Source organism: Sabethes cyaneus, chromosome 1 (genome assembly GCF_943734655.1).
Source record: "Sabethes cyaneus chromosome 1, idSabCyanKW18_F2, whole genome shotgun sequence".
Classification (NCBI taxonomy): domain Eukaryota; kingdom Metazoa; phylum Arthropoda; class Insecta; order Diptera; family Culicidae; genus Sabethes; species Sabethes cyaneus.
The window spans coordinates 85,598,670-85,670,758 of NC_071353.1; the positions used below are offsets into that span (position 1 = coordinate 85,598,670).

The 72,089-nt window shown below is 39.8% G+C and overlaps 2 protein-coding genes across 2 annotated transcripts; both read left to right on the plus strand.

Annotated features, from left to right (window-relative positions):
- The first annotated feature begins 32,880 nt into the window (after nucleotides 1–32,880).
- On the plus strand, nucleotides 32,881–38,752 carry LOC128745906 (uncharacterized). The gene is made up of 2 exons (XM_053842972.1): nucleotides 32,881–35,088; nucleotides 35,195–38,752. The coding sequence occupies exons 1-2, from the start codon at nucleotides 32,881–32,883 to the stop codon at nucleotides 38,750–38,752; spliced, it is 5,766 nt and encodes a 1,921-aa protein (XP_053698947.1).
- Nucleotides 38,753–43,567: 4,815 nt separating this feature from the next.
- Nucleotides 43,568–47,118, plus strand: LOC128745907 (uncharacterized). The gene is made up of 3 exons (XM_053842973.1): nucleotides 43,568–44,018; nucleotides 45,889–46,662; nucleotides 46,994–47,118. Exons 1-3 carry the CDS (start codon nucleotides 43,568–43,570, stop codon nucleotides 47,116–47,118), a joined length of 1,350 nt encoding a protein of 449 aa, XP_053698948.1.
- The last annotated feature ends 24,971 nt before the right edge of the window (nucleotides 47,119–72,089 follow it).

Sequence of the window (72,089 nt, forward strand, 5' to 3'; positions counted from 1 at the left end):
GTGGAATATTCCGCTTGCTTTCGAGTAGGATGTTTGGCATCAAACTTACTGCGTGCTAAATTTTATCCGCTGCTGGCGCGGACAGCTACCGATTCGATAATTAAACTGCTCACTTCCGTTCGAATTCGCGTTCGCGAAGGTCAAATCACCGCGACGGAAAGGATTTAATCGTGCGATTGTGGTTTGTCCTCGTTTCGGTTCGGTTTCGCGTAGAAACGATCAGTATGCGTCGGGAAGGAGTTTTTTCGTATTCGTTTGACTGCCGTTTTCATTCGATTTCGTGCAATGCCTCCTAAAGAGGAAAAAGTACTGGGTGACCGGCTTGTTCAGCGAAAGGGATTCATGGCGATTCGTGATGCGGTGGAAAAATTTATCGTGCGGTTCGACCCAGTGCGTGACTTGTGTCAAGTGAATGTGAGATTAGACTCCCTGGACCGTGCATATACATAATTTATGGAGGTGCAGAATGACATCGAGCGGTTGGATAAAAACGAAACTTTGGAGGAGCATTTGACGGAACGAGTCGACTTTGAGCAGCGATACTGTGAAGCAAAGGGCTTTCTTCTTTCTAAGTGCACAAACGACTGGAACCAAATGCTGAACAGCTCTATTATGGTCAATTCCCATTCTGCAACGTCGAGTTTTCACCTGCGGTTGCCGAAGATCGATCTGCCAAGGTTCTATGGTGATTTTTCACGTAGGTTATCATTCAGGGATACCTTTGTGTCAATGGTACATTCGAACGCTGATATTCCAACGGTCGCTAAGCTGCAATACCTGATACAGTTGCTGGAGGGGGAGGCAAAAAAAAACCATATGAGTCGGTGGACATTGAAGCCGACATCTATGCGTCAACGTGGGATGCACTTCTAAAGAGGTACGGCAATCGTTGTTTTCTCAAGCGTCAATTGTTCAAGGCGCTCTACGATTTGCCAGCAGTGAAACAAGAATCTGCTACGCGGTTGCACAGTCTGGTCGACGACTTTCAACGCCATGTGCGGGCATTGGCGAAATTGGGTGAAGCTGTGCAACATTGAAATGCACCGCTGGTAAATATGCTGTCGTATAAGCTGGATCCGTGCACATTACGAGCTTGGGAAGAGAAAACGAGCAACAAGGATGACGTGACATACGAGGAACAGGCCGAGTTCCTCTATCAACGTGTGCGCGTTTTAAGTTCTGTAGGAGCTGGGGTTCAACAACCGGTACATACGAAGGTGACCGGTCAGAATTAGAAAGATTCGAAGGGGAAGTTCGCAGCAAACACTGCTGCAATGTCCAACCAATCTCCGTCATGTCTGCTATCATGCTCAGACAATCATTATTTACACAACTGTCCAGTGTTTCTAACGAAGACCGTGCACCAGCGCCCCAGAGCTGGCCTCGCAGAAACGATTATGCTGGAAGTGTCTATGCTTTGGTCACCAAGCTAGAAAGTGTGGATCGAAGTACAAGTGTCGTACGTGTCACGACAAACATCATACGCTGCTGTACCATTCCGGTCCAACCAAGGTCACACGAAACCTCACCGACTTGGGATCGTCAAAAGAAACCACTTTAATTCAGCAACCATGCCCATCCAGCTCCGCTACTTCACAAGTAAGCCTGGCCGTTCAAACTGCCTACAACATGGTGCTGTTAGAAACAGTTATTCTCAATGTTATTGACGACTACGGAAAGGAATACCAGGCCAGAGCTCTCGTCGATTCGGCATCCGTGGCTTATTTCATGTGGAAGGATCTGGCGAAGCTTCTATTCAACCGTTGGTCAAAGGTGGACATCTTAGTCGCAGGAATCGGTCACTCAACACAAAGTGTAAAAAGTGCTATTACCACCACCGTAGAATCGAGAACTCAGTCGTTTGCAACGAAGCTCAAGTTTCTCATCTTGGAGCAGCCATCCGCAGAGCTGCCAACCACGCCGGTTGACATATCGGCTTGGAATCTCCCGCAAGTCACGCTTGCAGATCCATGTTTCCACGTCCCAGGAAAGACAGATCTTGTCATCGGAAGTGAAGCCTTCTGGGAACTCCATACTGGTAGGAAGATCTGTCTGGGAAATGGTCTTCTGTTGTTAATCGAAACGCCATTCGGATGGGCGGTCTCTGGTTCCGCGTCCAATGGATTTAGCTGCATTCCTCGGATCTGCAATCTCTCCACTACTAATGAGCAGCTTGAAACTGCACTTCAAAGATTTTGGAAATCGAGACGATTCCCACTGGTCCCGCGCACTCGGTCGGAGAGAACTGATGTGAAGAGCTGTACAGTTCTACCGTTAATCACGAACCGTCTGGAAGGTTTTTTATTGGCTTATCACTTTGACCACAACATTATTGATTTATTGTAATGTTGCCCGGGTGTATCCTGTATTCTGCACTGCATTTCTGTGCTTTATCGTTATTGAGTAAACGATAAGCTTATATTTTTTATATGCGTGCTTATGTGTATGAGGGGTTTACCCTTGCTTCGATGCATATCCTACTATTGACCAAACTCATGTTTTAGTCTTTTGATCTTGAAATGCGGTCAGGCATATATTAATATTTTTTGAAACGATGGTTCTACAATTGATGAAGGGACGGTAAGGGAAAGTAATAAAGAAGGATTTTTTTGGTAATAGAGGGAAAAGAAAAGAGAGCCTGTAAATGATGTTAAACCGCATTAGTATCGGGTGTCATAGATGCAGCTAACAACTAATTCTAAATATTGGCGACACAATCCCGGAATCGAAAATCCTATTGATAGTTTTTCTCGAGGGTGGTATTCCATCGAGCTTCTTGATCCCACTCATTGGTGGACTGGGCCACCATGGTTACTGCATCCTCCGGATTGTTGGCATAAATCAGCGTTCAAAATAGATTTATTTTTTATTTTATTTATACTATACACTACACCGTTGCTCTCGCCGAAATTGTTGCTGAATTTAGTTTTACCACTCACTGCGTATGAATTACATCATGCTGAATCACCACTATGTCATCTTACACAAGCAAAGCGGTTCTCCGAGGAGATCTGCGATGTAACTGCTGGCGAACGAGTGGCCAAATCATCCCCTCTGAAGTTGCTAAATCCGTTTATTGATCTGGATGATATCCTGCGCGTTGGTGGCCGGTTTCACAATACCTCGCTTTCCTTTGATAAGCGATGTCTAATCGTTCTGCTTGTTGAGCTGGCGCTTGCTGCTCTGTTGGCTAGTCCCTTTCGTTTAAGGCTATTGCGTCATGCAGGTTCGCAATTCCTGCTAGCCACCCTACGCCAAATGTTTTGGATTTTGTGCGATAGAAACTTAGTAAAATCCGTCTTTCACCATTGCCATACTTGCTTTCGAAGCAAGCCCACACTATTCCAGTAGAGCATAGCCGAGTTGCCAATAACGCGAGTGCCGCCTAAGGTTGCGACCTGCCTGTCATCGTCGAAGTCGATCCAGTTGTTGTTGTCATCAAGGAAGACAACGCTCAATCTGCCAGCTGGCCGCTGGACCGGATCATCGAGTACTATCCGGGGAAGGATGGTATCGTCTCTGTGGTCATACTACGAACCGCTACAACCAAGGAAGTTTTACCACAGAGAACAGATTAACAGGCTCGAAGGAAGTAATCGATTTTTACCTTTGTTATACTACAGTTCCCCCACAATTATGGACCATTTAAGCAGAAGTATGATTTTAAAACAATAAATTGTAGCGCATACTATTATTTAAAAGCAGTTTATAAATGTTTTTAGTTACAGAAATATGTAATCTTTCAGTTGATTCAGTTATTAAAACCCATTTAGTGCAAGTTTTTCACGGAAATTAAGCTTATATTATGACTGATCAAATACACAATTATGGATCACTTTTGGAAGCGGTCACAATTATGAAACAATTTTCACCATATTATGGATCAAAATAAAAATACACTTTTTGCAGCGAATTCTCTCAATGAACTTTATTCAAATCATGTAATAACATAAAAATAACATGTTTCAAATCGTATGAAAGACCTTGTGTGGCTTTTGGTCTGTCTTTAGATGCCTGCCGTCCATCTTCGAAGACACCTACCGATCAGCCGTTGGGAATGCTTTTCGCGATTTCACGACTGATTTTTTGTCCTGGAAAAAAAGTCTTAGGCTCACCAGCTGCGTTGGCTCCGAAAAGACTAGTACAGGATGAAGTTTTCTTTTTTCCGAATTGTTATTAACGATGTACACATTTAAAAAACTCAGCAAAATTTGCCGAAATTTGGACAGCCGAGCGTTCGGTAAAAATTTAAGTTTTGCAAATCGACGTTTACGGATCCTTACTAACCTTTGGCATCATAAAAAATTTTACCGAACGCTCGGCTGTCCAAATCTCGGCAAAATTTTGCTGACTTTGGCACTTTTTTTAAGTGTGTAGGTACAGTGGAAAAGTTAATCGATGCAACAGTTTAATTTCATCGCTGCTATGTTGCGATGTATGAAACAGTGGAAAGGCGACAATAAACCGAAAAAATGAAATATAAACATAGAAGGAAATTTTTGACCGAAAGCTCGAAGAACCAGTAAATTCAAACTCTTAAAAAGTTAAGGAAAAAATTAACGTTTTAGATTGTTGCATGAGAGCTAACATTCGCTTAACTTTTGCGATGAACCGTTGCATATGTACCATCATAGCGTTTTACTGCCTTACGTAGCTTCCTGTCCTGCGTAATTCAGAAACAGCATTTTCCAAAAACTCAGCTCAGTGCAACTTTCGATTCTGCTTTAAAAATGTTTGTAATAGGTGCTAAACTGTTTGAATTTGTGAAAATTACATTGGAATCAAAGTGATCCATAATTGTGAAAAATTACCTTGTTTTGGTCACTATTATGGATCACTTTGAAAATTACTTATTTTTACAGGAAAATCATTGGCAAACAACCAATATTTCGCTGAATCGTAAAGAACTTAGCTTGATCTTTATGTACGAGTCATTTTTTGCTCGAAAATTGGTGATTATGCCACATAGCAACCTTATGAATGAGGAACGTACTGCTTATGCTGATTGAAAAAACGACAGACATTTTGATAGATTCTCGATAACAACTTTGTACGCGCATTGAAAAAGCATCAATGTCGGGATTTAAAGGATGTTTTATGTGTTAAAAGCTAGTTAATAGGGTATATTTTGTGGCAAAAATGCTTCATTCCTTCAAACAGTTTGTTTAACTGAGTTATTTAACTTGAAACACAAAAGTGATCCATAATTGTGGGTGATCCATAATTGTGGAGGGAGTGTATAACAAAGGTTTAAAAATTGGTCGAAAAACATGAAATTGATCCGAGGCCCGGAGGGCCAAGTCACATATACCAATCGATAGGGTTCGACGATTTGAGCAATGTCTGTGTGTGTGTGTGTGTGTGTGTATGTATGTAATGATTTTTTCTATCGCCTGTTTCTCAGAGATGGCTGAACCGAATGGTTCGCTATTACTTTTGTTTGGAAGGTGTTATTGTCTAGTAGATCACTATTGAGTTGTTTCGTGATACGACGTTTCGTTTAACAGTTATAAGCAAAAATGTGAAAAATACGTGACACGGGTTTCTTCGGAACTACATGACCGATTTCAACGATCTTAGTATCAAATGAAAGCCCTTATTAAAGCTAAATTGTTCAGCAATTTTTAATTGAAAACAAACAAGTAGTTTAAAAGTTATGCTTAAAAAACCTGTTTTAACAAGGTAATAATTATCGCCTGTTTCTTAGAGATGGCCAAACCGATTTATGCGCTATTAGTTTCATTTGGAAGATAATATATCCTAATAGATCACTATTGAATGGTTTTTTGATTGGACGTTTAATTTGAAAATTATGAGCAACCGTATACACCACACCAAAATTAACAATAATTTATAATGATTTTAACCAAGATAATTTAGCTAATTTCAATTATTTTAATATCAAACGAGAGGTTTTGACACTAAGAATATATATGCAAAATTGCATAAGAATGGGTTTTACCGGTTAAAAGATATTAACCCTCGAACACTCGCGCCAACTTTTGCAACACAGTTACTCGCGCGCAAAATAGCCCCAAACCATAGAAAACGTGTGCACTAGAGTTTTGACTGGGAAAACTTGGTTTTAGGTTTATCGAACCTTTGTAAGAGTTTCTTGAAATTGAAAGCTCTATCGTCTGGTGGAATTTAAATTTTGATTAATCCCCCTAAAAGTGAAATAAAAAAATTGTTTTTCTTCAGTGTCAATATAACACATTGATGTGTTCTACAAAGTTATAGAACATATTATTACAAGAAATTTTGCTAAAGACAGTAGCCTTCTATCTCTGGAGCTAGGCAAACTGGAAGATGACTCTTGTCGCTTTTGTAACCTAGATAGCGAGAATGCGGAACATCTGCTTTGTAACTGCGTGGCACTTTATCATAGGAGGAGTAAATTCTTTGATGAAGGTTTAAAACCACCCTCTGTTGTGTGGACAAGTTCGCCCAATAAGGCAATAAACTTTATTCGTTATTCAATACTTTATTGGGACAATGCCATTAGTCAACAAGTGGAAATCACTCATACTAATGGTGATAGGACACCGTGACGTGGCTACAGTAAATAGGGGCCCGCCACAATAGATCAAAGAACTGGTCGCAGTGGAGAACGTACCCAAAAAAAAAATCTCTGGAGCGAAGATAGAAATATCTTATTTATTGTATATGAATTTGTAAAATCAGTTTTTCTATTTTTGCTCTTTTTGTAATTGTTGTATGACTTTTTCATGTACTACAAAATAGTACAAATATTAAAAATACACAACTTTGCTGGAAATAGTATACCTCTATGTTTGTTTGTTTAGGATCTGTAGAACTTTGATTCTAAAAAATACCCTAATTTTGACTCCGAATTACTCGACTACCAGCAGACGCATACATTTTAAACATTTTACATTTGCTGATAGTTTTGCTGCATAAATTTTCCCACCAATTTAAATTATTATTGCATTGAATAATTATGATATTTTGCTCACAATAAGTTTGTTGAAGAATATACATTAGTTAAACAACGGTAACTTTATAACAATATGGCGTTGAAAAACCTACACGTGTTGTATAAAATACTACAGCGTGAGTTAATAAAAATTGATGAAAATTATTCATGAAAACTCTATTGATGTGATTCAAATAGAATGGCATTACAGGAAACTATGCATAGTTCAAAAACCTATAAACTAGACCTTTACTAGACAATGTATATGCTAAAGGATAAGATTTCCACTTACAACTTACTTTTATTTGTACTCACTCAGATTAATAACATCTTACTTATCCTCACTCGGCAATTTCATGAAAAAAGGATCTATCAAAATTAAAAAGTGTTCCTATTTTGTTCAAATTTTGTAAACTTATTCAATTTTCGAAAATTTTATGTAAACCAACGCACTACGCAACGATAACCAATAGATGAATTATGTTTCGAAGACGTGTCGATTTCTATCTCAAATAGCAAGTAAGACCGTATAACAAAGGTTCCTTTCACCACTAGGTGGATTAAATCGGGTTTTTGTGTGTAAAATCTGTCGGTGGCGCCCTCCAGAAATAGTTTGCCAAACGCATCAAAAATATCCCTGTACCTTTATCAATATTTCTTTGTGCTGGCAGCGATGGCAGCGACATCAAGATTTAGTTTGCCACTTACTGCTCGAGGGGTGCTCTATTGAAGGATTACTCGCAGATTACATAAAAACCTTTTACACACTTTTTGACGATTACCTGGTAGTCTGTTCTCTGTAGTTTTACGTCCCGCCAAGATGGCTGTACTACCCATATCACCGTAAGATACTCCAAGCAATTGAAATTGAATCCAGGTAGACCAACCCGGACCGGGAGAATTTGCTCGATGCGCACCTACGCATTTCACAGGTAACTGCAATTCCAATTTTGTATCTCAAATCGTTCGGTCTACCTGGTCTTTTCTTTCTTCTCGGTGCTGGCGAGGAACCATCTGAAACGCTGACAAGTTAAATCAACATCAGCGAAATCGGACTGTCCAGTTGTCATTAAAATGTCTGCTAGAAAATCACCTGCAACAGCAGCACAAGAGAATCATGTTCCGGATCTGTTGAAACACCTGCTTATTTCAAGGTGGCCGGAATGTTGGAGACCAACTAAAATTAATAAGTTTGTACACAAACGTTGAAAAACATAATAAAACATTAAGTCTATCATTAAGTTTATTATCACCCTATCGAATTACTAGCGATAATCAATTCATTGCGAATCACACTATGCGTTCTGTTACCAGAATAGAGAGAGAGTAGATAAACCCGATCATAACCGATCGCCACTGATCGAGATGTGTTTGGTGATAGTAGGAATGGGCGATACTGGTAATCGATACACTCGGTATCGATACCTTACCCTAAAGTATCGAGTATTTTGGCATCGATACCTCCGGATACCAATGAGTAGTGGTATCGATACTTTTCAAGCGATACTTATAGGTATCATTTGTTTTTTTCTTACCTGACGTAAGGCTGATTTAGACCGAGGGGCAAGACACTGCTGAAAATATATTACTTTTCCCTATGGAAATATTTTTTCAACCTTAATATATTGACCCTTCCCACCCATAATATAACCTAAAGCCCTATAAAGTTACATTTATTTATACATTTATAGGGCTTTAATGGGGCGTAATATATTAATATATGATAAATATTATGAAGTGTCTTCCCCCTCGATTTAGACCAACCGTGTAAACGGGTGGCTTAAGCGCCACTATTCGAGAAACGACCACCCACTAACATTTTCGGTTGCCCGGCATGAGACCCTCGTAGAGAGAGGTTCTTTTTATCCCGAGTTCAGGAAGGGAAGCAAGTTGGCAGATTTAAAACACCATGCGCTCGGCTTGAAACGTCGGATGACCATACCTACGCACAGACCTGATACTTGAAAACAGTAGCATTTGATCTTGCTACAGCAGACAAAATGACGCGGGATTTTCATCGGTGGCTAAGTCCAGATTCCACATGAAAATAATTGCGAACGATTAGAGTGTCTCTAGCTGATTCCGGGGTCTGCCTCTCTGGTACGAAATGGACTCAAACTATTAGAGCTCTACCAACCAAAGACATGAAAAGTGAAAACCTCCGCATGAAGGTTCGTCGCTTGATCTCTAAACTAGCAAACTAGAATTATTTAAGAACGGCACTTAACAAAACTATTCGCTCTTAAATTGTATAAATTATTTATTCACTGGTTTTTAATTATTTTCATTTTGCCTAGGCCTAACTTTTCCTATCCTATTCCATTTCTATTTTACTAGCTAGCTACAAGATATGGTCGTGGAAAACTCCAAGTCGCATGCGCATTAACAAATCAACGAAAAATGTACTTCTTCAATACCCGAGGTTTTACTTGAAGTTTACCGTTGCTGCGGGTTGATGGTGTGGGAAAATAACATCCGCGCCAGGCAGATCCCGATACTGTTTTTCCTGCGTACAGCGCCAGCGCACAGTGTGCACTAAATTGGTTGGTGTACTCAATGGTTGCTTAAGCTGTCATTACTTAATTACTTAAGCTTAAGTCTTCATTACTTTCCCTTACCGTCCCTTCATCAATTGTAGAATCATCGTTTCAAAAAAAAATAATAATATATGCCTGACCGCATTTCAAGGTCATGACTAAAGTCACGAGTTTGGTCAATTGCTTAAGCTGGTTGGCTTAGGCTGGGCTTAATGGCTAGTTGTTACACGATGCTGCTGGTTGCTGTTTCGTGTTATTCAATGTTACCGAATTCTTTTCAGCCAGCCTATCTCGTGGATGCAACCGGATGCAATGTCCGGCGTTGTATCGTACCGGGAAATCTTGATGCTAAACGATGGAACAAGAACAAACATTGGTTCCGAATCTGTTCAATTGAAAGATATCCCATACGTAGTATCTTAGCATACCGCCTCTTGGCAATAATAGGTGTCATAGCTCTCGTAGCACATTGTCCGTACGAAATAGGGTTGCACACGGGGGTTGCGGTAGGGAAAACTGCCTATTTAAGGGAAAAGATGACTGTCAAGCTAGACTTGTGAAAAATCTTCATGCATTTCATTATATTACATTACTGCACATGCATTAATCACGATATGAAAAAAATTTATGGGCCACTCGCCTCTTTCACAGGTCACATCAAAGTAAAAGATCAAGGCAAGATGATCCTTAGATAGACCATCTTTATTAACCGGAAAACTGTCTCGCGAGGTTCCTTTGTGCAGTTTTTGAAATTGTTGAAAGTGTTGAAAGTTGTCTTCTAGCGAACAGTTTCTATATCTAGCCAACCTCTCCCGACTGTACACGGGTCATAAGCCTTTTTCGGCAGGTCAAACTCCTCGGTATCGTTACCGATACAGGCAAATCAAGCAAAATAAGCGAGCTCCTGGAATCTCATTCTGATTGTAGAAGTTATGGAAATTTGATTTACAAACTGTTGTCGGCGTACAATAATGCCGTCAGCACATTTTCACTGAAAAATTAACTGAAACCGTTTAATAAATTTTAACCTTCCCATTATAAAAATGTTACACATTATGCATTTGGGTCACAAATCTAGATAGAATTAACAAAAGGGCGAATGTCGCAAATGTAAACAAAACGGGTGAGAGTTATTTTTTGCTGGACCAGCATAGGAAAACCAACCCTCACTCGGTTTGTTTATGCTTGCGACATTCGCCCTTTTGTTAATTCTATCTTCAAATGATCAGTTTTGAGCTTGCTCGCAATCATCCATTTTAAATCCGAAATTCGTTTTCTTCGCTTCGTTAAAAAGATAGGACCCCAAACTTGTACTCAAAGTAAGTTAGGGAATATTTTGTTGACTAATGACCACTTCAGCGTCGGTTTCGGAACATCCACTACCTGGTACCGGGGGATTTTGGCATCTTTGGATTTTGTCTTGCGGCAGATCAAATGACATCAGCTTGATAAAATTAGACTTATGGAAGTACAATGGGGACATTTTGGAACCAAATGGCCACTTCACCCTCGGTTCCGGAATATGCGGTAGCCGGTTTATGGGGACATTTTTAAATTTTAGCATAACTCATCTTCCTGCATACCAAATTACATCGCCTTGATAAACACTCCTATTTTGTATTTCAAACGGATCTTTATTTCGTTCGACTTGTTTCGAACGAGTTATTTTGTCAATTTCATTTTGCTGGCAGAATGAAGAATACATGCACTTTCGTTCGAAAAAACAATCCGTTCGAAATACAGAATGCGAGTGAAAATGAGACTGATGAGTACAATGAGGTCGTTTTCAATCTTAATGGCCATTTCAACAGTGATTCCGGAACATTAGTTAAGGACAGAATAGAATGCTGCATCCGTCAGCGTGAATTTGACAGTTGACCCATGGCCAAAATTTTATATTTCGATCACTCTTATTTTATTAAGTCGATGAGATTTGATGTGTCGCAAGATGAGCTATGCTTAAATTCAAAAATGTCCCCAAAAACCAAGTACCGCATATTCCGGAACCGACAGTGAAGTGGCCATTTGGTTCCAAATGTCTCAATTTTATTTCCAGTAGTCTTATTTTATCAAGCTGATGTGATTTAATGCGTCGCAAGATAAATTATCTCAAAAATGCAAAATTCCCCCAAAAACAGGCAGTGGATGTTCCGGAATCGATGCTGAAGTGGTCATTTGTCAACAAAATATTCCCTAACTTACCTTACGTGCAAGTTTGAGGTCCTACCTTTCAAATGATGCAAAGAAAACGAATTTCATGTTGAAAATGGATGATTGAGTAAGCTCAAAATTGGTCGTTTTTGGACCGCAATGCAAATGTGTAACTTTTTTTGCTGCGCTTCTTCTAAATGTCGCTGAAAGCTGAAACTTCCCCACAATGCTAGTTTTACAAAGTTGGGAAAAGTTAAAAACATTCGAGTCTCTAACTCGTTCCGTTATTGAATAGAAACTTTGTAAGTATGTCTATTGGTTAAAAATTACCCCAATGCAGTAGGAAGATTAGGTAAAGAAATAAAGCATGAACTAATATCTATATTTATGAATATTAATAATAATGAAATCGCGACAAATATTGAATTAATTCTAAAGCTTTACACACGCAATTATCATCAATATCCTTCCACAAGTATTTTAATACCGGCATCCACACTGGTTCGTTGTGATGTGATGTTATCTATTCGTTTGTTTGTCTATCGCGCAATTGGAAAACTCTCAAAATCCAAATTTACCTGACATAATGGCAATTGTCGTTTATAAATAAACAAACAAGAATCATACAATGTTTTAGCAGCTTGAAATCGTCGCAGGCAAAAAACGCTTGGCTAAATAAATGAATTTTGCACTCGTGACCTGAGATCAGCTCGCAACGAATTTGGCAACGGTTTCGTTCGCGACAGTTACAATTTATCGCGTTCAATAAGGTGTAAAATTTACAATAACATTTTCATTTTTTTTCTTGCATGTTTTAAAAAAAAGGTTCGATACCGGTGGTATCGATAGTATCGATACTTTATCTAGCATCTAGCATCTGCTGCTTAGATATACGTAATAGCCAGTTGAAATGTAACTCTCATAGAGCTTTCCAGTTATGTGTGTATTGGTGCTTGAAAATGAGGCAAACAACAACAGTAAACAAAAGAGATGCATTCCTTTGTCACCAAGGTACAAAATGAATTTCGTCTTCCGCAGACTTAAATACCAGCAAATTTTTAAAATATGTGCTTGAATTTGGAACAGGATGGAAAATTTGACTGAAATATGTGCTCTGCAGTGTGGCAAACGGAGAAACACAACTAGTAATCGCTATTTTTCGGTTTGTTCCTCCAGCATCAGCTGTTCCCCAAAATGAGGTAAACATCATGTATATACACGCGTATTTCGTGTTCGCTAGTGTGGGTGTTTGAGCTGTCAGAAAGCTCTATAGCGCCATAGCGGATAGTAGCAATATAGCAATCTAACAGTACGGTCGTGTCAGATCGTTCTTGTCATCCGAAAGTCAGTGGTAAAGGCAAAATAAATTGCTTTATCTGTGCATTATTGTGCGCGCATTTCCTTACTGGACACGACGGTTGAAACAGTCGTGTTTCTGAACGGTCGTAAAAGGGTCGTTTTTAGCTTTTGACAGATAAAATGTCAAATTGTGTCATCATCGCTGTTTCATTATTGAAACCAATCGAGTAAAGTAAATAAACCTAGCAATTACCGTTCTATCAGAAGAAACGGAATGAAATTCAGCATGAAATGAATCTGTATTTTCAACGCCGGTTTGCCGAAATTTCATAGTGAATATCGTAGTTTATCCTTCATTATCCAAACAAGCAATAACAAAGCAATAACGTTCGTATTCGAAAACAATTTGTTTAATGCTTTTGTATGATTAACACGAAGTCCCGATCAAGGTTGCGACAGAAACGCAATGAGCCTGTGTTGCCAGTTATGGCGATTTAATATTACGAACAGTGTTGCCAATATAGTCATTTTTTTACCTTTGGAACGTTTGAAACAGTACCTGAACTCCCCTCGGAATCCATCGATCAAGTAAATGCACAATACACGGTGTGACAAAAAAAAATTTTTTAATATACTTTACAAGTGACCTAGTGTACGTTGTTAGTCACACCTAGTACATCATAAAAACCCGAATTAATCCACCTAGCGGCGTAACCTAGCCTTTCTACTGCAACAATAATCATTATTCAATGTCTCCGGAACATCTATAATTAACTTGACTATTTTCTTAAATATCCGTTCCGTATTCCTCAAAATTCTTATTTGCTAGTAAAATTCATAACGTATTGCGTAGAATAATTATATTGTCTTTCCTTGGGTGCGTAAATACTTGTAAGCGTCATTTAAGTTAGGGTATGTTGCTACATCGTCGTAATTGCCTATTCCCGTCCTATCCAACACAAATTATAAAAATATCAGCATTTTTAAGACACACAATGAAAAACTAGTTATTCCCTAATATTTTAGTTAGTTACGCAATCAACCAAAGTGAGCTGAGATCTATTTAAATGCTTTTTATCATTAAAGAAGTCCTACCAGCCAAATTTCCAACGTTTTTTCGTGCGACGAAGAAGACAACGTCGAGTAATCGTTTTAATTTCCGTCATTCATAAATGTAAATAACTTACGCAAGGCATTGTCGTTATTCTACAGCCAGCAAAACTTGCCTGACCTGCAGAAATTTTGCAGAATAACATTTGTCATGCCATCCTACACAAATACATGTGCGTCAGCTACGTAAACATTGTTGTGATTTTTAGTTTGGACGAAGAAAAATTTTGATAGACGGATTTTAAAACGGTACGACGAATTTTAGAACTAAAGTTAGTTGCGTAATTTCAATGATATGCTTTCAGTGATTTCAAAGTTCACAGATCGGAAGGTAAGTGTGTTTTAGTCAAATCAGCACAACTTTTGGAGTATTCATTAAATCCATCCAACAAATGATGAAAATTAAAATGGCTTTACTTATTACGACGGGAATTAGAAACCTGGTACCTATGAAGTCCCATATTTTTCGTATTGTTATACATAACTTTTGAACTAAAAGTCCGATAAGTATGACATTCAATAGCGACCTATGGGACACCTAGACCTAGACCACACACACACACACATACACACACACACACACACACACACACACACACACACACACACACACACACACACACACACACACACACACACACACACACACACACACACACACACACACACACACACACACACACACACACACACACACACACACACACACACACACACACACACACACACACACACACACACACACACACACACACACACACACACACACACACACACACACACAGGCTGGTGAATGGCTATAACAGTGTAACCTGACCACTTTCAGTTATAGCAACTCTTATCCCTACCTCCTCGTGGTGCCAGCTGGTAATACAACCAAGTCCCGGGAAAAACCAGAAACTCCCCTCTGGTTGGACCCGTGGTTGTAAACAGACAGGGAGAGAGGGACACCTAGATCTTAAACTTCTGGTCTACCAGGTGTCTGAACGGTCCGTTGGGACCCATTGGGGCCGATGCCAGTAAGGTTTCAACTTCGGTAAACTGGCGGCTATGTTATTGGACATGATTCGGACACGATATACAACACGACTTAGGGCTGGCATTTGCGACGAGCTCCCCTAGTAAAGTCACGTGATAGCGACTTGAAACGGCGAGGTGGCAAACGGTGCATGTGTCTCCGTCCCGTAAAACCTGGCAGGCCTTCAAGTACGTTCCAAATCTATCGACCGGCGACCACCGGGCGGAAGTAGGTTCAGATGCTTTTTCCTGATTTACGCCGATCTGGCTCTGAGGTGCAGTTGCCCATAAGGCGCTGCCCCAACCCTCGCATGGTTCTCCTTGTTCCATAGATCGCCATGGGATCATTAAAGCGACTACTTCAAATGGGTTTGGATAGCGGCTTGAAGGGGGACCCTTTAGAATCAGAATGAGTCTTCTAAACAAATTTACAGCAAGTGCGGATACGGTGGAAAACCCGTTCGCGAGGGGAGGCATCCAGCGTTCTCCACCAAGGCTGGAGAAGGATGCAACCCGAAGTGCTAGTGTGGGTGGCAAGGGCAGCGGTACGCCTGCCACGCCAGACACAGCGATGAACGGCCCATCGCTAATCAAGGCGATGGGAAAGAATAGAGAGGAACTACCCAAAGTGGTAGCCGCGTCACAGCAGCTCGATTTAATCATCGAGTTCACGTCAGGTCGCGGCAATTTCTCCAAGGACCTGAAGCAGAGCTTGCTCATGCTTCGGAGAACCTTGTGTGCTGCGACCAAAGTGCACAACGACCTCGTGGCGCATGTAGGAGAGGTGAAGACCGTGAAGGCGTCGAAGTCGGTACAAACGGATGCCTGCTCGTTGACGGCGTGTCGCAACGTGGCCCTGGAAGCCACGGAGAGCGCTACCAACAGCGATAAGGCATCTGCTAAGCGTCTGAGACAGTCCCCGGGGGATGGCACCCCTGGTGGACCAAAAAAACGCCTGATCGGTAAAAGCCCTCAGGCCAGCGAGTTGGTGGAGCCAACCGACCAAGCAGCGGGAAACACCAAGACGGGTGGCCCGTGGATCGAGGTCACGGCCAAGCGGAAGAAAAGAAGAAGCTCCACCAAAAAGAAAGCTTCACCTAAACCGACAGGGAAGCGAGCGAAGAAGGGCGACGCTCTTATCTTGAAAACCGACGGGTCGAAATACTCGGAGGTTCTGAAGGTCATGAGAGGAGATGCCCTACTCAAGGACCTGGGCGCGGACGTGCGGAGCATCCGCCGCTCACGCACGGGCGAAATGATCCTTGAGTTGAAGAAGGACGCCACCAAGAAGAGTTCCGCATACAAGTCGATAGCGGAAGGAGTGCTCGGGGAGGGAGTGCAGGTACGTGCTCTCACACCAGAAATGACTGTCCAGCTTAAAAACCTGGATGAGATCACCGATGTGTGTGAGGTCGTACAGGCCCTCAAAGAGCAAAGTGAAGTGGTGGTGGCAACCGAGGCGGTTCGCCTGCGTAAGGGTCCTGTCGGGACCCAGGTAGCCACCATACGACTTCCGCTGGCGGACGGAAATGAAGCCCTGAAAGCTGCTAGGCTAAAAGTGGGGTGGTCGGTATGCCCACTAAGCGTGCTGAAGCAATCGGAGGCTTGCTTCCGATGCTTCGAGCACGGGCATAAGGCCTGGAACTGCAAAGGGCCAGATAGGAGCCAATTGTGCAGGAGATGTGGCAGTGCTGGCCATAAAGCAAGGGACTGCGCGGAGCCTCCCCAGTGCTTGATCTGTACCGGTAAAAGGGACGCAAAGCACGTAACGGGAGGTCCAAGGTGCCCGGCTGGTGTGCCGGCGACCAAGCCACGATCATAGTGCAAGTGACACAACTCAACCTGAACCACTGCAGCACGGCTCAGCAGCTGTTACACCAAGCAGTTTCCGAGTCGGCAACGGACATTGCCATCATCTCGGACCCATATCGCGTCCCTGCCGGAAACGGCAACTGGGTGTCGGATGGGTCCGGGACGGCGGCTATATGGACGACAAGCAGGTTTCCGGTTCAAGAGGTTGTGTCAACCGCAGACGAGGGATTTGCGGTTGCCAAAGTGGGTGGAGTGTTCTACTGCAGCTGTTATGCTCCGCCGAGATAGTCTATCGAGCAGTTTACGCGGATGGTAGACCGAGTATCAGTTGTGCTGACTGGTCTAAGGCCGGTGGTTGTGGCGGGAGACCTTAACGCTTGGGCGGTAGAGTGGGGAAGTCGTCGCACGAACCATAGGGGTCGGATTCTGCTTGAGGCTCTGGCCAAGCTCAACGTAGATTTGGCCAACGTCGGCACCACAAGTACCTTCAGTAGGAACGGTGCGGAGTCTATCATCGACGTGACATTTGGCAGTCCTGGTCTGATAGGAGACTGGAGGGTAGACAATGGCTACACTCACAGTGACCATCAGGCGGTCCGCTATGGTGTCGGTCAGACAACGAGGCGGCAGGTGGCGAGTAGAGCCAACACTCCAACCACCCGTGGATGGAAGACATCATACTTCGATCCCGAAGTATTTGTGGAAGCGATCCGGAGAGAGTGCGGTGATCGCGGTATGCCCGATCCGAACGCTGATCATTTGGTTGAGGTACTGTCGCGATCGTGTGACGCTACCATGCCTAGGAAAGGTCGACCTAGGTATGGCAGGTCATCGGCTTACTGGTGGACAGATGAAATTGCGGAACTCCGCGGAGCCTGCTTTCGTGCGAGGAGAATTATGCAAAGAGCTCGTTCGGACGAAGGCAGGGTTGAATGTCGAGTAGCACTTGTTGCTGCACGCGCAGCGCTTAAGAGTGGGATAAAAGCTAGTAAACGAGACTGCTTTGAAAGGTTGTGTGCTAGTGCCAATGCGAACCCGTGGGGTGATGCCTACAGGGTCGTAATGGCAAAGACCAAGGGCGTGATAGCGCCCGCTGAACAATCACCAGAGATGCTGGAGCGAATCATCGAGGGCCTCTTTCCGCGCCACGAGCCAAGGCCCTGGCCCCAGGCCGACGTTCCAGTATCTCAGACCATAGCGTAGGATGGTCGGCCTCCCAGCCGAACATCCAAAGTAACGTGGGCGACGGCGGTTTGGAAGTCGGGGAGGAAGTGACGGTTACGAACGAGGAACTCATCGATATCGCTAAATCCCTAAAGGTGAGCAAGGCACCGGGGCCAGACGGAATCCCGAATATGGCCATTAAAGCGGCTATTCTGGAGGCTCCCGAATTATTCGGGGCAGTAATGAATAGATGCCTGGAAGCTGGCCACTTCCCGGACAGATGGAAGCGACAGAACCTGGTCCTATTGCCGAAGCCGGGAAAACCTCCGGGTGTCCCCTCGTCATATAGGCCGATCTGTCTACTCGATACTGCCGGCAAGGTGCTGGAGAGGGTTATCCTTAACAGACTCGTACAGTACACTGAGGGTACAAACGGTCTGTCAAGGAACCAATTCGGCTTCCGAAAAGGCAAATCTACGGTGGATGCCATCTTGTCTGTCACTAAGACAGCTGAGGTGGCAATCCAGCCCAAGAGGACAGGTATTCGTTATTGCGCAGTTGTCACGCTCGACGTGAGAAATGCGTTTAATAGTGCTAGCTGGGACTCGATAGCCAGCTCGCTTCGGAGCGTCCAAGTGCCGGTGTCGCTGTACAGAATTCTGGAAAATTATTTCCAGAATCGTGTGCTATGCTACAACACGGAGGAGGGTCAGAAATGCGTTCCAATCACCTCAGGGGTTCCGCAAGGTTCCATACTGGGCCCGGTGTTGTGGAACGTCATGTATGACGAGGTGTTGAAGCTAAAGCTCCCGGTAGGGGTGGTGATTGTCGGCTTTGCGGACGATATCACCTTGGAAGTCTACGGCGAATCTATCAGAGAGGTTGAGTTGACGGCTGCCCACTCTATAAGCATTGTTGAAGATTGGATGCGATCCAGGAAACTGGACCTAGCGCATCATAAAACGGAGGTTATTGTGGTGAACAACCGCAAGTCGGTGCAGCAAGCAAATATCAGCGTCGGGGACTGCACTATTTCGTCAACGCGGTTCTTAAAACTCCTTGGAGTCATGGTCAACGACAAGCTCAAGTTCGGGAGCCACGTCGACTATGCCTGCAAGAAGGCTTCCACAGCTATTTCGGCATTGTCTCGTATGATGTCTAATAGCTCTGCGGTATATGGCAGCAAGCGAAGGCTTTTAGCCAACGTGCTCCAGTCCATACTCAGGTATGGCGGGCCGGTGTGGTCATCGGCGTTAGGTACCAAAAGCTATCTAGCCAAGCTGGAAAGCACCTATCGTCTCATGTGCTTAAGAGTGGCGAGTGCGTATCACACAGTTTCACATGACGCAATCTGCGTCTTAGCGGGTATGATGCCTATTGGTATCATCATCAGCGAGGACGTAGAGTGCTTCAACCAACGTGGAACTAGAGGCATACGGAGTTCCACAAGATCGGCCTCGATGATCACATGGCAGCGGGCATGGTCTGATTCCACAAAAGGCCGGTGGACACATCGACTTATCCCGGAACTATTCGGATGGGTCAACAGGCGCCATGGCGAAGTCAACTTCCACCTGACACAGATTCTGTCAGGGCATGGTTGTTTTAGACAGTATCTGCACAAGTTTGGGCATGCGGAGTCCCCCGAGTGTCCGGAATGCGTGGACGTCGAGGAAACTGCAGAACATGCTTTCTTCATATGCCCTCGTTTCGCGGGCGTGAGAAGCAACATGATGGCAGTTAGCGGACAGGACACTACTCCGGATAACTTAGTCCAAAGGATGTGTTCTAGCTCGGACGTCTGGGGTGCGGTCAATGCGGCTGCTACCCAGATCGTACTTGAGCTACAAAACCGCTGGAAAGCCGATCAACGGCGAATAAACAGCCTAACTACCATAGTCCAGTAGTTATCTAAGAGTGTGCGTTAAGCACAATAGCCCCTCCCTGAAGTAATACCGATAAGGTGGTTCCAGGGGGGATTGAGGCTGGAGACTCGAGTAGGGTTTTAGTGGGTCTGGATCCTCACGCCCCATTAGGGGGGTCGGGATACCAAACCCCACTCCCTGAGTTGTCTTCTCAGGTGTCTGATAGCAGATTTCCCTACTCGTTAAAAAAAAAACACACACACACACACACACACACACACACACACACACACACACACACACACACACACACACACACACACACACACACACACACACACACACACACACACACACACACACACACACACACACACACACACACACACACACACACACACACACACACACACACACACACACACACACACACACACAGAAAATGCTCAGTTTTCGAAACTGAGTCGAATGGTATATAACATTCGGCCCGCAGGACCTTCTTTCCATTTCCGGTTTTCCAAGTGATTTCTATACCTTTATACTATACTAGCTGACCCGACAAACTTCGTATTGCCACAAATTAACCTGTGTTGTACATAAATCATGAATCTCGGATGATCTTTGTCACAATCTCGAGTTTTGCAAGCCCCCCAGTGGGCGGCGCTTCCGACGGCGGGTCACCGGCAACACTTGCGACCGTCTCGTCCTGAATGATCTAGTGTTACTATAGATAGTTTTTGTGGTCTTGTATTGACTAATGTTTTATGGAAGAGCCTCGAATTTCTCGAGTTCGATTAGTTTTTGAGTTTCGCAAAAATTTCTGTTTTATTTGTATGAGAGTCCATATCCCCCTACCACAGGGGTGAGAGGTCTCTAACTATCGTAAAATAAATTCAAGACTCCAAAATCTCCCACATGCCAAATTTGGTTCCATTTGCTTGATTAGTTCTCAAGTTATAAGGAAATTTGAATTTCATTTGTATGGGAGCTCCCCTCTTAAAAGGGGAAGGGGTCGTAATTCACCATAGAAAAAATTTCTGCCATCTAAAACTCCCACATGCCCAATTTGGTTCCATTTGATTGATTAGTTCTCGAGATAAGAGGAAATTTGCATTTCATTTGTATGGAAGCTTACCCTCTTAAAGGGGAGATGGGCCATAACTCGCTTTCTAAAGAAGAGAAGGGTCTCAATTCACCATAGAAAAAAATCTTGCGTCCAAAACCACTTACATGTCAAATTTGGTTTCATTTGCTTGATTAGTTCTCGAGTTATGAGGAAATTTGTTTTTCATTTGTATAGGAGCCCCCCCTCCCTCTTAAAGTGTAGAAATCCATTGAAAATATACCATAGAAAATATTCTTGCCCCCAAAAACACCCACATGATAAATTTGGTTCCATTTGCTTGATTAGTTCTAGAGTTATGAGGAAATTTGTATTTCGTTTGTATGAGAGCCCCCCATCTTAAAAAGGTAAGGGGTCCTAATTCATCATAGAAAAAATGGTTGCCTCCAAAAACACCCACATGCCAAATATGGTTCCATTTGCTTGATTAGTTCTCGAATTATGAGGAAATTTGTATTTCATTTGTGTAGAAGCACCCCCTCTTAAAGTTGGGAGGGGTGCTAATTCACCATAGAAAATATTTTTGCCTCCAGAAACCTCCACATGCCAAGTTTGGTCCTATTTGCTTGATTAGTTCTCGAGTTATGAGGAAATTTGAATTTCATTTGTATGGGAGCCCCCCCTCCTAAAGTGGGAAGGGGTCCCAATTCATCATAGAAAAAATTTTTGTCTCCAAAAACACCCACTGGCCAAATTTGGTTCCATTTGCTTGATTAGTTCTCGAGTTATGAGGCAATTTGTATTTCGTTTGTATAGGAGCCCCCCCCCCCCTCTTAAAGTTGGGAGAGGTCCTAATTCACCATAGAAAATATTATTGCCCTCGAAAACTTTCACATGCCAAATTTGGTTTCATTTGCTTGATTAGCTTTCGAGTTATGAGGAAATTTGTATTTCATTTGTATAGGAGCCCCCCCTCCTAAAGTGAGGAGGGGTCCCAGTTCATCATAGAAAAAATTTTTGTCTCCAAAAACACCCACGTGTCAAATTTGGTTCCATTTGCTTGATTAGTTCTCGAGTTATGAGGAAATTTGTATTTCGTTTGTATAGGAGCCCCCCCTCTTAAAGTGGGGAGGGGTTCTAATTCACCATAGAAAATATTCATGCCCTAGAAAACTTTCACATGCCAAATTTGGTTCCATTTGCTTGATTAAATCTCGAGTTATGAGGAAATTTGCATTTCATTTGTATAGGAGCCCCCCTTCCTAAAGTGGGGAGGGGTCCCAATTCATCATAGAAAAAAATTTTGTCTCCAAAAACACCCACTGGCCAAATTTTGTTCCATTTGCTCGATTAGTTCTCGAGTTATGAGGAAATTTGTATTTCGTTTGTATAGGAGCCCCCCCTCTTAAAGTGGGAAGGGGTCCTTATTCACCATAGAAAATATTCTTGCCCTCGAAAACTTTCACATGCCAAATTTTGTTCCATTTGCTTGATTAGTTCTTCAGTTATGAGGAAATTTGTATTTAATGTGTATAGGATCCCCCCCTCCTAAAACGGGGAGGGGTCCCAATTCATCATAGAAATAATTTTTGTCTCCAAAAACAACCACATGCCAAATTTGGTTCCATTTGCTTAATTACTTCTCGAGTTATGAGGAAAATTGTGTTTCTTTGGTACAGGAGCCCCCCCTCTTAAAGTGGGGAGGGGTCCTAATTTACTATAGAAAATATTCTTGCCCTCGAAAACCTTCACATGCCAAATTTCGTTCCATTTGCTTGATTAGTTCTCGAGGTATGAGGAAATTTGTATGGAAGCCCCCCCTTTTAAAGAGGAGAGGAGTTATAATTCCCCTTATAAAGAGAGGAGGGGTCTCAATTTACCATAGAATAAATTCTTGTCACCGAAAACACCCACATGCCAAATTTTGTTCTATTTGCTTGATTAGTTGTCGAGTTATGCAGAAATTTGTGTTTCATTTGTATGGGAGCCCCCCCCCTCTTAGTGGGGGGAGGGGTTTCTAACCATCACTAAAACCTTTTCTCGCCCCAAAAACCCTCTACATGCATATTTTCATGCCGATTGGTTCAGTAGTTTTCGATTCTATAAGGAACATACGGACAGACAGACAGACAGACAGACAGACAGACAGACAGACAGACAGAAATCCTTCTTTATAGGTATAGATATTTATATAGTAGAAATGCAAAACGTTTTTTTGCAATAACTTGAAATTTTGGGGGTGGTAGGAAGATTTCAACTATGTTTTTATGATGTACTAGGTGTGACTAACAACGTACACTAGGTCATTTGAGAAGTATTTTTTCGTGTAACACCGTGTTACAGGTGACTCGGACACTTGCGACTCGCGTGGAATTACCCATATTCAACTCCAAGCGATAAAATCGAAGCAATTTTAGTTCAAGATAAATAGATTAATGTATTTCACACCATCAATCTGCTGAAGAAATGGCGATAGCTTCACAAAATTGACAACTTTTATTGTTGTTTTTTCCTATCGAATGTCACTCCCCCGTACCTGCAAGATTTAAAACAACCTTCGCGCTGTTCCAAATCGAGCCAGAAATAGATCGAAAGTTATACGAGTTGTAAAAACCCGATTAATCCACGTAGTGGTGAAAGGAACCTTTGTTATACGGTCTTACTTGCTATTTGCGATAGAAATCGACACGTCTTCGGAACATAATTCATCTATTGGTTATCGTTACGTAGTGCGTTGGTTTACATAAAATTTTTGAAAATTGAGTCAGTATACAAAATTTAAACAAAATAGGAACACTTTTAAATTATGATAGATCCTTTTTTCATGAAATTGCTGAGTAAGGATAAGTAAGTTGTTATTAATCTGAGTAAGTGCAAATAAAAGTAAGTTGTAAGAGGAAATCTTATTCTTTACCATACCGTCATCCGGGGCGAGAATGTGCCGAAAAAGCATATGTTTTGGTTCTTTAGCTCAGTATACACACAATTTAGAAACTAAATTGATTTCAAACCTGTCAATATATACTAAATTGTTCAATTAACAACTACCGTAGAGATGGTTTAGTTACAATGAAACCTAATTTTACTGGAAGTGCATGAACTTGTGTTGTAAAAACATAAAGTCGAGGTAAATGCCTAAACAGTGAACATTAGCATGTTTATAAACAATACACATAAATGTTAGTATAAAGTAGTTCATATGGGGCCGTCCATGAGCTAAGTGGACTGTTAGAGGCAGGGGGTCGCCCAAAAACTACGCATCATACAAAAACTGTGAACGAAAATAACTCGGGGAGCTCTGAAATAACTAAAAATGAGTTCGTAGTCAATGAACAGCCTTTATATAGCCAGTAGCATTTCTAGGGTTAACAAGGGGGAGATATATGGAGGGCGTGAATCCTAAGGTGGCATACCTATTTGGTCATTTAACAAAAGTAACCATTACTTCGTTCGAGAACCCGCGGCCGCGGAACATGTGACCAATCCCACCCCCCTCCCCCCTCTTAAAACTAGCAGTTTATACACGGTATAATATACTCGTCTTATATTTGAGTGTTTATTCAAAGCATCTGAAATTTCCAGAGAAAAAGTAAAAATTAGTTTAAATTATTTAGCAGACCTATGACGCCGTTTACTCCAAAATGGATGTGGCAATCTAATCTGTCAAAATATTGTGCTCAATAGTAAAGAATGTAAGTGTTCTGGTGTATACTAACGTATTTTTGTTGTGTATGTGAAATCCACAAATTGGATCAATCATTATGGCTTGGCACAATCTCACCCCCGTGAAGCTCGAAAAGTACAAAGCTTCGAAAAATATCATTTTCGTAATCAAAACTTATCCAACGCATAATAACCTTTCAATACATTGTAAATGATTAGTTTATATATCTTCAAAATAGCAAATCGATGCGATTTCTTGTTTGGGTTGGTTTATACGGAATATTTTTTACAAGCGTTTTTTCCGAGTATTTTTGATCGCGAACTTTGAACCCTGTTTAGGCAAAATACTTTGCTAATATTATCTGTGTTCCATTCTAAGTTATGAATAAATATGTTATGCTCATGATCATTTTGAATTTAGGTCACCAGTTTCTATAGATATAATAAATTTTCACAAATAAACATTTTTGGTTTTTGGCCCAATCTCACCCCCGTGGCACAATCTCACCCCGGATGGCGGTATACATTGTCTAGTAAAGGTCTAGTTTATAGGTTTTTGAACTATGCATAGTTTCCTGTAATGACATTCTATTTGAATCACATCAATAGAGTTTTCTTGAATTATTTTCATCAATTTTTTTTATTAACCTTCGGTTACTCACGCTGTTGTATTTTATACAACACGTGTAGGTTTTTCAACGCCATATTGTTATAAAGTTACAAATCGTTGTTTAACTAACGTATATTCTTCAACAAACTTATTATGAGCAAAATGTCATAATTAATCAATGCATTAATAATTTAAATTATTGGGAAAATGTATGCAGCAAAACTATCAGCAAATGTAAAACGTTTAAAATGTATCCGTCAGCTGGTAGTCGAGGAATTCGGAGTCAAAATCAGGGTATTCTTTATAATCAAAGTTCTACAGTTTCTAAACAAGCAAATATACAGGTATACTATTTTCAGCAAAGTTGTGTATTTTGACTATTTGTACAATTTTGTAGTAAGGGTAAGCGGGGCAAGACCGCCCGCCTAAGCAAAACCACCTGTATAAAAAAAAGTTGTAGCTCAATTTCTAATTTATCTGCTTTAAATGAACAATTGATCTATTACCTACATGTAAAAAATAAAAACATAAATATCTGTAATGATTTTCTATTTTTTATTGCGATTTGGAAACACGTCCAAAAAATAGAGTATTTTTTCCATGCGGGGTGAAACACGCCCACTAACGGGGTAAAACCGCCATAGCGTATAACTTTAATAATATTCAACCGATTTGAATGAAACTGGTGGCATTGGATTCATGAATTTATCTAATTTAAACAAATTGAATCAGTTTGCTATCAAACAATACATGGTTCCCCGAGATTCGCAAGTTCGAAAGAGTGTCCGGCAACCACTCGTATTTGAAGAATATCAGTAATATAGGTACCAACAGTCTTGAAATTGATACCGTGTAGTTTCCTTAGACAACAAGATGGATCGGGTTAGGCATCCTGGAGTCTATCTTTAAGGACTAGAGAGGATCTAAGATAAAATATAACAATATGGGTATTAAAGTTCCTGCAATTGATCCGGTAGGTCATCTTTTGACATTTCAAATTGTTCTGATTGATAAAGCAGATACATATTACTTTTCCATTGCTGAGATAATTTGCTATATTTTCATAAAAAATATGTTTATTCCATGTTATTTGTTCCAAGAGGGAGGAATTATTAAAAAAAGCTATATGCGAGAAAGCAAGAAAATGTCCATAGCGCCCGCAGGGAAAATTGGCGATTTAGATTTCCAAACAGTCTACCAGCTATAAACTAAGCACATTTATATTGTTTTATGTAAATCTGAGATTCTTTGGTCCAAACTATGCAATTATTTTAAACATCTCCTTATCGCACTAGCATTAAACACGACGGTCTTGCGCCGTTCGTTGTGGGCGGTTTTACCCCCAAATGACCGATTTACACATTTCACTATTTATTTCAACAAAACTGCATGAACAGTTACCTAATTTAGGTACTGTCGGATGAAGACAGGATCAGAGAAGCAATGTGGGTTGGATTTACTGAAAGTTTTAACGTTTTGAATAAAATAAACCCTAAGTTCTGCGGGAACAAAGTTATAAAAAACGAAACGATTATAACGAAAAATCTATTTTTATTTATTTCTCCGATAGTTTGTACGATATTGCTGTACAAGGTATTGTAAAATATTGCGTACGCATTCAGTAATAAGACTGTCATCAACATTTAACACCAATTTGAGCAAGGCACTGTAAAACTATGGTGGGCGGTTTTACCCCGCCGGGCGTTGTTACCCCGTTTACCCTTACATGAAAGTCAAACAACAATTACAAAAAGAGCAAAAATAGAAAAACTGTTTTTGCAAGTTCATATACAATAACTAAGATTTTTCTATCTTCGCTGCAGAGACAGAAGGTTATTGTCTTTTGCAAAATTTCTTGTAATAATATGCTCCCATATTTTTCGTATTGTTATACATAACTTTTGAACTAAAAGTCCGATCAGTATGACATTCAATAGCGACCTATGGGACACTTAGACCTTTCATTTGACACTAAGAACATTAAAATCGGTCCAGCAATCTCCGAGAAAAGTGAGTGAGATTGAAAGCGTTACACACACACACACACACACACACACACACACACACACACACACACACACACACACACACACACACACACACACACACACACACACACACACACACACACACACACACACACACACACACACAGTACACGTCTGGAAGGGAGTAAAGCACCACGAGGGTGGCCGTGACGAGGTGCACGTTATGAACGTAGGCAATTTCCAATCGGTACACGTCTCGATGGGTGAAAGCATCCATCATTAATGAGAAATCCTGCGAGGGTGGCTGTGACGGAGTGCGAGTTATGGTGAAGAGCACTTCCCAATCAGTACACGTTATGATGGCAGGCTCTCCCAAATCGGTTCACGTCTCGATGGGTAGCAGGTGCGTCGTTATTGGAGCAGTGCATAAGCACAGCCTCTCCCCGAAGTAGTCGCCTTGTAGCGGTCCCGGGGGGATTTTGAGCCAGGAGCAGTGAGGTTTTTAGTGGGTTAGAGTCCCACACCGTGCCACATGATGATTACCATCATTAGTGTGCGAGCCATAGAGCGTTTCCTCACTTAAAAAAAACACACACACAGACACACACACACACTCACACACTGACACACACACACACACACACACACACACACACACACACACACACACACACTCACACACTGACACACACACACACACACACACACACACACACACACACACACACACACACACACACACACACACACACACACACACACACACACACACACACACACACACACACACACACACACACACACACACACACACACACACACACACACACACACACACACACACACACACACACACACACACACACACACACACACACACACACACACACACACACACACACACACACACACACACACACACACACACACACACACACACACACACACACACACACACACACACACACACACACACACACACACACACACACACACACACACACACACACACACACACACACACACACACACACACACACACACACACACACACACACACACACACACACACACACACACACACACACACACACACACACACACACACACACACACACACACACACACACACACACACACACACACACACACACACACACACACACACACACACACACACAGAAAATGCTCAGTTTTCGAAACTGAGTCGAATGGTATATAACATTCGGCCCGCAGGACCTTCTTTCCATTTCCGGTTTTCCAAGTGATTTCTACACCTTTATACTATATATTTATATAGTAGAAATGCAAAACGTTTTTTTGCAATAACTTGAAATTTTGGGGGTGGTTGGAAGATTTCAACTATGTTTTTATGATGTACTAGGTGTGACTAACAACGTACACTAGGTCATTTGAGAAGTATTTTTTCGTGTAACACCGTGTTACAGGTGACTCGGACACTTGCGACTCGCGTGGAATTACCCATATTCAACTCCAAGCGATAAAATCGAAGCAATTTTAGTTCAAGATAAATAGATTAATGTATTTCACACCATCAATCTGCTGAAGAAATGGCGATAGCTTTACAAAATTGACAACTTTTATTGTTGTTTTTTCCTATCGAATGTCACTCCCCCGTACCTGCAAGATTTAAAACAACCTTCGCGCTGTTCCAAATCGAGCCAGAAATAGATCGAAAGTTATACGAGTTGTAAAAACCCGATTAATCCACGTAGTGGTGAAAGGAACCTTTGTTATACGGTCTTACTTGCTATTTGAGATAGAAATTGACACGTCTTCGGAACATAATTCATCTATTGGTTATCGTTACGTAGTGCGTTGGTTTACATAAAATTTTTGAAAATTGAGTCAGTATACAAAATTTAAACAAAATAGGAACACTTTTAAATTATGATAGATCCTTTTTTCATGAAATTGCTGAGTAAGGATAAGTAAGTTGTTATTAATCTGAGTAAGTGCAAATAAAAGTAAGTTGTAAGAGGAAATCTTATTCTTTACCATACCGTCATCCGGGGCGAGAATGTGCCGAAAAAGCATATGTTTTGGTTCTTTAGCTCAGTATACACACAATTTAGAAACTAAATTGATTTCAAACCTGTCAATATATACTAAATTGTTCAATTAACAACTACCGTAGAGATGGTTTAGTTACAATGAAACCTAATTTTACTGGAAGTGCATGAACTTGTGTTGTAAAAACATAAAGTCGAGGTAAATGCCTAAACAGTGAACATTAGCATGTTTATAAACAATACACATAAATGTTAGTATAAAGTAGTTCATATGGGGCCGTCCATGAGCTAAGTGGACTGTTAGAGGCAGGGGGTCGCCCAAAAACTACGCATCATACAAAAACTGTGAACGAAAATAACTCGGGGAGCTCTGAAATAACTAAAAATGAGTTCGTAGTCAATGAACAGCCTTTATATATCCAGTAGCATTTCTAGGGTTAACAAGGGAGAGATATATGGAGGGCGTGAATCCTAAGGTGGCATACCTATTTGGTCATTTAACAAAAGTAACCATTACTTCGTTCGAGAACCCGCGGCCGCGGAACATGTGACCAATCCCACCCCCCTCCCCCCTCTTAAAACTAGCAGTTTATACAGTTTAGAGAAAAAGTAAAAATTAGTTTAAATTATTTAGCAGACCTATGACGCCGTTTACTCCAAAATGGATGTGGCAATCTAATCTGTCAAAATATTGTGCTCAATAGTAAAGAATGTAAGTGTTCTGGTGTATACTAACGTATTTTTGTTGTGTATGTGAAATCCACAAATTGGATCAATCATTATGGCTTGGCACAATCTCACCCCCGTGAAGCTCGAAAAGTACAAAGCTTCGAAAAATATCATTTTCGTAATCAAAACTTATCCAACGCATAATAACCTTTCAATACATTGTAAATGATTAGTTTATATATCTTCAAAATAGCAAATCGATGCGATTTCTTGTTTGGGTTGGTTTATACGGAATATTTTTTACAAGCGTTTTTTCCGAGTATTTTTGATCGCGAACTTTGAACATAATACTTTGCTAATATTATCTGTGTTCCATTCTAAGTTATGAATAAATATGTTATGCTCATGATCATTTTGAATTTAGGTCACCAGTTTCTATAGATATAATAAATTTTCACAAATAAACATTTTTGGTTTTTGGCCCAATCTCACCCCCGTGGCACAATCTCACCCCGGATGGCGGTATACATTGTCTAGTAAAGGTCTAGTTTATAGGTTTTTGAACTATGCATAGTTTCCTGTAATGACATTCTATTTGAATCACATCAATAGAGTTTTCTTGAATTATTTTCATCAATTTTTTTTATTAACCTTCGGTTACTCACGCTGTTGTATTTTATACAACACGTGTAGGTTTTTCAACGCCATATTGTTATAAAGTTACAAATCGTTGTTTAACTAACGTATATTCTTCAACAAACTTATTATGAGCAAAATGTCATAATTAATCAATGCATTAATAATTTAAATTATTGGGAAAATGTATGCAGCAAAACTATCAGCAAATGTAAAACGTTTAAAATGTATCCGTCAGCTGGTAGTCGAGGAATTCGGAGTCAAAATCAGGGTATTCTTTATAATCAAAGTTCTACAGTTTCTAAACAAGCAAATATACAGGTATACTATTTTCAGCAAAGTTGTGTATTTTTACTATTTGTACAATTTTGTAGTACATGAAAGTCAAACAACAATTACAAAAAGAGCAAAAATAGAAAAACTGTTTTTGCAAGTTCATATACAATAACTAAGATTTTTCTATCTTCGCTGCAGAGACAGAAGGTTATTGTCTTTTGCAAAATTTCTTATAATAATATGCTCCCATATTTTTCGTATTGTTATACATAACTTTTGAACTAAAAGTCCGATCAGTATGACATTCAATAGCGACCTATGGGACACTTAGACCTTTCATTTGACACTAAGAACATTAAAATCGGTCCAGCAATCTCCGAGAAAAGTGAGTGAGATTGAAAGCGTTACACACACACACACACACACACACACACACACACACACACACACACACACACACACACACACACACACACACACACACACACACACACACACACACACACACACACACACACACACACACACACACACACACACACACACACACACACACACACACACACACACACACACACACACACACACACACACACACACACACACACACACACACACACACACACACACACACACACACACACACACACACACACACACACACACACACACACACACACACACACACACACACACACACACACACACACACACACACACACACACACACACACACACACACACACACACACACACACACACACACACACACACACACACACACACACACACACACACACACACACACACACACACACACACACACACACACACACACACACACACACACACACACACACACACACACACACACACACACACACACACACACACACACACACACACACACACACACACACACACACACACACACACACACACACACACACACACACACACACACACACACACACACACACACACACACACACACACACACACACACACACACACACACACACACACACACACACACACACACACACACACACACACACACACACACACACACACACACACACACACACACACACACACACACACACACACACACACACACACACACAGAAAATGCTCAGTTTTCGAAACTGAGTCGAATGGTATATAACATTCGGCCCGCAGGACCTTCTTTCCATTTCCGGTTTTCCAAGTGATTTCTACACCTTTATACTATATATTTATATAGTAGAAATGCAAAACGTTTTTTTGCAATAACTTGAAATTTTGGGGGTGGTAGGAAGATTTCAAATATGTTTTTATGATGTACTAGGTGTGACTAACAACGTACACTAGGTCATTTGAGAAGTATTTTTCCGTGTAACACCGTGTTACAGGTGACTCCACTTCGCGTGGAATTACCCATATTCAACTCCAAGCGATAAAATCGAAGCAATTTTAGTTCAAGATAAATAGATTAATGTATTTCACACTGTTACTACTGGCAACGCTTCTGTGACCCAATGAGTCAGTAACTCCGAACTGATACGAGCCACAGTGATAAGCATCCGTCAGCGTGACAGGCTTGATGAACCGTCAAGTGAGCAGCAGTACCAACACCAACTAGAAAAAAGACTGATACATTGTTCGCTAAGTCGCGGTAAAAACGTGCTTCATAATTGCACTAATTATTCATACATTTTTCATACTTTTCTCTACATTGTGAATTGAGGTGAGCAGTAAATAAGATTTTCTTATCACAGATTTGTAACTTATAATTAAATTTGTTCTTAAAACCTACTTATGTGCTAAAATTGTATTACATTCTAGTGCCTATGTACAATCTTATATTAAAATATTCTATCTAACCTACAATTGAATTTGTTTGTGGAACAACGAAACTAAGAAGCACTGAATTTGTGAGTTTACTTATTATTAAATCATGCAAAATTACTAAAATACATGCTTATTTGTAGCTTGAAGCACTACGCTAACAAGAGTCGCTGCTATTTTTATTCCGTTCCCGAACAAAACTTCAAGAAATTCATCTAAGATGAACGAGCATGGTGAGACCACCACGGAAACAGTTCCGGATAATAGCAACATTTTCAGCTGCCCCGCCTGTCAGAGGCCCGACTCCGCCGATGATCTTGTCGGCTGCGACAAGTGTGAAAGCTGGTGGCACTATTCGTGCGCCGGTGTAACCGATTCCGTTAAAGATCGCCAGTGGTATTGCACTAAATGCTTTCCACAAACAGCAAAATCATGTTCCAATGCCTCGTCGTCGGCTTCTCGAAAAGTTCGACTGGAATTAAATATGAAGCAGTTGGAGGAACAACGAGATCTCGATAAGAAGTTGTTAGAGCTGCAATTGGAGAAGAAGTACGTTAAGGAGAAATACCAATTGATGGAGGATTCGCTGCTCGAAGAGGGTGAAACCCGCAGTGTTCGAAGTCGAATCGACGAGATTGAGTCTCGAAAGAAGCAAGTCACTGACTGGGTGAAGGACCAAACGGCAGAGCGAGTAAAATTGGATGCGCAGTGCGCTCCCTTAGTGGTACCAGCAAAGGCAACGCCGGAAAATTCGTCGGTTCCCAAGGATAAAAATATATCCACCGCTATTATCGAAGAGAAAGAAGAAGAAGTGACTCACGGTGAGAATAGAATTCCACCAGTCATCCCGAAAAATGACGCCTTCCGTAATTTACAACGAAAGCTGAAAATCTGCCAGGAGTTCCAACAACCAAATTTAGAGCAGATACAAGAACTGCAAGAGCAGCTGCAACTGTGCATGCTGCAATTGCAACAACAGTCCACGCCTGTTTCTTCTCGACCTGCAGACACCTCGAAAGGAGCTGTACCGAAAGCATCTGCCATCGATCATCCCAAACAGCAAAACTGTAAGACCTCCGCTGATTCGATGCAGCAGTCTAAACAGTCCGGACAAGTCCAGCAGCAAATTAACGTCATTGACATTGTAAGCGAACCTTCCACCAGGGAGAAGCAGCGAAATGCTATGCAGCAGCAAAATCAACTCGCGCTCTCACCGCCGATCAATCCGCTTCATTCAGAAGTGAGAGATCCTGTTTCGACACTTAATTCTAATGCCAACAGGACACCAGGTCCATCCCCAGTGCAACTTGCAGCCAGACAGGTGATGCCCCGGGATTTGCCGGAATTCTCTGGCGACCCTGAAGAGTGGCCGATGTTTGTAAGTAGCTACAACAACACCACATCTGCTTGTGGCTACAACAATGCCGAAAATCTCTCTCGGCTTCAGCGGTGTTTGAAAGGTGCTGCACTCAAGTCGGTCAGGTACTACCTCATGTCACCAGAATCGGTCCCGGATGTTATGCGGACCCTACAAACTCTATACGGCCGTCCCGAGATGATAATCGGCAAGCTCATCAAAACCGTGCGTGAAACGCCCTCTCCAAAACCAGAAAAACTGGAGACACTGATCGAGTTTGGAATGGCAATACGGAACCTAACCCAACATCTCATCGTTGCCGGTCAACAAGCCCACCTTTCCAACCCGATTCTATTGCAGGAGCTTGTTGAAAAACTTCCTGCTGGTGTAAAGTTGCAGTGGGCTCAATATCTGCAAAATCATCCTGTAGCATCGTTGCAAATTTTCAGTGAGTTCATGACGACAGTAGTGGATTCTGTCAGTAAAGTTGTTGTATATGCGGGACCGACACAGAAAAACGAAACTCCAAGAGGTCGTGAAAAGGGATTTGTCCATACGCACGCCGAGATAAGCGGACAGGGCGGAATGCAAGCAGAATCAAAACGCTGTCCAGTTTGTAGCAGAGAGGGTCATCGTGTAGCTGATTGTGCTGTTTTCAAAAAAGGTAGTACTGAGAATCGATGGAAGATAGTTCTTACTTTTAAATTGTGCCGTACCTGCTTCAATTTCCATGGTCGTCGAACTTGTAGGAGCACTCGTCGTTGTGGTGTCAACGGTTGTGAATTCCGCCACCACGCGCTACTCCACTCTACTCCCATCTCACCCACCACATCGGGAAGCCTGGGTGCCTATCAGCCTTCCGAAAACCACGCTTACCACCATTGCGGACAGTCGGTACTGTTTCGTATTATTCCCGTCATCATTCACGGGCCCTCAAAGTCCGTCAAAGTATTCGCTTTTCTCGACGAAGGTTCTTCGGCGACATTGCTTGAACACAGTCTTGCAGAACAGTTGGGAATTGAGGGACCGGAGCATTCGCTTAAAGTGGACAGCAAATATGTCACGATTAGAGTCAGAGTCACAGTTAATTTCTCTAGATGTATCGGGAATAGAACAGCAGACACGTTATCACGTGGCAAACGTTAGAACCGTTGAAAACCTCAATTTACCCTCTCAGACTCTGCGCTTTGGGGAACTGCAACGTAAATTTCACCATTTAGCAGGTCTTTCCGTCCAAAGTTACGAGAACGCTACACCACGTCTGTTGCTAGGACTTCGCGACATTGGCCTCGCTGTTCCGCAGGAGACGAGAGAAGGAGATCGTGGACCGGTAGCTACCAAAACGCGTTTAGGTTGGTGTGTTTATGGGAGTCTCGATCACCAGCCAAAACCAGAACATGTCAATTATCACATCTGTGATTGTGACATCAATGGGAAATTCGATACCCTGATGCGAGAGTATTTCAACGCAGATTTCGTTGGAACGCAACCACCTACGAGCATCGATTCCGAAGAAAACAAAAGGGCACGTCGGATTTTGGATGAGACAACATCTAGAATTGGCGATCGGTTTGAAACTGGCCTAATCTGGCGATTCGATGAGGTCGATCTGCCAGACAGTTTTCCCATGGCTCTGCAGCGTTTGAAATGCCTGGAACGACGTATGCAACGAGATGAAACACTAAAAGAGAATCTTCATCGCCAGATCCGGGAGTACCAGGAAAAAGGGTACGCCCATCGAGCAACGGAAAAAGAAATGCAGTCGGCTAATCCAAAGCAGGTGTGGTATCTTCCCATCAGCGCTGTAACCAACCCTAACAAGCCAGGGAAAGTCCGTTTAGTTTGGGATGCCGCAGCGAAAGTTGATGGCATCTCACTGAATACACTCCTTCTGTCGGGTCCTGATCTTTTGGTTCCGCTCCCGCACGTCTTGTTCCACTTCCGTCAATTTCCGGTCGCCATCTCCGCTGACATCAAAGAGATGTTTCATCAGATCCGCATCGTTGAAGCTGACCGTCAATATCTGCGGTTTCTGTGGCGTGATAGTCCCGACCGTCCTCCAAATGTTTATATTATGGACGTTGCAATTTTCGGAGCAACCTGTTCGCCGTCATCCGCACAATTCGTTAAAAATACGAATGCGGAAGAGTTTTCGGAGCATTTTCCTAGAGCGACCAACGAAATCCTGAAATCCCACTATGTGGATGACTACCTTAGCAGTTTTGAGACGGTTGAGGAAGCAAAAGCAGTCGCCGCGGACGTAAAGATGGTACACTCCAAAGGCGGATTTGAAATTCGCAACTGGGCATCAAATAGTCCTGCAGTTTTGGATCATTTGGGCGGTAGGTTAGCAGAAACTACAAAAGAACTGAATTTGACGGGAAGAGATAGCACTGAGCGGATGTTGGGAATGCTCTGGCGGTCTACTGAGGACGAGCTAAGATTTTCGACGATTTTTCGGAAAGAGATTGCAGCACTCATCGATTCTGAAACGAGACCAACTAAACGACAAATCCTCAAATGCGTCATGAGCCTGTTTGATCCGCTCGGACTTCTGGCGTCATTCCTGGTCCATGGCAAGATGTTGATGCAGGAAGTGTGGAGGACAAAAATACAGTGGGACGAGCGAGTCGACGATCGTATCTACAACCGTTGGAAGAAATGGATCGCATTGTTCAGCAAAGTTGGGGAGATACGAATTCCCCGCTGCTATTTTGTGAATGCAAATTCTGATTTGTATGAATCTCTCGAGGTCCATGTGTTCGTGGATGCCAGCGAAGATGCGTACTCCGCCGTGGTCTATTTTCGAGTTAGGGCTACAGATGATACCGTTCAATGCACTTTAGTTGCAGCAAAAACGAAAGTCGCACCTATACAACACGCTACAGTTCCTCGGCTTGAGTTGATGGCTGCACTACTGGGAGTTCGACTCGCAAACTTCGTGGCCGAAGGTCATACCGTATCTTTTCGACGACGAATCTTCTGGTCCGATTCGAGGACCGTATTAGCTTGGATTGGGTCCGAGCACCGTCGTTTTCGTCAATTTGTTGCCTGTCGAGTCGGTGAAATTTTGTCATCAACAAACGCGAACGATTGGAGATGGGTGCCAAGTAAGCTCAACGTGGCGGACGAAGCCACTAAGTGGGGGATAGGCCCTTGCTTTGACACTTCCAGTCGCTGGTTTCAAGGTCCACTATTCTTATACTCGGACGAGCTGTGTTGGCCACAAACCGTACCAGAGATTTTTTCTACCGACGAGGAGCTACGTCCATGCAACGTTCATCAAGTGGAACTCGTACCACTTATTCAATTTGAGCGTTTTTCGAACTGGTATCGCTTGCTGCGGTCCGTGGTTTATGTAAGACGATTCGTCAACGCTTGCAGAAGAAGAATAGGAGAATCTTTCACAAAGAAAATTTTGACTCAGCATGAAATGAAGGATGCTGAAAATTTATTATGGAGAATGATTCAGTTGCAAGCATACGCGGACGAAATCAACATTATCCAAGACAACAAGAGTTTGCCCTTTGACAAACACCAGCCAGTCGACAAATCAAGTGTACTGTATAAACTAACACCGATATTGGATGATCAAGGAGTACTGCGAGTCGATGGTCGCATAGGGGCCCTTCAGGTAGCCTCGGTGGATCAAAGATGTCCCATCATACTACCAAGGCAGCATTACATGACATTCTTGTTAATAGACAGCTATCACCGGAAGTATTTACATGCCAACTCTGAAACGATAGTCAACGAAGTTCGGCAACGCTTCTACGTACCACGGCTCCGAGTATTGGTAAAAAGCGTGGCGAACCGATGTCAGTGGTGTAAAATAAAGAAAGCTCGACCCTCCGTTCCTCGAATGGCACCGCTACCTGTAGCGCGACTGTCCCCGTTCATTCGCCCATTTAGCTATGTTGGCTTGGACTACTTTGGTCCGATAATCGTAAAAGTGGGCCGCGCCAACGCCAAAAGGTGGATTGCACTTTTCACGTGCCTTACAGTACGTGCTGTACACGTGGAGGTAGCCTTCGACTTATCTACAAGGAGCTGTATATGTTGTATTCGACGTTTCATTGGTAGGCGAGGAGCACCGATCGAAATTTACTCCGATAATGGGAGAAACTTCACGGGAGCGGAGCACATCTTGAAGGAGCAAGTTAAGCGTATTCACGAAGACACGGCAGTCATTTTTACAAACGCTGACACGAAGTGGTTTTTCATTCCGCCGCTCACTCCCCACATGGGCGGTTCTTGGGAGCGCTTGGTGCGGTCCATCAAAATAGCAATGAACAGTCTCCCGCAAGAGCGCAGGTTCGACGATGAAGCCTTGTACACCGTAGCCGTAGATGCCGAAGCTATTGTAAACACACGACCGTTAACTTATCTACCTCTGGATGCGGCCGAGAAGGAAGCGCTTACGCCAAATCATTTTTTACTCGGTTCTTCTAGTGGCGTAAAGCAACCAACAGTAAAAATGATCGATTCAGTTAAAGCCATTAGTGGCTCGTGGCATATGATCCAGCATACCTTGGATCTTTTCTGGAAACGCTGGATCAGAGAGTATCTGCCTACTCTGACAAAACGAACCAAGTGGTTCGGAGAGACGAAAGTGGTGCAGCCCGGAGATTTGGTTCTGATCATCGACGAGTCTAGGCAAAATGGATGGCTTAGAGGAAAAGTATTGACGGTGGTTCCAGGAAAAGACGGCAGAGTAAGACAAGCAGTAGTTTAGACGTCTGGTGGAGTATTCCGGCGGCCCGTATCTAGGTTGTCAGTATTGGAGGTAGACCAGCAAGGTAAAACTGAGGCTGATACCCATCTTTACGAGGCGGGGGATGTTACTACTGGCAACGCTTCTGTGACCCAATGAGTCAGTAACTCCGAACTAATACGAGCCACAGTGATAAGCATCCGTCAGCGTGACAGGCTTGATGAACCGTCAAGTGAGCAGCAGTACCAACACCAACTAGAAAAAAGACTGATACATTGTTCGCTAAGTCGCGGTAAAAACGTGCTTCATAATTGCACTAATTATTCATACATTTTTCATACTTTTCTCTACATTGTGAATTGAGGTGAGCAGTAAATAAGATTTTCTTATCACAGATTTGTAACTTATAACTAAATTTGTTCTTAAAACCTACTTATGTGCTAAAATTGTATTACATTCTAGTGCCTATGTACAATCTTATATTAAAATATTCTATCTAACCTACAATTGAATTTGTTTGTGGAACAACGAAACTAAGAAGCACTGAATTTGTGAGTTTACTTATTATTAAATCATGCAAAATTACTAAAATACATGCTTATTTGTAGCTTGAAGCACTACGCTAACAAGAGTCGCTGCTATTTTTATTCCGTTCCCGAACACACACCATCATTCTGCTGAAGAAATGGCGATAGCTTTACAAAATTGACAACTTTTATTGTTGTTTTTTTCCTGTCGAATGTCACTGCCCCGTACCTGCAAGATTTAAAACAACCTTCGCGCTGTTCCAAATCGAGCCAGAAATAGATCGAAAGTTATACGAGTTGTAAAAACCCGATTAATCCACGTAGTGGTGAAAGGAACCTTTGTTATACGGTCTTACTTGCTATTTGCGATAGAAATCGACACGTCTTCGGAACATAATTCATCTATTGGTTATCGTTACGTAGTGCGTTGGTTTACATAAAATTTTTGAAAATTGAGTCAGTATACAAAATTTAAACAAAATAGGAACACTTTTAAATTATGATAGATCCTTTTTTCATGAAATTGCTGAGTAAGGATAAGTAAGTTGTTATTAATCTGAGTAAGTGCAAATAAAAGTAAGTTGTAAGAGGAAATCTTATTCTTTACCATACCGTCATCCGGGGCGAGAATGTGCCAAAAAACCATATGTTTTGGTTCTTTAGCTCAGTATACACATTTAGAAACTAAATTGATTTCAAACCTGTCAATATATACTAAATTGTTCAATTAACAACTACCGTAGAGATGGTTTAGTTACAATGAAACCTAATTTTACTGGAAGTGCATGAACTTGTGTTGTAAAAACATAAAGTCGAGGTAAATGCCTAAACAGTGAACATTAGCATGTTTATAAACAATACACATAAATGTTAGTATAAAGTAGTTCATATGGGGCCGTCCATGAGCTAAGTGGACTGTTAGAGGCAGGGGGTCGCCCAAAAACTACGCATTATACAAAAACTGTGAACGAAAATAACTCGGGGAGCTCTGAAATAACTAAAAATGAGTTCGTAGTCAATGAACAGCCTTTATATAGCCAGTAGCATTTCTAGGGTTAACAAGGGGGAGATATATGGAGGGCGTGAATCCTAAGGTGGCATACCTATTTGATCATTTAACAAAAGTAACCATTACTTCGTTCGAGAACCCGCGGCCGCGGAACACGTGACCAATTCCACCCCCCTCCCCCCTCTTAAAACTAGCAGTTTATACACGGTATAATATACTCGTCTTATATTTGAGTGTTTATTCAAAGCATCTGAAATTTCCAGAGAAAAAGTAAAATTTAGTTTAAATTATTTAGCAGACCTGACGCCGTTTGCTCCAAAATGGATGAGGCAATCTAATCTGTCAAAATATTGTGCTCAATAGTAAAGAATGTAAGTGTTCTGGTGTATACTAACGTATTTTTGTTGTGTATGTGAAATCCACAAATTGGATCAATCATTATGGCTTGGCACAATCTCACCCCCGTGAAGCTCGAAAAGTACAAAGCTTCGAAAAATATCATTTTCGTAATCAAAACTTATCCAACGCATAATAACCTTTCAATACATTGTAAATGATTAGTTTATATATCTTCAAAATAGCAAATCGATGCGATTTCTTGTTTGGGTTGGTTTATACGGAATATTTTTTACAAGCGTTTTTTCCGAGTATTTTTGATCGCGAACTTTGAACCCTGTTTAGGCAAAATACTTTGCTAATATTATCTGTGTTCCATTCTGAGTTATGAATAAATATGTTATGCTCATGATCATTTTGAATTTAGGTCACCAGTTTCTATAGATATAATAAATTTTCACAAATAAACATTTTTGGTTTTTGGCCCAATCTCACCCCCGTGGCACAATCTCACCCCGGATGGCGGTATACATTGTCTAGTAAAGGTCTAGTTTATAGGTTTTTGAACTATGCATAGTTTCCTGTAATGACATTCTATTTGAATCACATCAATAGAGTTTTCTTGAATTATTTTCATCAATTTTTTTTATTAACCTTCGGTTACTCACGCTGTTGTATTTTATACAACACGTGTAGGTTTTTCCACGCCATATTGTTATAAAGTTACAAATCGTTGTTTAACTAACGTATATTCTTCAACAAACTTATTGTGAGCAAAATGTCATAATTAATCAATGCATTAATAATTTAAATTATTGGGAAAATGTATGCAGCAAAACTATCAGCAAATGTAAAATGTTTAAAATGTATCCGTCAGCTGGTAGTCGAGGAATTCGGAGTCAAAATCAGGGTATTCTTTATAATCAAAGTTCTACAGTTTCTAAACAAGCAAATATACAGGTATACTATTTTCAGCAAAGTTGTGTATTTTTACTATTTGTACAATTTTGTAGTACATGAAAGTCATACAACAATTACAAAAAGAGCAAAAATAGAAAAACTGATTTTGCAAGTTCATATACAATAAATAAGATTTTTCTATCTTCGCTGCAGAGACAGAAGGTTATTGTCTTTTGCAAAATTTCTTGTAATAATATGCTCTATAACTTTGCAGAACACATCAATGTGTTATATTGGCACTGAAGAAAAATATTTTTTTACGTAGGACTACGTCTTTGTTTGTTCCAATTTTAGTATGCTGCTGCTGATACGTCTTTGTTTACTATCCAGCTTTTTACGCGCTATAATGGTGGACGCTATAAATTGTGTTCGTAATAGGCGAACAATCTTTTTGACAACCTTGCATACATCAAATCTGGCACTTTTCTCTTGCAACACTACCGTGCTCTTTCTTTCGTTTACGCCAAATAAGGAAAGCAAAAATGTGCGAAATGTAAACAAAACTATTGCTCTCCTTATTTTGCGTAAACGAAAGAAAGAGCAACACTGTCGTACAGGAGAAGAGTGCCCAGTTTTGATGTATGCAGAGTTGTCAAAAAGATTGTTCGCATATTACGAACACAATTTATAGCGTCCGCCATTATAGCGCGTAAAAAGCTGGATATGGGACTGGGTAGAGTAACTATATACAGAGTGGCGACAATGTCAAAATTGGAATGATAATTATCTGTCAGTGTCATTCCAATCGAGCAGACGACCTATCCAACGCGTATGGAGGAAAGAGACAGAAAAACCTTGGAAAAATCGCATTGCATACATTTGGGATGACATGTCGCCACTCTGTATATAGTCACTCTAGGACTGGGTAGCACTTTGTGAAACTGAACGAAACTGAACAATTTATATGTCGTTGGATAGATAAAATGACCAGCAATTTTATGGAGGGGGTAAGAGAGTAATTTTATGGAGGGCATAAGAGGGGGGGGGGCTCCTATACAAATTTCCTCAAAACTCGAGAACTAATTTAGCAAATGGAACCAAAATTGGCATGTATGGGTTTCATAAGGCAAGATTTTTTTTCTATGGTAAATTGAGACCCCTCCCTTTGTTAGAAGGGGGGCTCCCATACAATTAATATACAAATTTCTACATACGTGGAGAACTAATCAAGCAAAAGGAACTGTCGTGTCCAAATACCTTTTAACGACACTGTTAGGTTCGGGTACGAAACGCGATCGATTAAATGAGTTACCATCGGGTTAATCATTATGTAACGATATTAATAAAGTTTATCTCTTGTTACACTTCGAAGGATACAGACGTATTTTAGTTACCTTTATCACCAACCCTATGTGTGATACACATTAGTGGCGACGAGAATTTTAAGAACCCGCGAAGTGAAGATTAAGTCAAGTTTTTTTTAATAGTGGTTTAAATGTTGTTTTAAAGTGTGCTATTTCGCTAAGCCGATTGGTTTGCTAAGGATTGAAACTGTAAATCGTTGGACACGTGTGTTTCTGATCGGTTTCTGAGCCGCTGCAGGATACCCTTTGAGCGCGCTAGTTCAAACACGAAGAACGTAGGAAAAATTGTAAGTCGGATAAAACTTTCCTTATCTTGGTGGCAAAAGAAAGCATATGGAAACCATATCAAATTAATACAGATAATATATTGAATATAGATTGAAAGCCATCACGTTTTACATATCGGCATTATCAATCTATTGTCTGCTATTATAATAGGATTCATCATCAACTTTTGTACAGTGAAAGCTACCATTTGTGAGAAGTGAGTGGCTTGACTTAACCAAATCTCTATAATCTGTCTTTGAGTACCGGTTACAATAGTTACAATAAGTCGATTCGAGCAATTTGCATCGACGACCGTTGTCTGGTTAAGTGCGTCATCACTTTGTTGAATAGAACAATCAATACTGGTTGCTAACTCACTTTCGTTTGTTCATATTAGGACTCGTTTTGAAAAAAATAGTTAATACTAAACAGTATGACTACTTTCATTGGATCGGTTGAACCGTACGTGCCAGGAACGTCTTTCAGCGATTACGCAGAGCGTTTACAGTATGTATTCAACTATAATAACGTCCCAGTTGCCAATCGCAAATCGCTTTGTATAACGGTTAGTGGTGCTGCTGTATTCGCTGAGTTAAAAAAACTTTATCCGGGAACCAACTTAGATACACTGCAGTACAATGATATTATTCTACGACTAAAAACGAGATTCGATAAAACGGACGGAATGATGATTCGGAAAGCAATGTTCTACGAACGGAGTCAGCGAAAAGATGAAAATGCTGAGGATTTCATCTTGGATGTAAAATTGCTTGCAGAAAACTGTGGTTTTGGCGAACTGAAGGACATGTTAGTTAGAGATCGTTTAGTATTTGGAACGTGTGACAAAAAGTCACGAGACAGGTTAATGGAAGAAGATGAACCCAGTTTGCAAGAAACTGAGCGCGTTTTAATTGCAAGAGAACAATTGGCAAAGAGATCTCTGCTATTGGATCAACCAACTGAAAGAGTTAGTGCAATTGATAGATTAGGAGAACGTAGTCGGCGAGATCAGTTCCAGCATAGATCACGAGAATATAGAGGAGATAAAAGGGACAATTTTCCTGACAGATGGCAACGTGATGAATACCCGTATCCACAACGGAATCGTAGTCGTTCATCATCCAGACAGAGTTGGCGGAATGGAAATGTGCTATGCAGTTTTTGTAAGATGCGTGGACATGTACGTAAGAATTGTTTTAAGCTGCAGCGATCACGGCAGTCGGTTCGGTTCTTGGACGATTCTGTGGAATCTCCGTCAACGAGTTCAAACTTTAAGCGTATTGACCGAGCCCAGACAAGTGACTCTGAGGATGATCTGGAATGCATGACGATTACCGCTGGAATTAAGGCATTAGAAGGTCCGAGCGCTTGAGGAGGAGACGACTGCAGAATGGTCCCAGTTCAAATAGATCGTCGACGTAAATACCGGCATAATAATGATTTACTAGTTTAGGCATATACCATCATATTATTTTATTAGTATGAAGTACATACTTTTGATAATGATTCCTTACCTGTTAGAATTATCATAAAAATGCACGGTAATTTGTATATTATATTAAATATTATTAGCATATACATTTCGAAGGAATTTTAAGGTTTTCGCCTATTGATAATGATTAGGTCTCGAGTTTTTATTTGATAAAAAAATATTTTATAAATTCAGGAAAAAATGAATAAATTTATCTACAATCAAACAGCTTAAAGGATGGAGGACTGTCGTGTCCAAATACCTTTTAACGACACTGTTAGGTTCGGGTACGAAACGCGATCGATTAAATGAGTTACCATCGGGTTAATCATTATGTAACGATATTAATAAAGTTTATCTCTTGTTACACTTCGAAGGATACAGACGTATTTTAGTTACCTTTATCACCAACCCTATGTGTGATACACATTAGGAACCAAATTTGGCATGTGGGGTTTTTGGAAGTAAGAATTTTTTCTATAATGTACTGAGACCCTTTCTCCTTCTAAGAGGGGGGGGGGCTTCCATACAAATGAAATACAAATTTCCTCATAGTTCTAATAAAAAAATAAATAGAACAGAAATTTTCGCGTTTGTGCCATATTTTCTGCTATGTAACATGCGGTAAGCTGTTTCATCCTTTATGATGTACACAAATGATTTTAAAAGAAATCTCTGTCTCAATGGTTGCAGGCATTGTACTTATGAACCTCCGTCCACTTATTTTCAAAGCCACCATTGCATTCAATGAAGAATTGAATCTGAATATTTCGCTCTTTTAATCATTTAGTTAAACAATGACACTCACAAATTCTTATAAACATACATATGCCAGAAATGCAGTTTACAGTCTTTTTTCGTTCATCGCAGTCACACCGGACGGTCGCGTTTTCAAATCGCTGCTGCGCGCGCCCTAAATAAATTTCATTTTACCGTGGTGCAAGTGTTTTTAACAATAACATAGTTTTAATCGTTTAATTCGTGTGTCGTACAACTTTGTGTGCACGGTTACAGTTACAATAAAACTTATTCGGTCAAAAAAAAACAAAAATAATTGAAGATGAATTGCGAAATTTGTTTGTCTGACGCTGCAGTGGACTCGATAATGTGGACCTGTGTCGGTTGTGACCGATCGTTCCATGCCGCATGTGTGGGAGTGCCGATTCAACGTGGTTCATTACGCAAAAGGGACAGAAAAATCGACCCACAGTCTTATCTATTGCCGTGCTGTAGCCCCTGTCAGGCGTTAATCAACATTAACTTCGATATAAAATCGTTAACAGCAGAACAGGCTAAGTTAACAGAAGTGATCAACAATAATACAGAGGTGATACATCGGACAACTCAGCAAAATAATGTAGGTGCCGTGCACGAGACCATCGATCGCATTGAGTCATTGCTTATTGAAATTAAAAAAGAGCTGACAGGGGGAAAAAGCGCCGCTTGCACTGGCAATGTTATTTCCGTAAAAAACCATATTACGTCAGCTTTAGACATAGCGATGCGATCGTGCTATGAAAATGTAGAAGCAACGTTAGCAACGATGACGACTTCAATATCAACTGACTTAAAACTAATCAACGAAGAAATCAAATTGATTTCAACAAATGCCGCTGTGTTTAACGATAGCGCCGTCGCTGCCGATATGCTTTATAATTGGCCGGCCACGCAGATTATGGGTGAACTACAACACCTAACAGAAGCTGTCATTCGTCTTGAAACCCCGCAAAGTGCACCCGCTCCTAGTATCGCCGTGGAACTGAATAACGCCAATTGTAACGATGATTCAGTTGATCACTCGGGATGGCGCATTATCGGATCTACAAGGCGCTGGTGTGCAGATTGGAGAGATTACGACAATAAGAAAAAACGTCGTGAGGCTCAAGAGCAAAGAGAATTTAAAGCGTGGCGGAATCGAAAAAACCGCCGGCAACGTAGAATGCGAACGAATAATAGAGGCAATACCAGTGTCAATAACAGAAACAGCAACGGGGTTTATAATAGTAACAACAGCAGCAGATACAATAACAATAATAGAAACATCAATAATAACAGAGGTAACAGTGGCAATAACAGCAATAACAACAACAGGAATAACAACAACAACAGGAATTACGACAACAACAGGATTAACAACAACAACAGGAATTACAACAACAACAACAACAACAACAACAACAACAACTACTACTACTACTACTACTACTACTACAACAACAACTACAACAACAGCTACAACAACAACAGGAATAACAACAGAAATCTCAACAATAGCAACAACGGCAACAGGAACAATAACTATATTTCTTATGAGAATAATAGGAATAACAACTACAACAACTACAGGAATAACAACAATATCAACAGGAATAATTACAACAACAACAGGAATAACAGCTATATTTCTTTCGATCATCCACAACACAATAACATCAGCAATCATCGAAATCATCTTCCCCCGGATAGAGTACTACTTGCGGCTGCTAGACATCACTTTTCTGGACCACCTTTGAGACCTGCTATACAATTTCAGCGGGGAGAAACGCTCAACCCTTACACAACAAATGATGAACCGCAACGACCGATGGCATCTAATTCTTCTGCTACACATTGTATGGCTTGCCTGCAGCAACACTCGTGTTTTTGATGAAATAAGTCATAGTTCGGTAAATATGTTTGATAACCACGCTACTATTAATACTCATTCCAAACATTGCTTGGAAAATATACCATATAATTTTATCATTGAAACCCCATCAACTTCTTCGTTTAATTATTCTACGGTAACTGAAGTTTCGGTATACTGCCAAAATCTAAACCGCATGCGAAGTGCTCACAAAATTAATGAAATTCAAAAGAATATTTTATGTTGCTCCTTTTCTATAATTCTTGTAACCGAAACTAGTTGGGATGATAGTGTACATAGCGAGGAAGTTTTTGGTAATAGATATAATGTCTATATAAATGATCGTAATTATCAATTGTCTGAAATGAAATCAGGTGGCGGTGTATTAATTGCTATTCTATCAGAGCTAGACTCAGAGATCATAATCACTCCATCATTTACCGAATTTGAACATGTATGGGCGAAAGCACGAATAGCTGGTGAGACACATATCTTTGCGTCCGTCTATTTTCCTCCAAACAATGCACGTAAAGAAAACTATGAAAAGTTTTTTGAAGTCGCGGAAAATGTCTTATCTGAGCTCTCTCCTGAAATAAAGCTTCACATATACGGAGATTTCAACCAACGCAATCTTGACTTCATTACAGACACTGACAACGAGAGCATTCTTCTCCCAGTCGTTGGTGAAAACGAAACCTTGCAATTAATATTTGACAAATCTGCCAACTTGGGTCTTTATCAGATTAATCACGTAAAGAATAGGCAAGATTGCTACTTAGACTTATTGTTTACTAACATAGGCGAAGACTTCTGCGTAACTGAATCGCAAACTCCATTATGGAAAAACAAGGTATTTCATACTTTCATTTTCATTAACTTTTTGTGTGTTCTGGTACAGTAGGCTGTTAACCTAAGGTCCTTATTCCGCTGATGGGGCTGCCATCTTAATGTGGGCGGGAGCCACTGTGCCCCCTTTCCTGTTAGCATACGACAACCGAAGTTGCGTACCCCAGCCGGCACCTCGTGGAGGTAGGAATAGGAGTTAATGAACAGAGGTTATGGAATGCACATGTTCACCCTTTGCCAGCCAGGTATTTCATACCGCCATCGAATATTCGTTATTTATACATGAAAATCTGCGACCCTACGAGTGCGAATATGAAAAAGTATCGGACTTTCAGTCCGCAAATTATGGGAACATAAAACAAAGGCTTCACAATATTAATTGGCAACATGTATTTCGAAATGAAAACAATGTAGAAATGGCTGTCGAAGCCTTCTATAAGCTCATATTTGAAATATTAAAAGACGAGGTGCCTATGAAACAACGAAGACGTCAGGCTCATTCAAAGCATCCTATATGGTACAACAGTCAAATAAAAAATATAAATAATCGCAAGCAAAAGGCACATAAAGCATACAAAAACCATAACAATGACAATAACTTAGCAAATTATCTTGATCTCTGTGATCAACTAAACCAAGCAATAAATGTTGCCTTTGAAGAGTATATACAAAAAACCGAGCGTGAGATAAAATCAAAACCAAAAAACTTTTTCAACTATGTAAAATCAAAATTAAAATCAGAAAACTTTCCATCTAGAATGCATTTGGACGAAAAAACCACAGATAACATAGAAGAAATTTGCGACCTTTTTGCCACTTTCTTCCGAGATATCTATGGTACATTCACAGAAGAGGATCGCGATTACGGCTACTTTACACATTTTCCAGAATCCTCAAATGACGTAAACGTTAAACAAATTATTAGAAATTAGAATTAGTTATTAGAAATATTAGACGCCTTAGAAACATTAGATTCCTCCAAAGGCCCCGGACCAGACGGCTTACCTCCAGCATTCATAAGGAAACTAGCAACAGAGCTAGCTACTCCACTATTCTGGCTTTTTAATTTGTCCCTTCAATCTGGAATTTTCCCAAGCATCTGGAAAAGATCTTTCTTAGTGCCTGTGTTCAAAGCTGGTAAGAAATCTGATATCCGTAATTATAGGGGTATTGCAATTATCTCTTGTATTCCAAAACTTTTTGAAGCAATTGTCAATAAAAAGGTATTCTCGCAAATAAAAAATAGAATTACTCATACACAACATGGTTTCTACAAAGGACGCTCAACCACAACAAATTTACTCGAGTTTGTTAACTTTTCGCTTAACGCAATGGATAATGGAAACTACGTTGAAGCCTTATATACCGACTTTAGTAAAGCCTTTGATCGCATTGATATACCAATGCTTCTCTTCAAATTGAAAAAAATAGGTATACATCAAGAACTTTTAATATGGATCGAATCATATCTCACATACCGCCAGCAAATTGTTAAATTTAAAGGAAAAACATCTAATCCCATTCAAGTCACTTCTGGAGTCCCTCAGGGGTCTCATTTAGGACCGCTATTGTTTATTTTATTCGTTAATGATATCTCATTCGTTCTCAAGAATGTAAAAATCCTTATTTACGCCGACGATATGAAATTATACTTAGAAATAAAAAATGAGACAGATGTCAACACATTTTGTAACGAAATTCAAATTTTTTATAATTGGTGTAAGAAGAGCTTACTTCAACTAAACGTGAACAAATGTAAATTAATTAAATTCAGTAGGAAACGAAATACACATATAACCAACATCTCCCTTGGAGATCAAATGATAGAAAATTGTGAACGAATTAGAGATTTGGGAGTTATTCTAGACTCAAAATTAACGTTTATAGATCACTATAATACAATTACTTGTAAAGCAAGCAACATGCTCTCTTTCATAAAACGTTTTAGCTTTAATTTTCGAGACCCATACACATTAAAAACACTTTACATTTACTACGTTCGTTCAATTCTTGAGTACTGTAGCGTGGTATGGTCTCCGTTTGCCAATGCACACATAAATAGAATAGAATCAATACAAAAACAATTCTTGTTGTACGCACTCCGTAATTTAAATTGGACGAGCCTTCCTCTTCCGTCATATGACAACCGCTGCAAGCTTATAAATATCGAAACATTAAAGGCGCGTCGTGAATTTGCAATGGTCTCATTTGTTAATGACATAGTCTCACAACGTATTGACTCTGCCGAACTCTTATCTAAATTAAATTTTTACGCACCTACTAGAAATTTACGTGTTCGTACACTATTTGCCACGGATCATTATCGAATTAATTATGCTAAATTCGGGCCCATAAATCAAATGATGGTGCTATACAACCTACATTGTAATTTTATTGACTTCACAATTAAAAAAACCAAATTGAAGCAATATTTTAGGACAATAAGTAATTCAAGTCAATAACAACAGAAAACTAGCAGAAACGAGCAAACATAAATAGAATATGTAATCGATTGATAACATTAGGTTAAGGTGATACGGCACTGAATCCCAACATGGCCGAAAAAATGGCGTCAATGTGAGCATATGGGTGTTATCGATTCGGACATGTTGGCTTCCGTACCGTTTCACCTTAAGCTTGTATCACGGTCTACACACGATTGACTGCAAATAAATAAATAAATAGATCTAATGATCTGATATAGTCCTACGTCACCCTTTCGTACAACCCTTAGGGCTGTATACCTTGTAGTTTTTATTTCACTTTTAGGGGGATTAATTAAAATTTCAACTTCACCAGACGATAGAGCTTTCATTTTCAAGTAACTCTTCCAAAGGTTCGATAAACCTAAAACCAAATTTTTCCAGTCAAAACTCTAGTGTACACGTTTTCTTTGGTTTGGGGCTATTTTGCGCGCGAGTAACTGTGTTACAAAAGTTGGCGCGAGTGTTCGAGGGTTAATATCTTTCGACCGGTAAAACCAATTCTTATGAAATTTCGCATATATATTCGTAGCACAGAAAACAGACATCCATTCAGGAACAAATTTTTCGGGAATTCTTGGATAAAATTTTAAATTAAAATCGCCTAATATGCTACTGTTTTACCTGACTCACTGCGAATATGCGTATTATTGAAATAAAACGTAATCATACGCTTTATTCGTTTATAACGCATATGCAGTTAATATCGATAACAAACGATTTTTTGTAAGTTGTGCTTTTGTTATTGTTAATTTGTAAAAAGTTGCATAACAATTCAGTTTCACAATACAATTATTGCGTACTACTGGCACATGAAATATAACGTTTAAGTACGTTATTTTTAGTGATCAAAATTAACGATATTTTCGATACAAGGGCGATATTTTTCGAAACCTTTCGAACCAACACGATACCGCGAATACAACGCATTTCGCAGTGAGTCAGCTAACACAGTAGCGATACCACCACTATAGTTTACCAACTAAATGATTCATTTGATTTGCACACTGACAACCTTTGGCTCCTCTGGCGCTAGTATATATGGACTATATGCGTTATGCTAGCGCCAGAAGTTAGCTGTTGTGATTTTAGTGTAGAATTTCATGCGCCTTTAGCGACACCATCACTATAGTTTCCCAACTAATTTGACATAAGCTTTATCCAAGTGGGGACCTTTCGCTTGGATGTCTGTTCTCTGCAAGCCCCTGGCAGACAACCATTTTCTCGCCGCCAACATCTCGTGTGTGCGAAAATGAGATAGCAATTCAGCACTGCGTTTCACTCAACTGCCAGCAGTCTGATTTGGGCCCGCTGTCAAATTTTGAGCCCCGGACATGCTGTCGCTGACGTTTACTGCAGCTCGATATAGAGATGTCGATGGGGTGGTTCTCTGTGTTCGTAGTGTCAAAACCTCTCGTTTGATATTAAAATAATTGAAATTAGGTAAATTATCCCGCATTTTGCACCTAACTGGACACCGCAGTCTAAAAGTGCGACTGGCACAAAAAGTGCGACAATGCGAATGCTGTGAGTGAGACATCGTGTACAAGATTCTCAGTTATAAGATTAGGCGAGTGATATATCAGAAGCAACAAATTCTACAACTCTTAAAAATGGTGTCAAATTTGCAAATGTTGACCGATTTGGCTGAAATTTTGACCAAAGTCTTAGGATTGAATATAAAACAAGTGATGTTGAGCTCAGGATTGTAGGTCATTTTTAAGGTCACTTTGAGGACCCCTAAAGGGAGAAAAATTTCATTTTTGTGGTTAAATTTCATATTTAATTGAAAAAATCTCGTTTAACTTTTGTAGAACCATAGTGAATGTGTATATATTCTGAAAGCTTGTCCTCTAAGCTTTTCAAAAATGTATAAAATTTATAAATGTATAAATTGTTTGAAAAATTATTGAGTTATTTATGATTTATGAGCAATCTAAAGGCACTTTGCATTGTTGTGGAAACACATAAACAGTATGTAACATATAGCGAATTCAAAAATTAAACTTGGGTTCGTGCTAACTCGAACCCAAAACACAGAGAACAGACATCCAAGTGAAAGGTCCCCACTTGGATAAAACTTATGTCAAATTAATTGGGAAACTATAGTGATGATGTCGCTGAAGGCGCAGAAAATTCTACACTAAACTCACAACAGCTAGCTTCTGGCGCTAGCATAACGCTTATTGTCCATATATACTAGCGCCAGAGGAGCCAAAGGTTGTCAGTGTGGAAATCAAAAGAATCTAGGAAACTATAGTGGTGGTGACGCTAGCATATTAGGTGGTTTTAATTTGAAATTTTATCCAAGAATTACCGAAAAATTTGTTCCTGAATGGATGTCTGTTCTCTGTGCCCAAAATTTATGAACGATACGGATAGTTTGACAGATCGTCCCGTAAACCGTAATTGGCCTTGCCAGCGTTGCTGATATTGTTCAGGGTTTTGCGTGAGAAAAAAAGAAAGGGAAGTATTTTTGCTTTTGTCAACACTCACGCGTTGACAGTTCGGCACGAGATTTCCTGTAAGTGCGAGCAGCCTACGAAATCTCTTTCAACGCTGGCAAGGCCAATGCCAGACAATTTTAACCTGCGCTTCAAACTGAATGCTGTCAGTTTAACCGAGATGCAATATCGGTTAATTTATGAACGCTTTGACAGCACTTCGATTAAAACTGAGTGCTAATCGACCTGAACCAGGTTAATTTATGAATTCGCTAATAGTCTTCCCTAACAGTGATACCAACTATTATTAGGACACTATCAATCCATATTAATATTTTCTATCAGTATTAACATGTGCGGCGTTAACAGTATTAATATATTTTTATTTCTCTTAATAATTCCTTCCTTCTGCTTTCATTGCTTATTTCTATGAAACTATCTTGAATGTTGTCCCTGATTTTGATTCGGAAATAGTTTTCATTATAACAGTGTTGGTAACAGAAGGAATTGCAGCATGCATAGATCGGATACCAGAAATAGATGCTGCTGACTTGAATCGATCCTTCAAAATTTGTTTTTCTTCGCAGCATTCTGCGGGCGACACAAATTTCACATTAAGTTTACAATTATTTAGCGCCAGTTGTGAAGTTGTTTGGGTGCCTGTTCACTCTTAAATGATTCTACCCGTAAATAAGTCGGATTTAGCTAAAGCTCAAAATGCCCTTAAAGTGTACAAACTCAGATTTTGAGTAGTTTTTCAACCAAAAAAAAAAACAGAGGGGTTGTGCAAAAGACACGACCGCATAGTTGACATAGGACCACGTAAGTCTCCTTGTAGTGATAGTAGGATGTATCCATGCATGTAATAATACGATTCTTCGTGTATACAAGCTGCATACGTAACGTTTATCAAAGTAGAAACATTGTATACATTCAATCCTCAACGGATTTTGAAGTTGAATCCATGAATTAATTGAATCTATTTTATTAAAACGAAACCAAGTCAGTAACTAAACCAAACAGTAAATAAATTTTTATGATCTGTTTCTACGTTGAATACTGCTTTTCCTCTGGTAATCGGTAGACGGTACGCGCGAGTTTTCAAAAAGTTGAAAATTTTTCGCATCTTTTCTGCGGTTTACAAAAGAACACTGATAAAGTATTTACAGCCTGCAGACGTTCTGGAAGTCGCAGAAAATATCGCCCGTGACCAGAAAACTTATTTCCGTCATTTGTTGGTCGTCCGCAATGGCAAAAAATTCAACTTTTCCCTCGTTGCCTGTGTTATTATGGTATTAACTGGGCAAGAAAATATAATAAAATCTTCAATCGTTGTGTGGCCCTTGAAAGGACCGATTGTTTGATTATCATAACTCCAGCTTGCAATAAACTTGCACTAACGCACTTAACGTAATACTCTGTTCGGTAAATTGGAGTACCGATAACCGCTAACCAGACACGGCTTGTTGCAACGGACCAGCCGGAAAGCTTCAGCAGCTATGCGATTAACGAAGGCGTTCGTGTACGGTCCTGAATCACGATGAAATACCACTCCAAGTATCCAGCTGCAAGTGACGTGGGATGCTTCTGGTCGTTTTGTTGTCGCGTGCAGCATATCTCCTGCCAATTCCAGATCTTCAGCAGCCAGATATTGCATCACGGCAGCGAAACGAGTGCTCCAGCTCCAACACACTACACTGCACACACACACACTGGAAACGTGCACGAGTCGAGCGTGACTCTCGTTTGCCCTGGCAAACGATGTAGGCAGTAGCTCAGCTAGCGTTTGAATAATGCTGTTCGCCGGCTTACCACGTGTTATGTACTAGAGCTAGGGACAAGAATCGGCCACACCCATTTTTCATGGTCCTTCATTCTATCATCTACGTTAAATAAAATAGAGCATTTTAATTTCAGTCTGAATAAAAGAGCAAAGTTACCAGTGAGCCGTTCGCCTTTTGCTGCCAAAGAATAATTACGCTACGTATTATTACTGTAGCATTGGTGATGGATAAATTTGTGTTGCTAAGATGCAAAAGATGTTACTAAAACTCTTTCATTTGATTAAATCCATGATTTCATTTATTTTGACGCTTGACCGAACACATTTACTTGGAGCTGGCATATGTGTTGGCTGCTTCTTACCTTCCGAGACGGCCAACTCAACCAGCGTCCAGCAGCAACAAGCGAACAGAAGCGCGAGAGGTGATCGGTTAAAATTATTTGATAGGTAGCGAACAATCAGATCAATCTAAATTAAATAGAATTAAAATCAGTGAGTGAAAATTCCTTAAATCTTCATGAACATATGTTTCGTTCTTAAAAGAACGGTTTTGCCTTTCTACTATATAAATATATAGTATAAAGGTATAGAAATCACTTGGAAAACCGAAAATGGAAAGAAGGTCCTGCGGGCCGAATGTTATATACCATTCGACTCAGTTTCGAAAACTGAGCATTTTCTGTGTGTGTGTGTGTGTGTGTGTGTGTGTGTGTGTGTGTGTGTGTGTGTGTGTGTGTGTGTGTGTGTGTGTGTGTGTGTGTGTGTGTGTGTGTGTGTGTGTGTGTGTGTGTGTGTGTGTGTGTGTGTGTGTGTGTGTGTGTGTGTGTGTGTGTGTGTGTGTGTGTGTGTGTGTGTGTGTGTGTGTGTGTGTGTGTGTGTGTGTGTGTGTGTGTGTGTGTGTGTGTGTGTGTGTGTGTGTGTGTGTGTGTGTGTGTGTGTGTGTGTGTGTGTGTGTGTGTGTGTGTGTGTGTGTGTGTGTGTGTGTGTGTGTGTGTGTGTGTGTGTGTGTAATGCTTTTAATCTCACTCACTTTTCTCGGAGATGGCTGGACCGATTTTAATGTTCTTAGTGTCAAATGAAAGGTCTAGGTGTCCCATTGGTCGCTATTGAATTTCATACTGATCGAACTTTTAGTTCAAAAGTTATGTATAAAAATACGAAAAATATGGGACTTCATTATCTCATAGATCCCTTAACCGATTTGAATAAAATTGATTGCATATGAAAGAGGAGCCTTACAAACCCTTAATTTCCAAATTTCATGATGATCGGACTTGTAGTTTGAAAGTTAAATAAAGAAATGTGAAAAAATAGTATTTAAAACATATTTTTGTAACATTTAAGAATTAATTCAATGAAAAACATCAAACATTTTATTATTATTTGAAAATTACTGCTGAGATCTATCAAACGAAACCGAGTTATTTAAAATCGGACGGTTCATTCAAAAGTTATTCAAATTTTAACACTTAAGCACCGTATATTAAACCGTTAAAACGTGTGAAATCAAAACGTATCAATCAAATGTTGATTGTATTCAATGTGTACGATGTATGTATGTATGTATGTATGTATGTATGAATGTATGTATGTATGGATGTATGTATGTATGTATGTATGTATGTATGTATGCATGTATGTATGTATGTATGCATGTATGTATGTATGCATGTATGTATGTATGTATGTATTTAATCCAAATAAATTTATACAAATTTCAAACAAATTTTGCGCATCAATATATGCTCTTTTCAATCCATAGATACTAGAGCTTAGAAATGTTATATGAAAAATAGGAAGTAAACGTTGCACGGTAGTAACTTTGTAAGATTTGTTTTCGTTAGTGACATTTTAAAGGACAGATGTCTTATGTCATGTATCATGTTTTAATAAATAAATCAAAAATCACAAGCACTGGAAATCATATCGATCATATTTCTCATTCTCAAGTATGTTTATGGCGCAGTTTTTGCACTATTTTTCGACCTCATCTTGTTTTCCTAACCCTCTAACATTGTAAAAACGATGTGATCAAGTTAATGACTATCTTTTCATGAAAGTACATTCAAAAGAAGCTCAAGTTTTGATTTCCATGCAAAAATAATTATCTGAAGGAGCGCCAGCTAAGAAAAAGTTCAATTTCTCTTTTTCATATCTAATCCTCTATTCAGTTATTTTTTCTGATTCAGATATATTGCACAATTAAAGCCAAGCAAACTAATAGTAATAAAATTTTGAGATTAATCATTTTGTTGTCGAAATCCTTTTTCTTCAAAAGTGAAGTATATAATAATTTTTCTGAACTCTTGTTTTTCAAAGATGCTAACTTTTGAACACATGGTATTAATATCAAAATATCAAAAAAAAATCTAACCTTTGGGCTAAAACCACTCAAAAAAAAAATATCAAAAAATCTGCTATGAACATATATTTCATATTGTCAGTTCAAAACATGTTTCGTATGTGGCTCTGAAACCCAAAAGTTACGACCGACCGATTATAAAACTAAATAAGGTGTTCATCAAATAACATAAATGACGCTTACAAGTATTTACGCACCCAAGGAAAAAAAATATAATTATTCTACGCAATACGTTGTGAATTTTACTGGCAAATAAGGATTTTGAGGAATACGGAACGGATATTTAAAAATATAGTCAAGTTAATTATAGATATTCCTGAGAAATTAAATAATGATTATTGTGGCAGTAGAAAGGCTAGGTCACGCCGCTAAGTGGATTAATTCGGGTTTTTCGACGTTGATGATACGGTGAACATGGTAGCTTGTGTATCATTTGTGTCTATTCTAAAAGTATCTTTTTTGTGTGAAAACAAGTGCTATTAGTGATCTGTTTCAGTGATCTGACGGCAAATTTGGTGAAATTGACAGATAAGTAAAAGTTTCGTTGCATACTTTTGATTTATTTATTTATTTATTTATTGTATATAAGGGTGCTCAGCACATAAATGGCTATCAGCACCTATTTTTTATAACAATGTAATATAGGTGGTTGTAATAACAAACATAAGTATTTAAAATTAGTGCTTCCCAGGCAGAATATATTGTACAAAGAGAATTCATGGAATTAAATAAACTAAACCTATGGTTAATAAGATGGGCCGTTTACCCGCGACCTACTCGGGGTTAGTGTATTACAAATTATTATATAATTCGGTATCTTTTATGAATTTGAACAGATTTGGTATTTCAAAAGAATTTGTGTCCAAGATACTTCGAAAATTAATGTGATATCTATCACGTGGAACTTGGTACTTTATACAATCAGAGAGTAAATGCTTCACAGATACTTGCTGATTGCAATCGGTGCATACTGGTGGAGGCTCATGTTTGAAAAGGTGTTCGTGGGTCATTCTAGTGTGCCCTATTCGCAGACGTGTTAATAAAACTGATTCTTTTCTTGAACGGCATTGTGAAGATATCCATTGTTTAGTTGTTTCTTTAATTTCTCTTAGTTTGTTGTTAGAAGTGTTAGTCCACTCAGCTTGCCATCGATTACTAACATGGCGTCGAATAGAAGATATTGTATCGTATGTGGTTGGGATTGTTGGAGAAAATGGCTTACTAGTCGCTGATTTCGCGAGGCTGTCAACTTTTTCATTTCCTTCAATCATTACGTGGCTTGGGATCCACATTATAACAAAAGTTCTGTCGCTGCTCATCTTGATCATATCCTGTATATTTTGAACCAAAGGATTTTTACTGAAAGGATTCTCCAAGGAAATCACTGTACTAAGTGAGTCGGAGATAATTAAAAATTCATTAATATTGCTGAGTTTTCTTGTGAAAGCGATTGCGTCTTTGATTGCCGTAATTTCTGCAGTAAAGATTGATGCTGTTGAAGAGAAATGTTTTTGGTGTTGGTAATGTGTGCAATAAAATGCGCATCCAACTTGATCGTCGTGTTTTGATCCATCCGTATAGATAGCAAGATAATTTTTGTACAGTTGTAATCTTTCCAAGAATTCTTTTTGATATTGAACGGGGGAAGTAGACCTTTTTTGAAATTGTGATAGAGAACGGTCCACTTGAATTGGGTTTCCAATCCAAGGGGGTACGGAGTGATAGGACATATTTAAAGGTTTGCGAAAATCGATTCCATATTTATGAAAACATTGTTGACTTCTTACCACCAAAGATCTTGGTTGGCGGGGGGGGTTTTGTTCATTAGTCTCATATGGCATGGTACAAAATTGGCTGTACAAAGGATGGGTGTCAATTGAGCTGATTTTTATTGCATAACTCATCAGCTGTTGGTCACGTCTGTAACTAAGAGCTGGCATTCCAGATTCTGCTAACATACTAACTACAGGGCTTGTACGAAATGCACCTATTGCTAGCCTTATACCTTGATTGTGAATTGAATCTAGTGTTTTCAACGTCGATTTCGTTGCTGTTGAGTAAATGAATGATCCATAATCTAACCGCGATAGAACCAGGCTTTTGTGGATAGTCAATAACGTTCGTCTGTCTGAACCCCAGTTTGTATTAGATAATGTTCGTAGAATTTGTAATGCTTTCAATCCCTTATTTTTAGTAATTTTTATGTGCTGATTCCACTTGAGTTTGCGGTCAAAATGCATTCCTAGGAATTTATGAGTATTGACAACTTCAAGTTCACTATCGTTCAAAAGCAATTTTGGGTCACTGGTACAGTTAGTCTTGTTACAAAAGTGTATGACTTTTGTCTTCGAGATTGAGAAACGGAAACCGGTAGTTTTACTCCACTGAGATAGCCTATCAAGTGTTAATTGAAGTCGACTTTCAATTGAGTTCATTGATTTTCCACAGTAAACAGCTGCTACATCATCCGCAAAGCTAAATTTTATTACATCTTCGGGAAAGGCATCTTGAATTGTATTAATTGCTACGAGAAACAGTGTGACACTAAGCACCGAACCTTGTGGTATGCCATTTTCTTGAGTGAACATTGACGACAATGTATTTCCGACTATCACCCTGAACGAGCGTTTTTCCAAAAAATTTATAATGAAATGGAGTATATTTCCGCGGATTCCCATTTTGGATAAAGATCGTATGATATTGAAACGCCAGGTCATATCGTATGCTTTCTCCAAATCGAAGAAAATACTAATTATACATTCTTTCCGACTAAAACCCTGTTGGATTGTGGTTTCTAGTAATGATAAATTATCCATAGTATTTCTGTACCCTCGAAATCCAGATTGGTTAGGATCGATAAGTTTATTTGTTTCTAGATACCATATAAGCCGTCTATTGACCATTTTTTCCAGGAGTTTGCAGGCACAACTCGTTAATGATATTGGACGGTAATTATTTGGACTCAAAGGATTTTTGTTCTGTTTTTTTATCGCCACTACTATCGATTCACGCCATTGGTCGGGAAATATTCGCTCCATCCATATACGGTTATAAATTTGTAACAAATAATGAAACCCACTAATCGGTAGGTTTTTCAGCATATGATAGTGCACTTCGTCAGGTCCAGCGGAAGAACCTTTGCAGGTTGCGAGGGCTGTTTTTAATTCTATTAAACTAAACGGCCGGTTAATATCAGTCATGTGTTGTTCTTCAAGCCCTATTGGTATGTTTTCTATTACTGACTTGTGTATAACGAATTCTGCATCATAGTTCATTGAACTAGAAACAGAAGCAAAAGTTTTTCCAAGGTGTTCTGCAATCAAATCGGGAGTCGTCAACAGCTGTTGATCTAACTTTAGAGACGTTATGTAATTTGATTTCATTTTGCCACTAATTTTGTTTATTTTAGTCCAAACCTCTTTTGGAGATGTGGAACAGGAAATTGATGGAACAAACTGTTGCCAAGAATCTTTTCGGGATTGTCTAATGAGTCTCCTAGCTTTGGCTTTTGCAATTTTGTATGACTTTTCGGATTCTTCATTCATATTCTGGTTGTATCTCCGAAGAGCTTTTTTCCTCACTTTAATGGCCTCTTTAATTTCAGAGTTCCACCAAGGAGGTCTGAATTTAGTCAAAACGTTGGATGTTTTGGGTATGTTTTCCGATGCAGTTGCAATCAAAGACTCTGTAAAATGTTTTACCTGATCTAGGGTGGATTCAGGTGTGTGACGGAATTTTTCATTTAGAGATATTTGAAAGCTTTCCCAATCTCCTGCTGCAACCACCCACCTGGGACGGCGCTCTTGATTAAAACAACGCTGGAGTATGCTAATTACTATCGGAAAGTGGTCGCTAGAGCAGAGATCATCATGCACATTCCACGAAAACTGGGTAGAGAGAGTGGGGGATGATATGATCAAGTCTATCGCTGAGTATGAATTGAATGCTGAACTGAAATGGGTCATGGATCCATTGTTCAATAGAACGAGGTCTAAGTCTCCTAACAGATTTTCGACTATTTTTCCTCTTGGACTCTCACTACTGCAACCCCACAAGGTGTTGTGAGCATTGGCATCAGTAGTTATAATAAACGGTTGAGGTAATTGTTGTATTAAACGTTCAAGGTCAGTTTTCAAAATCGTTTGGTTAGGGGGAAGATAAAGGTTGCACACAGTAAACTCTAATGGGCTGTACACAGTAACTGCAATAGCTTGGAGATTCGTTTGTAGTTCTAATTCACGCGCACTGAATTCCTCACGAATGCAAATTGCTACTCCACCAGATGCTCTCATATGAAAGTTGTCAATGCTAAAATATATCTGAAAATTTTTCATAGTTGGTATTTTCGAGTGATCGAAGTGTGACTCTTGGACACAAATGATGTACGGATTATATTTACTTATTAATAATTTGATTTCTTCGAAATGACTATAAAACCCGTTACAATTCCATTGTATGATTGAATAATCCATAAGACAAAACAATAGAAATAGAAAAAACGAGATGGTCCAAGGGCTAAATATGAGCTTGAAAGTTTTATGAGGAGGTCTGTTCATATTATTTTATAATTCGTCTGCAAAAATAGACGTGTTTACTGCCTGGGAAATTATATCAAATTCTAAATTATCATGATGAACTATATTGTTTGTATAACTTTTGTCTTGATGGTTGTTTGCATTACCTGTAATTTGTGATTGTAAGTTTATATCTCGACTTGCGGGGGAGTTAGAAGCTTCCTCTCCTTCAATGCTTGCTGTAATACTATCCTCTGCTCTCGGGGTAGTAGTAATCATAATCTCTTCTCGTGTATTGATAGGTCGTTGAACTCTAGCCTCTTCTCTGAATGATGATGGTTGGTTATTCGTGGATTGTGTGAAATTTTCCGGTCGACGCTCTTTACGTTGCTCACTGCGTGCTGGGAGATTTCCTCGTAGTACTCCGGCGAAGGTATTATCTGGCGTTGTTGTAGCAAAAATTGGAGCAGGAACTTGGGCTCGTCTCTTCCTTCTTGCCTCTCGTATGGACAGTTTTTCAGTTACTCGAATTCGCTGTATTTCAAATTCATCCTCGTAGATCGGGCATTTTTTGGACCATGCATTATGGTCTTGACGGCAGTTGACGCAAGTACGGTCAGAGTTGCATGGGGTTTTGTCATGATATAACTGGGCGCAATCTGTGCAGATTTTATTACCTCGACATTGGTCGGCTTTGTGTCCGAATTTTAGACAATTTGTGCACCGTAGAGAGGAAGGCACATATTGCCGCACACGACAATTGTAGAATCCTACGTCCATCGTTGTTGGGATATGAGATTGATTAAAAGTTAGAATAAAGGTACCTGTATCCTCTAGTTTTCCTTCCTTCGTCGACCGTGTAATTCTCCTGATAGCAGCAACACGTGATTCTTTGAGTCCTTCTAGAATTTCGTCGTCTGTCAACGAAATCAGGTCAGGGCAGTAGATGGTTCCTCGAGATTGGTTCAATGTTGGGTGTTCGATGATTTTGCCTCATCATAGATTGCCTCATCAGTTTTGTAGCTTGGTTATGGTCGGTAGACTTAAGTAACAAAGATCCGTCCCTGATTCGGCTAATCTGCACATTTGGTGTTATGTTGTCAATAGCTTTCTTAATAAAGAATGGGGACACGTTGCTCATTGTCTGGCCGTTATCAGTTCTACTCAAGATAAGGTACCGTGCGCCATTGTTACTCGAATCTATTCTTTGCAATTTTCGGTAGTCTATGTTGCAATTCGTATCCTTTGTTGCCGTACGCTTATTCTGCTTTGCTTTCGTTACTTTATTTTCCGTTATAGCTTTGGTTCCAAGTTCCGTCGATTCTGCTAACAATCCGAAGCGTGATCCGAAGGGCCCAAATGGCCCCCCCCACCGGGGTCATCCATCTTCTCACTCGCTCGTAACAATAGTTTATAAAACTTTACTTTTATACAAAGGAAACAAAATCCACTCAAGTCACACAAAAGAAAAAGAAGAAGGATTGATAATAAAGCTCGGGTTTCACGAACGATTCGAAAACGTCTGTCTCGTTCGAAAGCTGAAACTCAACTGTTTTGATTTATTCTGTTTATCAACGATTTAATTCTAAATCAGCGCCGCACATAGTGCCTATGAAAGTAGACGCTACGGCCGGCGGCTGCTTGAAATTTCATTGTTGTGTTTTTTTTCATTGTTCACTACCTTGAGTGTCTGCCGTTGCTGCTGGACGAGTCCAGCCGGCGTGCGTGTGTATGCAAGTCGGGATGGATTGTGCAGCATGTGGTAATGTAATTCGGGCCAGCGACGATCCAGTTGTTTGCGTAGGTAAATGCAAATCTGTGTTTTGCAGAGTTTGTACGCCCCTAACAAAAATAGCTGCGAAAATAGTAAATGATAATGAAAATGTTGTCTTTAAATGTGCATCTTGTTTATCAGCCCAAGATAACGGTGGCAAAAATGACGCTGTCTGTAGTGAGCTGACTGAGATGATAGGTAAATTATCATCTGTCTCTCAGTCGCTTGCACACAGCCAAAGTGAAATTGAAAGCCAGATAAATAGTGCAATTTCCAATGGTATCGATAGTATTTTGAAATCTATCAGTGAATCTCTTCGTGAGAGTATGGTAAACATTGAAGCCAGTGTTGCCAAAAAGCTGGATGATTTCAAAAAAACTATTATTGATAGCATGAATCGGGATATTAGTGTAGCCGCAATAAGTAGGAAAAGAACGCGAAATGAGCGAACGGTTCACTCTGAATCGGACTCAAATCCCAGTAAGAAAGTTTTGATTATTCGTGATAAGCCGATTATTGACAATTATAGATCGGATGACGAGGTTTTTTCTGGTAATCATAAAACCTACGCGAGTGTTTTAGCGGGTTCATCTGGGACTACGGTAAATAAAGTCCAGCAAATAAAGGTAAATAAAGAGAAGCGTAAGGCTCGACCAGTCATTGTAATTAAACCGGTTGAGTCTTCTCAATCTAATGAGGATACTAGATCTTTTTTAAAGAAAGCATTGGATCCAAAGAAACACAAAATTAGCAACTTTAGAAACGGGAAAAATGGTTCGATTATTGCTAAGTGTGCAATAGGGGATAATATTGAAGTCGTGAAAAATGACATTCAAAGCAATTTGGGTGAAAAGTTTAACGCTGTTATTCCTACAATTGAAAAACCCAAGGTTAAAATTGTAGGAATGAGTGATCAATATTCCTCCGATGTCTTCGTTGACTTTCTTAAAAGTCAGAATGACGGCATCGGTATCAAAGAGGTTAAAGTTATTGCGCAATATGAAAATCCACGCTTCAAATACAATAAATTTAACGTAGTAGTTGAAGTTGACAAGGACACTTATAACAACCTAATGAATGCTGGAAAAGTAAGCATTGGGTGGGATAAGTGTCCGGTTAAAGAGGCCGTTAATGTTTTGCGTTGCTTTAAATGTGGGGAATTTGGTCATAAAAGCACGGAGTGTGTTAATATTGAAACATGTTCTAAATGCAGTGAAAAGCATAAGACATCTGATTGCTCTTCAACGGAATTTAATTGCGTAAATTGTATAAAATCTAATAACGGACTAAATATGAATTTGGACGTAAAACACCCAGCATCTAGTTCACAGTGTCCGGTTTATCGGAGGCTGTACGAGAAAAGGAAAAGCAACATATTGTTAAATAAATAGCAACAAAATAAAATTCAATGTGAAAGGAGGTTAGAGATAGTTTATCTGAATATTGCTGGTATATCTACAAATTATGTGGCTTTGCGACATCTTGTAGAAACAAAACGTCCAATGTTAGTATTTCTAGCCGAAACTCATATAGTGGACGCTGATGCCTACGATCAATACAGTATTCCTGGTTACAAAGTTGCTTTTTGCCTCTCACATTCCAGACATACTGGTGGAGTTGCTATTTACGCGAAGGGATCAGTTAAATTCAACATTCGTGCAAACGAATCCGTTGAGAACAATTGGTTTCTAGGAATTTCAGTTGAAAGAGGTATGACGATGGGAAATTTTGGTATAATCTATCACTCCCCTAGTTCAAGTGACCAGCGTTTCTTGGATATTTTAGATAACTGGTGGGATAACTTTATAGATCTAAACAAATTAAATATTATTGCTGGTGATTTCAATATTGATTGGCTCAATGGACCAAATTCGAACCAATTAAAGCAACTAGTAGATTTTTACAATCTAAGACAAACTGTTAGTCAGTTTACTAGAATTTCCAGATACAGTCGAACATTAATTGATCACGTGTTTTCAAATTTTGACAAGGTCCATTCTCTTACAAAGGCCGCTTGTAAAATTTCTGACCATGAGACAATTTTTATTTTTATCGAGAATGACCAAAACCGTGATGATATAGTAAATATAAAGTGCTGGAATAGATATTCGAAGCAAGCAGTGTCTCAGCTTGTTTCGAGAAGCTTGGATTTTATTCCAATAACTGGTGATTTGGACCATAAGGCCAGTGTTCTTACCAACACGCTGAAAGAGTGTACCAATAAGCTTGTCTTCGAAAAGTGTATTGAACTACATAACTCGAATAACTGGTACTCTTTAGATCTATTGCGTTTGAAACGTGAAAGAGATAAAAGGTACAAGAAGTTTTGTAGAACTAACAATGCGGATGACTGGACTAGGTACACAGCCTCACGTAACGTATATTCACGCACCTTGAAAAAGGTTCGATGTGAATATATTCAACGGAAGATTGATCACCATCAAAATAACAGCAAGGAGTTATGGAAAATTTTAAAACAGTTGCTTCAAAGTAAAGATAATTCTCCGCGGTCCATAACTTTCAATGGCACAGAAGAACAAACGAGTCAAGTAATAGCGAATAAATTTAACAGTTATTTTGTTGATAGTGTTCAGCTGATCAATCAAAGTATTGATTTGGTCAGTGAACCTCACGAAATAATACAGCCGATTTCTAATACAAGATTTGATGGATTTCACCCTATTACTTTTGCAGAATTGAAGGATATTTGTTTTTCGTTAGAGAAATCGGCTGGTATCGACAATGTCAACGCAAAAGTAATACAAGATTGCTTTCATGTCATCGGACGCGACTTGCTGGATCTTGTTAATGAATCGTTGCAAACTGGGCACGTGCCTAAAGTTTGGAAAGAATCACTTGTGATTCCTATTCCCAAAGTTAATGGAACGGATAAAGCCGAAGAGTACCGTCCTATTAACATATTGCACACATTAGAGAAAATCCTAGAACTTGTTGTCAAAGACCAGCTAATGAATTATTTAAACTGTAATCATTTGTTAATTCCAGAGCAATCAGGTTATCGAGAGGGACACTCTTGTGAAACTGCTTTGAATCTGGTACTAGCAAAATGGAAAGAAAAAATCGAAGCTAAAGAAACTATTCTTGCTGTATTTTTGGATCTAAAACGCGCGTTTGAAACAATCTCTAGACCCTTATTGTTACAAACCTTGAAGCGATTTGGTATTGTAGGGATAGCATATAAATGGTTTGAAAGCTATTTATGTGACAGAACTCAGAAAACTCGCTTTGATAATTTGAATTCTGATTCCATTGCCAACACACTTGGTGTACCGCAAGGAAGTGTATTGGGGCCCCTTTTGTTCATAATTTATATCAATGACATGAAACGAGTTTTACGGTTCTGCGACATAAATGTGTTTGCTGATGACACGGTTCTATTTATTGCGGCTAAAGACCCTAATGAAATTGCAACACATTTAAACCAAGATTTACATTATCTTTCGAATTGGTTGAAATTTAAACAGCTTAAGCTCAACATTAGCAAAACAAAATATATGATTATTTCAGCCAATTCCAAACCAGACGTAAACGTTGAAATTGATGGTGAGACTATTGATCGCGTAAATGAACTAAAGTATCTTGGAGTAATCATTGATGACAAGTTAAACTTTAAGTCTCACATTGATAATGTCATCAAAAAAATGGCGAAAAAGTACGGTGTGTTGTGCCGTTTAAAAAATGAATTGACGATTAGTAGTAAAATTCTTTTATATAAGTCAATCATTTCACCACATATAGATTTTTGCTCATCCATCCTGTTCCTTGCAAACGAAACACAAATATTGAAGTTGCAGCGCTTACAAAATAAAGTTATGCGATTAATTTTAAGATGTAATAGGTACACTTCCTCATATATTATGCTGGACGCATTGCAATGGCTTTCTGTGAAACAAAGAGTTTATTTTTTGACAATGGTGTTCCTATATAAAATTCTTAATGGAATGCTGCCTCGATACTTGTGTGATCGAATTGAAAGGGGAAGTGATTTACATGCGTACAACACTAGAAACGCGGAAGATGCCAGAACACCACACTTTTTGTTTGGAAGATCACAGAACTCTCTGTTGTACAAAGGAATTAACTTTTTTAATTCGATGCCGCGACAAATAAAACGTGCAGCAACAATGGCAGAATTCAAAAGGCTATGCATTTTACACATAAAAGCTACTTTATAGACGCAATTTGATTTATTTTTTGTATTGATTCAAGAAGATTGTATATTTTTTTAATTTTTGTAAATTTTTTGGATATATTAAGTTATCATGTTCACTGATGATGATGGATTTAAAATTGTTATTATTAATTTAAAAAAGTATAGAGAAGACTACACATGTTTGAGCCACGCGCGCGAGAACAGACATAGATAATCTTGAAATTGAATGATCAGGTTAAAGTCCTGAACAAAGGGTTCGGAGCAGCAGCTGGACAGGCTTGGGTTTGCTTGTGGACTTTGGAACTCGTATACCATCGCTCACGGCGGTACCGAGTACCAAAAGACTGCAGGATCTCCCTCGTAGTTCTAGATCGTTATCTAGAACCAATTCTGACTAGCTGGCGCTCAAAATATTAGGTTCGATTCCTAATTAAGTCCAGATAATTTTCGGGTTGGAAACGTTTTGGACTAGCCTTGGACATTTTTTGAAATTTTGATATTCACTTGAAAGTTTGATATGTCTGTATTAGAAGCCAGTTCGCTATTTGTTTTTATCACCTGGCTACATTGTTATATCATAAATATCTTAATTAGATAAATCGTCCCGCTCAAACCGTTGTAGGGGTATGAGGTGGGACCATCATCATCATCATCATCATCATCATATGCTGGAAATTTAAGCCTTCTTTTCCGTCTTCTTGGGCAGCACCAAACAGATTAGATGTTCGGAAAGACACTTCTCATAGCAGCGGTGACACGGGAGAGCAATTTGTTCAACTCTTCGTTGTTGCGGATGGCCAGCTGCAAATGACGATAATTCTGATCGTTTCGTTGTCGCGAGCAGCATATTTCCTGCCACTTTCAGAACTTCAGCAGCCAGATATTCCTTCACGGCAGCGAAACGAGTGCTCCAGCTCCAACACCTCGCTTGGTGAATTTGCATGTCTTCGTTGCCTTATCCGTGGGAAGCAGCAACAGCTGAAGCTCAACAATTTTCGATCGGATTCTATAGGGCGTAAATTAAATACAATCATAAGGAAGCTTAACCCATAGCTTATATCGTATATATTTCTGTCATCCGTGCTAGGGAAGCACTGACGAGGGAAGGCAAAAATATGAAAATAATTCAAATTTTCAAAATCAATTCAAAATCAATTCAAAAACAAAAATTTTCAAATTCAATTTCAAAAACAAAAACAATAGTTTTCTATATTTTCAATATTTTTAATCGATTTTCCGATCAATTGGTGTAAATATCTTGGAAATCTATTGAAAATTGACTGAATTATAAGCCGAAGCGTGAAAACGCGTTTCTACTTTGATGTCATTTCCAACAACCAATCACGAAGCGAGAATTCTGGTAAAACATAGGTTCATTATTTTTAATTTTTCAATACTTCAACATCAAGAATCCACACTTTTCTTTACTTGGGTCAATTCTTAGAAGATTTTCCAATCGATTGGTGTAAGAATATTGAAAATCAATCGGAAAACCGCTGAGCTATTAGCGCTCAAAACCTTTCATTTTTCGTGACGCTCGCATTTTTCGATTTTTTGGAATGACACCCTATCTCAAAACTTGCAGTAAGACGTAGTCCTATGTCAAAAAATCGCTGGAAAACGTGGAAGGTAGTTGTATTGCGCTCTAAATTGTCTGGAATTATGATACAATTCAGAGGCAAAACAACTCCTTCCTGTCCGATATATGCCGCAAACGGATTAATCGTAGCCTGACTGTTATTATAGTAAACCGACTGTACGCTATCTTGGAACACGAATGAGAAATTTTCGGAGAAATCGGCAACCACTAATACCTTACCCTCACGAAGATTATTACGTACACTTTTAAAGAGCTCCGCTTGTTTTTTTGAAACGTAGTCAAGTACGCAAGTGTGGAGAATACAGTTAATACTAAAGGTAAAATTTCAAATAGATTTAACAGTGCATAACAGATCGAATAGCGAAATGAGTATTATTCTCTCATTCTCAAAATAATGACATAACTCAGAGAAACGGGCATTGACGGAAATAAATGATCTCTTGTACACTAATAGAACTGGCCGTATGTTGTAAAAAAAAATATTTTGCATAACATTCTGTCTCTTGCACTCTGTCGAGTTGCCATTCTTGCTTCACTTGTGGAACAATCTTTTGTAGGTGGCAGCACAGTATTCTTATCAACACCTATACCACAGATAACAGACATCCAAGCTAGAACAAAAAGCTTCGTAAACCGTGTGTAAAATGACTCTAGCGACATCTAACTGCTTATTGCCACTTGCATTCTCTAAAGTGATTGAAGCGCCCGCTTGCGATACCTGCAGCTGGTGTTGGGCAAAGCTGCCAGATATCCCGCTTTTTTCAGCTTACCACATATTGTACACATATATTATAAATACGGCATGGTTAAAAGATATGTTTATAATAGAAATCAATATAATTCCAAATATATGAAACAGAATGCACAAAATCATTGTTTCCGTGATTCGGCGTTAAAATTCGATAAAGAATAATTCTTTTAAAAAATATCTGGCAGCTCTGCAAAGTGTTGCTGATATTTTGAGGTTTGTTCATGACAAAAAAGGAAGGAAATATTTTTTCCTTTTGTTTATCTGCCCGTTTAAGATTTCGTGCAAGTGCGAGCAGGCTCTTCCGCGAAACTAAAAAAGGATGTTCAATTCTTTTCGCACTCACACGAAATCTCATTGTGGATTGGCAATGCGTGCGTGATGTCAAAAGTAAAATATTTCCTTCTGTTTTTTTCTCGCTAAAAAGCTAAACATCGATGATTCGCGGTTTTGCTGATATTGTTCAGGCGTGAGAAAAAAAGAGGGAAGTATATTTTTGATTTTTTCGTTACCCACACGTTGACAGTTCGTTACGAGGTTTCCTGTAAGTGCGAGCAGCCACGAAATCTCTTTTACTGCTTTCAACGCGAATTCGTGACTACAAAAGTGAATGAAATTTTCAAGCCTGTTCGCACTTACACGAAAACCCATGCCGAATTGTCAAAACTTGTGGGAAAACAACAGCAAAAATACTTCCTTCTCTTTTTTTCTTACAAAAACCAAACAAATATCAGCAACTTCGTAGTCTCGAATATGTATACAAGAGATCGTGTAGGGTGTAGCTTCGTAGTCGCGAATGTGTACCTTATGGGGTTTCCTGTATGAGCGAGCGGGTGTCGATTTCTTTTAATATACACTAGGGCCCCCAGCTATATAGGATTTTGTGTTAGTATGAGCAGGCTTCAAATTGCTTTTGCGCTCATGTCTTCGAATGAACATTTTAGGTGATCGCAGTGCCACCATACTGCTTATTGCCACTTGCGAAAAACCGTTGCAAGTTTTTACACACGGTCCAAGCCTAGCTTGGATGTCTGTTATCTGTGCCTATACTAATATCCTACGGGAGTTAAACAAACCATATATCGATGTCGATATCGATCGATCCCTTGCATGCAAGAAAGAGAAGCTTGTCAAACGCGCGAACTTCCATTGCTAGAAAGAGAAGCCATATGAGGGGACAGAAAAGAAAACGAAAGTGCCGAAACTTATTCTGCCGGATATTGTTGTGCAAGTAAGTCGTGTTTTTTCCTGGAGTTTGCTGTTCGGATAATGGCGGATGGTGGTACCAAGCGTCACTACAGCAAGTACATCAGGGATTGTATCAAACAACGTTTCCACAAAAAGTTCGACCTCCGAAACATGACAGTTCACGCAAAATCTCTCTTACTGAGACCAATATTTGTATTGGATTTGCTTGATATCGGTATCATCAAAATATGACCAAACAAGATCTTTCAAAGTGCTTAGATCACCACATGCGGACTTTTTGCACGAATTTAGGAAACATGTCATTGTTGGTGGATTGTACAGGCATCGTTTCAGCAGATCTCTGTAAGGTTTCAAACACTTTAATCCCATCAATCTCCATTTGATCCAAGCGGGCTCCTACGAATTTCAGTCCGAAATTTTCATGAATTGCACACACGCACACCGTGTGTATACCTGTTCCTGCCAACACGCACTCTGGTGGCCGAGATTCTGCAAACTTCGAAAATCCAATTTTTTCGTTCGGGAACTTTTTTTTATACAGGGCATATATTTCCTTCAGATTCACCAAAACTAAACGCTTCTGCTTTAAAACACGAGTGGTCAATATTTTGCATTTTGCTTTACGCAAGCGAATAGTATTGTTGCACCGTTGACATTGTGTCACCTCTGCTGCTGGTCATCTCGCATGGTTAAAGGCCCGAGAAACTGGGAATTGCTTATTTCAAAACGCTATATCTCGAGATCGGCTAAGAATATCTCGGGGTGATGAGAAATTTTTCGGGAATTCTTGGATAAAATTGCAAATTAAAATCAGCTAATATGCTGCACACAGAAAAATTTCATGGTAAATTCTACCATTTTAGGGGTAAGCTTGACCAGAAAAGTACGGTGGTTTTCAACCGACTGGGAAAACTGGTCTAG

What these genes read in the sequence shown, in the direction of transcription:
- LOC128745906 (XM_053842972.1), top strand. Translation starts at nt 32,881, where the DNA reads ATGAACGAGCATGGTGAGACCACCACGGAAACAGTTCCGGATAATAGC. An exon ending in GCAAATATGTCACGATTAGA is followed by an intron (nt 35,089 to 35,194) that starts GTCAGAGTCACA and finishes TTACCCTCTCAG; the next exon opens with ACTCTGCGCTTTGGGGAACT.
- LOC128745907 (XM_053842973.1), top strand. Translation starts at nt 43,568, where the DNA reads ATGACTACTTTCATTGGATCGGTTGAACCGTACGTGCCAGGAACGTCT. An exon ending in AATGGAAGAAGATGAACCCA is followed by an intron (nt 44,019 to 45,888) that starts GTTTGCAAGAAA and finishes AATCGTTAACAG; the next exon opens with CAGAACAGGCTAAGTTAACA. An exon ending in AAACATCAATAATAACAGAG is followed by an intron (nt 46,663 to 46,993) that starts GTAACAGTGGCA and finishes CAACAACAACAG; the next exon opens with GAATAACAGCTATATTTCTT.